General features: G+C 47.8%; 1 protein-coding gene across 1 annotated transcript; it reads right to left on the bottom strand.

Moving 5' to 3' along the window:
• Window positions 1-6570: 6570 nt before the first annotated feature.
• LOC127581571 (kinetochore protein NDC80 homolog) lies at window positions 6571-35622 on the bottom strand. The gene is made up of 5 exons (XM_052036037.1): window positions 35529-35622; window positions 35321-35389; window positions 24455-24520; window positions 15467-15593; window positions 6571-6747 (listed from the first exon to the last, which is right to left on the bottom strand). Exons 2-5 carry the CDS (start codon window positions 35374-35376, stop codon window positions 6571-6573), a joined length of 426 nt encoding a protein of 141 aa, XP_051891997.1. The 5' UTR covers window positions 35377-35389; window positions 35529-35622.
• Between the last annotated feature and the right edge of the window lie 31665 nt (window positions 35623-67287).

Raw genomic sequence — 67287 nt, 5'->3', positions numbered from 1 at the left:
ATCCTGGAAATTATACACCGATGAGTCTTAAGTCAGTGGCGGGGAAGCTATTCGATAGGATTCCTAGGGATAGGATCAATGAGGATTTGGAAAACCATGGCCTAATTAGGGACAGTCAGCAAAGCTTTGTGTGGGGCAAGTCGTGTATTACTAACTTGGTTGAGTTTTGAGGAGGTGACAAAGGTGACTGATGAAGGTAGAGATGTGGATATTGTCCACATGGATTTTAGTAAGGTGTTTGACAAGGTCCCTCATGGGAGGCTCATCCAGAAGATTAAGTTGCACGGGATCCATGGTGACTTTGTCCTTTGGATTCAGAATTGGCATGCCCACAGAAGACAGAGGGTAGGGTCATGGCATTTATTCCGTGACTAGTGGTGTTCCACAGGGATCCGTACTGGGACCTCTGCTGTTTTGATAAATGACTTAGATGAGATTGTGGATGGGTGAGTTAGTAAGTTTGCAGATGATACAATGATTGGTGGCATTGTGGATAGTGTAGAGGATTGCCAAAGGATACAGCGGGATATAGATCAGTTGCAGATATGGATGCAGAAATGACAGATGGAGTTTAATCCAGCCAAATGTGAGGTGTTGCACTTTGGGAGCTCAAATATAAAAGGAACAGTACACTGTTATTGGCAAGACCATTAACAATGTTGATGTACAGAGGGATCTTGGGGGTCGAAGTCCATGGCTCCCTGAAAGTGGCTGCATAGGTTGATAGGGTGGTAAAGGCAGCATACAGCATGGTTCCCTTTACTAGTTGAGGCATTGAGTACAAGAGTCAGAAAGTTATGTTGCAGCTTTATAAAACTCTGGTTAGGCCGCATCTGGAATATTGCATTCAATTCTGGTCGCCCCATTACAGGAAGGATGTAGAGGCTTTGGAGGGTGCAGAAGAGGTTTACCAGGATGCTGCCTGGATTAGAGGGCATATGCTATGAGCAGAGGTTGGACAACTTGAGGTTGTTTTCGCTGGAGCAGCAGAGGTTGAGGGAGACCTGATGGAGGTTTATAAGATTATGAGAGGCATAGATAAGAGTACTCAGCTGGTTTCTTTTACCCAGGGTCAAAGTATCTAATCCAAGAGGGCAGGCATTCAAGATGAAAGGAGATAAGTTCAAGGGAGAAGTGTGGGGCAAGTTTTTTTGTAAATAAGCAGAGTGGTGGATGCCTGGAATGCACTGCCAGCAGTGGTAGTGGAAGCACATACGATAGAGGTGTTTAAAAGACTCTTAAACAGGCACATAAATGTGCAGAGAATGGAGGGTTATGGACATTGTGTAGGCAGAAGGGATTAGTTTAGTTAGGTGCTTAATTAGTTCAGCACAATATCTGGGCTGAAGGGTCTGTTCCTGTGCTGCACTGTTCTATCATCTGTGTTCTAAAGCTTCTTTGCATCCTTCTCACAATTCATGATCCCACCATCTGGCAGGACAGATGGCAACCTTCAAAATATATTGTTCACTCCTCCAACTCATTGATGTATACTATGAATAACTGAGGCTGATACCTCACTGGCTAATACCTGAAAAAGATCCAGCAATACTAATGGAATGAGCTACCAGAGGAAGCTGTAGAGGTGGGTACAATTACAATGTTTAAAAGACATTTAGACAGGTACACAGATAGGAAAGGTTTAGAGAGATATAGGCCCAACTCAGACAAACTGGACAACTTTGTCAGCATCAATGAGTTAGGCTGAAGGTCAAATTTCTTAGCTGTGTAACTGGGTTAAAGTGTGTAAGGCACAGCAATAATTTGCAAGATTTTAGATCATGCCTTTGTAATTTCATGCAACATTATGTGTAACATTAGTCACAGTATTTATAGAAAGTTAGATTGCATGGGATCCAGGGAGAGTTAGCTAATGAGATACACAACTGGCTTGATGGTAGGAAGCAGAGGAAAGGTTGTTTATTGGACCGGAGGCTGTGACTAGTTGTGTTCCTGGGGTCGGTGCTGGGCCCATTGCTATTCATCATCTCTATCAATGATTTGGATGAGAATGTACAAGGCACCATTAGCAAGTTTGCAGATGACACCAAAATAGGTGGTTTCGTTTGCAGTGAAGATGGCTATAGGATTTACATAGGGATCTTCATCAGCTAGGCTGAGGAATGACAAATGGAGTTTAATTCAGGTAAGTGTAAGGTGTTGCATTTCAGGAAGCCAAAAGGTAGGACTTTTACAGTGAACACTAGGGCCCTGGGGAGTGTCGTAGAACAGAGGGACCTAGATGTACAAGCACATGGTTCCCTGAAAGTGGTGTCACAGGTAGACAGGGTGAAGGAGGCATTTGGCACACTGACTTCATCAGTCACGGCATTGAGTATAGAAGTTGGGATGTTAGGTTGCAGTTGTACAAGACCTTGGTGAGGCTGCATTTGGAATATTGTGTTCAGTTTTGGTCACCCTGCTATAGGGAAGATTGCTTTAAGCTGGAAAGAGCGCAGAGGAGATTTACATAGATGCTGCCAGGACTTGAGGGACTGGAGTTAAGGAGAGAGACTTTATTCATTGGAGTGTAGAAGAATGAGGGGTGATCTTATAGAGGTGTATAAAATTGTGAGGGGTGTAGATTGGGTGAATCCACACAGTCCTTTTCACCCAGAGTCCAGGATCCGAGGGCCTTAGAACAAAGGGATGTTGCTTTAAAATTGAGACAAGGAGGAATTTCTTCAGCCAAAGGGTGGTGAATCTGTGGAATTCGTTGCCACAGAGGGCTGTGGAGGCCAGGTCATTGGGTGTATTTAAGGCAGAGATTGATAGGTTCTTGATAGGTAAGGCAGTTTAAGGGTTACAGGGAGAATGGGGTTTAAAAAAAAAATCAGCCATGATTGAATGGTGGAGCAGACTCAGTGGGCTGAATGGCCTAATTCTGCTCCTATCTTATGGTTGGGGAATCAAGAACTAGAGACGTAGGTTTAGTGTGAGAGGAGGGAGATTTAATAGGACCCCAAGGGGCTACTTTTTTTTTACTCAAGAGGGTGGCTCTGAGAATGAGCTGCCTGAAGAAGTGAAGAGTACATTAACAACATTTAGAAAAACACTTGGACAGGTACAAGGAGAGGAAAGGTTTAGAGGGATATGGGCCAAATGGGACAAGTTTAGATGGAACTGTGGTCGGCATGGACCAGATGAGCCAAGGGCATGTTTCTGTGCTGTATGAATCTATATTATTTTGTATGTCGCATTTGGTTGGGTTTCAATAAACTGTTTCATAGAGTTCCAAGTTGTGCTGCTCTGAGAGCCTTGTCTGAATTTCCCCATCCACAGGTTCAAACTGAACTCCAATAAAATAGCAGAATATTGACACACTTAGCAGCCAAAGTGTGGCACTGAAAAAATGGAAAATAGAGCAGAGAATATACTTGTGTGAAGGATAACCATTGGTGGAATGGGTATGTACCACAGCAGCCAATCCTATCAAGATGGAAAATTGGGAAGAGATATCAGGGGCTAAGAAAATGGAGTAAATGTATGTGGCTGTTGGCATATTAGCAGAAAACATAAGAAAATAGTAATAGCAGGAGAGAGGAGAGGAAGGGAAGAGAGAAAAAGTGTAGTTACTTCGGAGCTCAAGTCATTGAATTACAACAGTGTGCAAACTTAAATGAGGCACTGGATGAAGAAAGGGAAAGAAAAGTAAATCAGATATTTAACGAGTGTAACCTTCTAGGTGCTGAGAGAGTAGGAAAAAGAAATTGGAGCACATGCTGATCATTCAGTACAAGGGGGAAGAGTTTGAATGCCTACAGAAGTTATAGAAAAGTGTAGAGGCTGTAGAGGAAAGGAACCTATGGTGAACCACATGGTGTTCAAGGCTAGAGAAGAAAGCCTGTAGAAGGCAAGTGAAGAAATTGTAGCACAGAGCGAGGAGTAATGTGTCCAGTTAGGCACACTAAAACAGCTCCTGTAGATGGGGGAGACCTGGCGGCATCAATGTACGATAAAGCTTTTATTTCCTCACAATCAAGGGAAACTGCAAGATCTGGGAGATGTGGATGGTTACCTTCTGTGATTAGAAACAATAGCTGCAATACAGGGCTTTGATGAGGCTAAGAACAAAGTGTCTGCTTTTTAGTTTAGAAGAGGCAGTGTTGGCTAGAATACCCAAGACATTAAATGTGCCCAACCTGAAGAACTTAAGATAACAAGTGACACGTTAAGGAAGCTTGAGAGTATGGGAAAGGTGATCTCTAAAAACTCTGGTACAAATGGTCTAGGGGAAGGAGAAATACCCAGAGCATTTGCCAATAGATTATGACCTATTCACAATGAAATAGAAAGAGCATTTGACCAATGTCAATTGACTGAAGACAATTCTTTGTCAATGGAGAGGAACCCCGCTCTGCCCACACAGCCATGTCAGGATTTGACCCAACATTGCTCCAGTGTTACAGAATTTGATGGCCAATGAAACAACCAATTAATCCAAGTTTTAGAAAGGAGTCAGTCAGTTAGCCTGAGGTAAATACAACTCCATCCAGGGAGGAGATAGAGGGGTACCAGAGCTGAAACCCTCCCAGCAATGATGGGGCCATAACAGTGCCCACTCAGCTAGGAAGGCCATGGAAGACTGACAGTGGATTTGTTTGTAGGAGAGAAAGGGAAATATTTGGCGGATACAGGGGTGTCCCATACAGGGGATCCACAGGTCTATCTGGTCTAGTGGTCAACCCTTTGCTTTGCGAGATTTGTGGGAAAAATACTGGCTAGCACAGTGGCAAAACCTCTCTATAGAACATGGAATGGTACAGCACAGGAACAGGCCCACGATGTTGTGCCGAACTAATTAATCTAGGAATTAAATGCCTAACTAAACTAAGCCCTTCTGCCTACACTGTGTCCATATCCCTCCATTCTCTGCACATTCATGTGCCTATCTAAGAGCCTCTTAAGCACCTCCATCATCTGCCTCTACCACTACCCACCCCTGACAGCACATTCCAGACACCCATCATTCTGTTAATAAAAAAATTGCCATCATGTCTTCTTTGACCTTTCCCCCCTCTCAGCTTAAACGCATGCCCTCGAGTATTAGGCAGTTCGACCCTGGGAAAAGATACCAGCTCTACATGTAGGAAAAAAATCAAAAGGGACATTGACCATAATCAGCAGAAATTAGGAGTAGGCCACCTGGCCCCACAAGCCTGCCCTACCATTCAATAAAGTCACAGCTGATATACCCCAGGTCACAACTCCTGCGTTAGATCCCCACAGCTCTCAAATCCCTGACCTCTTGATCTGCCTCCACATTAAATACTTACATGGTTGAGCCTCTACAAATCTGTGAAGTAGAGAATTCCAGAAAGGAAACTTTGTTTACCTTGTTTCCAATTGACCAGCTCATCTTGAAATTACGTCTACTTGTTGGAGACTCGCCCACTAGTAATAACATCTCAAAATCTACCCTGTCATGTCCCCTTATGATTTTAAGGATCTCACCCCTGATTCTTCTAAACTCAACTGGACCCAACCTGTTTAGCCTCCCTTGACAGGGCACTTCCCTCATCCCGGGAATTAACCTGGTGAATCTCCTTTGGACTGTCTCCACTACTACTGTGTCCTTCCTTGGGTAAGGGGACCAAAGCTAGTGCAGTATTCCAGATCTGGCCTCATCAACACCCTATGCAATTTAAACAAAACATTCCTATTTCTAAACTCCAATCCCATTGCAATAAAGACCAACATGACATTTGCTTTCTTAACTACTTGCTGCACCTGCCTGCTAACTTTCAGTGATTCATACACAAGAACACAGATCCCTCTGTACTTCATCCATTTGCAGTCTCTTTCAAGTTAAATAATGTGTTTTGATTCTTCTTACAGAATGCAGAACCACACACTTTCCCAGATTTAACTCCATTTGCCAATTTTTTTGCACATTCATTCAAACTATCTACAGTATATCCCACTGGAGAGTCACAATATCTTCATTGCAACATGCCCTCCCACTTAATTTTGTTTAATTAGCAATGGTAAATTCCTCCTGATGTTGGTGAATGGTAGAAAACGTAGAGCTAGGGATGAGAATGTGGGGGGAACAAAATGGGATTAGTGCAGATGAGTGTGTGATGGGTCAGTGTGGACGGTGGGCTGAGGGGCCTACTTCCATACTGCATGACTATTATTCCCTTCGATAAATTTGGCAGTCAATTTGTCGAGAGCAACATTTCACAACAGCAAATGAACTAACTAATCAGGTAAACAGACTTTCAGTAGCCCTGAAGATAGACAGTTATCTCAAGGAGCACTCTCTTTTTCGAGAAGTCAATTAGATGTTGATCTGAGCCACTACCATAAGCAAAGTGACCACATCACATGCAAAAGATGAAAGATCTTCAACTCAACAGGTCATCCCTCTGTAATCTTCTACCAATGTTACCTGACCCAAGCTTCCCCCAGCAGCCTCTGCTGTTATTCCAGTATTGAGAGAATGCTGCATCATCATTGCAAATCACCTTGCAGCTCAAGTGAAAATATACCAAGAGTAGTCAGGCCAACACTGCATGAAAATCTATATTAATAATAAAAATGATAATAATAATAATGTTTTTAAGCTTACCCAAGAGATTTGAAGATTCTAGGGATTTCTTCCTCAAACTTTGAATCAGGTAGTTCATAAGATGGATCAATCAAGTTGTACACAAAGGAGAAAATCTTCAGAAATTCCTTAGATGTGGGCGACTGCAAACTCTTTACCGAAATAGATTGTGGATAACTATTGTCCCCTAGAAACTTGAACATTTAGTTTTTGTTTTAATTTCCCAAATCAGAAACAAACATTCAATAATCCCAACCACCATGTACTACTTTTCCTCAATTGTCCTCATTGCACACTGTTGTTCTGGTGTTATCCGTAAAAACCGGGCTGCCAATAAACCATTGTTAAAGTGCATTACTCGAGAAAAAAAATATTTTTCAACACAGAACAGTACAACACAGGAACAGGCTCATCAGCCCACGATGTTGTGCTGAAATAATTAAACCAGTCATTAAATGTCTAACTAAACAAATCCCTTCTGCCAACACAATATCCATATCCCTCCATTCTCTGCACATTCATGTGCTTATCTAACAGCCTCTTAAACACCTCTATCATATTTGCCTCCAGTACCACCCCGGCAGCACATTCCAGGGACCCACCACTGTGTAAAAAAACCAGACCCACACATCTCCTTTGAACTTACTCCCTCTTACCTTCAATGAATGCCCTCTAGTATTAGACATTTCGACCCTGGGAAAGGATACCAGCTGTCTATTTACGTCCCTCATAATCTTAAACTTCTATCAGGTCTCCCCTCAGCCTCCGCCACTCCAGAGAAAACAACCCAAGTTTATCCAACCTCTTCTTATAGCACATACTCTCTAATCCAGGTAGCATCCTGGTAAACCTCTTCTGCACCCTCTCCATGGCCTCCACCTCCTTCCTATAATGGGGCAACCAGAATTGAATGCAATACTCAGGATGCAACCTAACCAGTTTTATAAAGCTGCAACGTAACTTCCCAACTCTTGAACTCAATGTCTCAACTAATAAAGGCAAGCATGCCATATGCCTTCTTTACCACCCTATCAACCTGTGCAGCCACTTTCAGGGAGCTATGGAGTTGGACAAGACCCTTCTGTACTTCACTGTTAAGGGTCCCGCCATTAACTGTCTACTGTCCCTTTACATTTGATCTCCCAAAGTGCAACACCTCATGCTTGGCCAGATTAAACTCCATCTGCCATTTCTCCACCAATATGTACAATTGATTACCCTGCATCCTTTGGCAATCACCTATACTATCCACAACACCACCAATCTTTGTATCTTCTGCAAACTTCCTATCCTACCCATCCACATTTTTGTCCAAGTCATTTATATATATCATAAACAGCAGATTTCCCAGTACGGATCCCTGCAGAACAGTACTAGTTACGGACCTCCAACCAGAATAAGTTGCGTCGACCACTACCCTCTCTGTAATATGGGCAAGCCAATTCTGAATCCAAATGGCCAAGTCACAGTGGATCCTATGCATCTTAAAAACTGGGGGAGGTTAAGGTGATTGGGACTTTGGAGTGCAGGAAAATGAGAATATTATGGAGGTGTTATAAATCATAAGGGGCATAGATACAGAAAATGCACACAGAATCAAGAACTGGAGGCCGTAGGTTTTATGAGAGATTAGAGATTTAGACCTGAGGGGCAACTTTTTCTACTTTTTGGTGGGTATGTGGAATGAGCTGCCAGAGGAATTGGCAAGTACAATAACAATATTTAAAAGACTCTTGGACAGGTATGTGGATAGGAAAGGTTTAGAGGGATACAGGCCAAACACTGGTAAATGGGACCAGCTTAGATGGGACTTTGGTTGGCATGGACCAGTTGGGCCAAAGGGCCTGTTTCCGTGCTATATGACTTTGTGACTCTCCTTATAGCTAATACCCTCTAATCCAGGCAGCATCCTGGTAAATCTTTTGCACTCTCTCCAAAGCCCCCACATCCTTCTGTACGCAAAGTGTAGCCTAACCAAAGTATTTTACAACTGCATCACAACTTCCTAACTCTTATACTCTGTGCCCCTAGCGATGAAGACAAGCATGCCTGACACCTTCTTTACCACTGTATCTACTTGTGTTGCCACTTTCAGGGAGGTGTGGACTGGGACGCCAAGATCCCTCTGTACATCAATGTTGTTCAGGTTCCTGCCATTAACTGTATACTTTTCCCCTTATTCGACCTCCCAAAGTGCAATTTCTCACACTTACCTGGATAAAACTCCATCTGCCATTTCTCTGCCCATAACTGCAAGTGATCTGTATGACCAACCTCCTGTGTAATATTTATCAAAAGCCTTCTGAAGACATAAATACAACATATTCAGTCCCTCAACAACTCCACTAGTCGTATCCTCTGAAAGTCCATAGATTCATCAGATATGATGTCCCTTTTATAAATCCTCACTAAGTCTACTTGATCCTTTTTTATTTTCCTCTAGGTGTTCTGTATTATAGATAGCAGCATTTTCTCCAACTACAGGCCAGAACTTCTTTGTTTTCTGTCCCCCTCCTTATATGAATAATGAGATAACACGCACCAGCTGCAGGAACCATTCCAAAATCTATAGAATTTTGAAAGATCACAACCAATACATAGTCTGTTACTATAGCCATCGCTTTCAGAACTTTAGGATGAAGATCAAGTCTTTGGGCCTTTTCAGTATTCAGCTCACCAACCTCCCTTGATGACAATATCAAATTGATGACATTTTCAACCACTGTCGTAGAGTTATACAGCATGGAAACAGGCCCTTCTGCCCAACTCGTCCATGCCTACCAAGATGTGAGCTAGTTTGAGCCGAGCTAGTGCCATTTGCCTACATTTGGCCTTTATCCCTCTAAACCTTTCCTGTACATATACCAATCTAAGTGTCTTTTAAGCACTAATTGTACTCACCTCTACAGCTTCTTCAGGCAGCTCGTTTCACATACCCACCACCCTCTGTGTAAAGAAGTTTTCCCTCATGTCCCTTTTAAATCTCTCCCCTCTCACCTTAAACCTCTGCCCTCTAGATTAGACTCCCCTACCCTGGGAAAAAAAACCTGACAATCCACATTATCTCTGCCCCCATGATTTTATACATCTCTTCAGCCTCCTACACTTGGGAAAAAAATCCCAAATTATCATAGAACCATAGAACAATATAGCACAATACAGGTCCTTCGGCCCACCATGTTGTGCCGACTTTCACACAACACCCAAGACTATCTAACCCCTTCCTCCCACATATCCCTCTAACTTAGATTCCTCCATATGCTTATCTAACAATCTCTTGAACTTGTCCAATGTATCAGCCTCCACCAGGCAGCGCATTCCATGCACCAAACACTCTGGGTGAAAAACCTCCCTTTGACATCACCCTTGAACTTCCCACCCAATACCTTAAAGCCATGTCCTCTTGTTTTGAGCATTGGCGCACTGGGAAAGAGGTGCTGGCTGTCCACTCTATTTATTCCTCTCAATATCTTGTATACCTCTATCATGTCTCCCCTCATCCTCCTCCTCTCCAATGAGAACAGCCCTAGCTCCTTCAGTCTCTCCTCATAATCCATACTCTCTAATCCAGGCAACATCCTGGTAAATCTCCTCTGCACCCTTTCCAACACCTCCACATCCTTCCTATAATGAGGCGACCAGAACTGGACACAGTACTCCAGGTGTGGCCTAACCAGTTTTGTAAAGCTGTGTAGTGGCTGCTACCGCTATGTGAAAGCAAGACACAGTTGATGGACTGCAGAACAAAACTGATTTATTTTCCCACCTTGCGCTGGCCTTTTAAGAGGAATGGTTCCCACCCACCAAAAACGGAAATGACGTATGCGCTACGTCATCAAACTTTTCCCACGTGCGGTTCTCCCCGTCACTCGGGGAAGACAAAGGACCAACGCCATCTTGGGCCTCGCCGCTCCGACGGCGCGTGACCTGACCGCCGAGCCGGTTCACTTGCTCGGACGGTGAGTCGCTACACAACCTCCCCCCCACCCCAGAACCGGCGATACAGTCCCCAAGGTTCGTGGGCTGTGCTAGCAGTTGCTTAGGAGGTCGGCCTCTGCGTCGCAGTGCTGGGACTTCGACCGGTTGTTGTAGATCTAAATGGGCCAGTTTGAGGCGGTCTGTCATGAAGACCTGTTCCTTGCCCCCAATGTCCAAAATAAAGGTGGACCCATTATTCCTGATGACCCGAAACGGCCCCTCGTATGGTCGTTGCAATGGTGCCCGGGGTGTGCCCCTGCAAACGAAAAAGAACTTACAGTCTTGTAGTTCCTTGGGCTCACAGGATGGGGCTTGACCATGCCGCGAAGTGGGAATCGATGCCAAGCTCTCACGCAGTCTTTCCAGGACTGCTGTGGGGTGTTCCTCTTGGCCCCAAAGGGCGGGTATGAAATCCCCTGGGACGACCAGGGGCGCACCGTACATGAGTTCAGCTGACGAAGCGTGGAGATCTTCCTTGGGGGCAGTGCGTATGCTGAGCAGGACCCAAGGCAGTTCATTGACCCAGTTAGGACCTTTCAGGCAGGCCATCAGGGCTGATTTCAGATGGCGGTGGAAATGTTCCACCAACCCATTTGACTGAGGGTGGTAGGCCATGGTGGTGTGCAGCTGCGTCCCTAGCATGTTCACTAATGCAGACCAGAGGCTGGAGGTAAATTGGGTGCCCCTGTCTGAAGTGATGTGGGCTGGAACACCAAAACGCAAGATCCAAGTTGTGAGCAGCGCCCGGGCGCAGGAATCAGTCGTGATGTTGGATAGGGGGGTTGCCTCTAGCCACCTTGTGAACCGGTTTTCGATGGTAAGGAGGTACCAGGCCCCTCTTGAAACTGGCAGAGGACCAACGAGGTTAACGTGGATGTGGTCGAACCTTCTACAGGTAGGCTCGAACTGCTGTGGCAGGACCTTGGTGTGCCGTTGGATTTTTGATGTCTGGCAGTGCAGACAAGTCCTGGCCCACTCACTGACCTGTTTGCATAGGCCATGCCAGACGAACTTGCTGGCGACCAGTCGAACAGTTGATCTGATGGACGGGTGCGCCAACCCGTGTACCGAGTCAAAAATGTGTTTCCGCCAGGCTGCAGGAACTATAGGGCAGGGTTGACCTGTTGCAATGTCGCAAAGGAGGGTCTGCTGACCTGGATCGACTAAAAAATCTTGGAGCTGCAGGCCCGAGACTGCGGTTCTGTAGCTGGGCAGCTCGTCATCAGCTTGCTGTGCAGTCAACACCCAGGGACAGGCTGTGGATGGTGGGTCTGGAAAGCGCGTCAGCAACGACATTGTCCTTTCCAGAAACATGTTGGATATCCGTTGTGAATTCGGAAATGTAGGACAAATGTTGCTGCTGACGAGCTGACCAGGGATCAGAGACCTTGGAGAAGGCAAAGGACAATGGTCAGTGAAAGCGGTGAAAGGCCTGCCTTCTAAAAAGTACCGGAAATGCCGGACCACCAGGTACAGCGCTAGAAATTCCTGCTCAGAAGTGCTGTATTTTAGTTTGGGTGGTCTAAGGTGCCTGCTGAAAAATGCCAAGGGTTGCCAACGGCCTTCGATTAGTTGTTCCAGTACTCCACGTTGGATGCGTCCACCGTGAGGGCGGTTGGGACGTCTGTCCTAGGGTGTACCAGCATCTGCCAGGGTGTCCTTGGCCTTAACGGAGGCAGCTGCAGCCTTGTCGTTCCAGGCGATGTCCTTGCCCTTGCCAGACATCAGCAAGAACAAAGGGCGCATGATACAGGCTGCTGCAGGGATGAACCAATGGTAAAAGTTGACCATTCCCAGGAATTCCTGCAGGCCTTTGACCATGTTGGGACGGGCAAAATGGCGGATAGCGTCTACCTTGGCGGGTAGGGGTGTTGCTCCTTCGCTGGTGATTCTGTGGCCGAGGAAATTGATAGAGTCAAGTCCGAATTGGCACTTGACCAGGTTGATAGTGAGGCCGAAATCACGGAGACGGGAGTACAGTTGGCGGAGGTGGGAAAGGTGTTCTTGGCAGTCATGGCTGGCGATCAGTATGTCATCTAAGTAAATGAACACGAAGTCCAGGTCTCGGCCTACTGCGTCCATCAGCCGCTGGAAGGTCTGCGCGGCGTTCTTAAGGCCAAACAGCCTTCGAAGGAATTGGAAGAGGCCGAATGGAGTGATAAGCGCAGTTTTGGGGAAGTCGTCAGGGTGGACTGGGATTTGGTGGTATCCCCGGACGAGGTCCACCTTGGAGAAGATGCAGGCCCCGTGTAGATTCGCCGCGAAGTCCTGGATTGAGGGAGGGGGTAGCGGTCCAGGGTGGTGGCGTCATTCAGCCTGCGGTAGTCGCTGCAGGGCCTCCACCTGCCGGTGGCTTTGGGGACCATGTTCAGGGGGGAGGCCCAGGGGCTGTCTGACCTGCGAGCAATCGCCAGCTCCTCCATGCAGCAGAACTCTTCCTTTGCCAGGCGGAGCTTGTCTGGAGGTAGTCATTGTGCTCAGGCATGAAGGGGTGGCCCTGTGGTAATGATGTGGGGCTGCACCTCATGTTTTGGCATCGAATTTGTAAACTGAGGTACCAAAACCAATGGGAACTCAGCTAGGAGCTTGGTGAACTCATTGCCAGACAGGGAAATGCAGTTCAGGCGCGGGGCTGGTAGGTTGGCTTCTCCAAGGGGGTAGGTTTGGAAAGTTCTGGAGTGCACTAGCCGCTTCCCTCGCAGGTCGACTAACAGGCTGTGGGCCTGAAGGAAATCGGCTCCCAGGAGTGGCCGGGAGACGGTGGCAAGGGTAAAGTTCCAGGTAAAACGGCTGTTGCCGAATTGCAATTGAACTGTACGGGTACCGAAAGTCCGTATCGTTGTGCTGTTTGCAGCATTGAGTACAGGACCTTGTTGCCTGTTACGAGTGTCGCGGTCGGTCAGGGGCAAAATACTGACCTCTGCTCCAGTATCGACGAGGAAATGACGCCCGGACTGCTTGTCCCGAACGAATAGGAGGCTGTGTTGGTGGCCAGCCATCGCAGCCATCAGCAGCAGCTGGCCCTGGCATTTCCCTGAAACTTGCAGGGTGGGCGGCATCGACGGGCCTCCGCGCCCCACCTCTTGATGGTAGAAACACAGCTGGTTGCCAGTGTCGTCGTCGTCTGTGTTTCTGGGGTGTGGTCACTCGGTTGCTGGGACTGGTTTAGGTAGGCGTTGGGCTCGCGGCCTGGCGATCTGGCCGACGGACAACCCGCTCTCGCGTTTGGCCTTCCAGAGGACATCTGCCTGGGCAGCTACCTCACATGGGTTGCTGAAATTGGCATCAGCCAACAGCAGGTGAATGTCATCGGGTAGTTGTTCGAGGAAGGCCTGTTCGAAAATTAGGCAGGGCTTGTGTCCCTCAGTCAAGGCCAGCATCTCGTTCATTAGGGTGGATGGGGATCTGTCCCTCAGGCCGTCGAGATGAAGCAGGCAGGTGGCGCGCTTGCGACGGGAGAGGCCGAAGGTCCAAATAAGAAGGTCTTTGAAAGCCAGGTACTTATCCTCCTCCGGACGGGACTGGATAAAGTCTCTGACCTGGGCGGCTGTCTCCTGGTCCAGAGAGCTGACCACTTGGTAGTACTTTGTGGAGTCAGAGGTGATTTGTCGAAGTTGGAATTGTGCTTCAGCCTGGTCGAACCAGACGCTGGGCTGAAGCATCCAAAAGGTGGGCAGCTTGAGTGCCACTGCGTTGTCGTCCATTGTCTGGGTCCAAAATCCGTTTGGACTGTCGGGGTCACTAATGTAGCGGCTGCTACCGCGATGTGAAAGCAAGACACTAGTCAATGGGCTGCAGAACAAAACTGATTTATTTTCCCGCCTTGCGTGGGCCTTTTAAGAGGAATGGTTCCCGCCCACTGAAAATGGAAATGATGTATGCGCTACGTCAAACTTTTCCCGCATGCGGTTCTCCCCGTCGCTCAGCGAAGACGGAAGTCCAACGTCATCTTGGGCCTTGCTGCTCCGACGACGCACGATCCGACCGCCAAGCCAGTTCGCTTGCTTGGACAGCAAGTCGCTACAGCTGCATCATCACTTCGCGGCTCTTAAACTCGATCCCCCGACTTATGAAAGTTAACATCCCATAAGCTTTCTTAACTACCCTATCCACCTGAGGGGCAACTTTCAGTGATCTGTGGATACGAACCCCCAGATCCCTCTGCTCCTCTACACTGCCCAGAATCCTGCCATTTACCTTGTACTCTGCCTTGGAGTTTGTCCTTCCAAAGTGTACCACCTCACACTTCTCTGGATTGAACGCCAGAGTTCACCTTGTTTACCAAACTCTCCTGTCCCAGTAACATCCTCATGAATCTTTTCTGCACTCATTCCAGCTTAGTGACATCCTTCCTAAAGCTGGACAACCAGAACTGTGCACTATATTCCAAGTGTGCACTCACCAACATGTACAGTTGTAACATGATGTGGTAACATCCCAACTCCTGTAGTCAAAGCCCTGACCAATGAAGGCAAGTGTGCCAAGTACCACCTTCACCACCCTGTCTACCTATGTAGCCACTTTCAGGGAACTATGTACCTGTATCCCTAGGTCTCTGTTCCACCACACTCTCCAGAGCCCTACAAATAACTGTGCAAGTCCTGCCCTGGTTTAACTTACAAAAATGCAACATCTCCCAATGTATATGAAGAACAGATCGGGGCCACAGATTGATCCTTGGAAGAAGTACTACTGCAGGACAGGAAGTTAGTGCAGGTGTGTTCCTTCCCTGGAGCATCAAATATACCACTTATCCGTTTTGGATTACCAGGTGATATCATTAAATTTAATTCTGCTGACTAAATATTGAGCAGCATGGATACCTCCTGACCCAAAACATTTTCACCACTTTGGGAATGTCTAGTGCCATTAAACCAAAGAGTTAGCTCAAAATTTATGCTGTACAAAATTACACTGTGTTACATGTTAAAATACCTCACAAAGTTGCCGAATACATTGCTGTACAAAGGCCTTATCATGAAGTGGTCTGGGATCTTTTATTTTCTCCGTGCCTCCACAGGCACCGTATAAATCTGTAGAAAATGTTCCAATGCTGCTTGTCCTAGAGCAAAAACAATGAAGTTTTACGATAAACAAAACCAATGGCTAAATATACAAAGACAGTAATTTCTGAATGAGTTTAACAAAAGCACTTTTTAAGTGTACTGAGAACTATCACACACTTAAGGCAATTTATGGTATTTAGAAACTAAAATACATTAACTATAAACTTCAAATGCACTAGCTGCATTCAAATCAATGGACCTCCAAAACTGATGCCCTGCTTGAAGTATTTTAATTCGGGGTGTTGGGAGACAACAAGAAAAAGCTGAAGTAGATGGAAAATATCAATTTTGAAATACTTAGTTACATTTTAAAACAAATACAAAATTCACCTTAACTGCAGAGATTCACTGCATTTGGTTTGTATTTTAATTAGTCTAAGACTGCAGAATGGAAAATGGAACCAAGAATAGTAGGATCAGTATTGGAGCTCAGGAAACATGTATCCACTTGCCTACACTTGTGCCTTGATGCGTCTTGTGGTACCAAATGACTCAAGAATGTTATACACTGCTCTCAGCTGGTAGAGTGCTTTTGAGGTGATCAGAAGCCATGCAGATGGCCTGAAGGCTGGACCTGGATCTGAAGGGTCTCTGACCTGGAGTGTTAACTTGATTTCTCTTCCCATGGATATGGCCTGCTGTGTGCTTCCAGCATTTTCTGTTTTACACTTGGTTTTTCCAGGTATAGTAACTGAAGGCTATTCTCGAGAGTTGGAGCCTAGTCAGTATCAACACGAACAACATCAGCCAAGAGAACAAAGGTATCTGCAAGTATGAAACCCAGAACTAGAACAAAACCCCAGCTATGTCCCAAACAGTGTTTTATAAAGGTAGGCTTGAAATCAGCCGATTTTTCCAGGAACTTTATTTCTGTGGAATATATACCTAAAAGGACAAAAGAAATATTCTGTTTTTTTTTAAATGTTAGAACGTAGTACAATGTAGACAATGCTAGGTTTGCAAAAGTAACTGACAATTCAAGTTCCATCAAAGAACCTCAGAATGGTTGCTGCACAGGAGGTCATTCAGCTCAGAGACCACACCAGCTAGTCTCCCTCCCCCACCACATCCTCAGCCCTGCAAATTTGTTCCTGACAGCTGCTTATCCAACTCCATTTTTGACATCACCACCACCTCTGGCCCTGCACACCTTAAACATACGCTGTATAGAAACAATTTTCTCCCATCGCTTTTTTTTGGCAAGTACCTTTGTTTTATGTTCCTCGTTCTTGACCTTTCTTCCAAAGTGAACAGTTTCTCTCTACCTATTCCATCTACACGCTTCATGCTTTAAAATACGCTCCCCCCCCCCCAGTCAGGTATCCACGTAGCCACCTCTATCCCAAGGAAAACAACCACAGTTTCTCCAGTCTGTCCATATAAATAAATTCCCTGGAATCATTTTAGTAAATCCCTTCTGTCTTCACATTGTTCTAGACCACAGAGCAGTACAGCACAGGAACAGGCTCTTCAGCCCACCACGTTGTGCCGAGCTAATTAACGGTCTAACTGAACTAAACCCTTCTGCGTACACAAGTCCATATTCCTCCATTCTCTGCATATTCATGTGCCTATCTAAGGGCCTCTTAAACGCTTTTATCATCTCTGCCTCCTCCAGTACCGCTCCTGGCAGCACATTCCAGGCACCCACCACTCTGTAAAACAAAACTTGCCCCACACATCTCCTTTGAACTTTCATCTCAGCTCAAATGCACGCCCTCTAGAGTTACAGAGGCAAAAAAATTCTGCAGATGCTGGAATCTGGAGCAACACACAAAAAGTGCTGGAAGAGCTCAGCAGGTCAGGCAGCATCCATGGAGGGAGATAAACAGTCGACGTTTCAGGCAGAGACCCATCATCAGGACTGGAAAGGAAGAGGGCAGAAGCCGAAACAAGGTGGTGGGGGGGAGGGGGAGGAGCAGGAGCACACACAGGCAGGGGATATGTGAATTCAGGTGATAGGCGAGTCCAGGTGAGGGGGTGGGGGTGGGGGGGGGCGAAGGTAGGTAGGTGGGGGAGGGGGAGAAGATGTAATAATTTGAGAGATGATAGGTAGAAGAAGCAAAGGGCTGAAGGAGGAGGAATCCGGTAGGAGAGGGCAGTGGACCATGGAATAAAGCACCTCCTTACCCATAACCCTTACCTGCATCTCCTCCACTTCCTGCATGTCTGCCCCCTCCCTCCGCTGACATAACAAGGACAGGATTCCCCTGGTCCTCACCTACCATCCCACGAGCCTCCGTATCCAACACATCATTCTCTGCAACTTCCACCACCTCCGACGGGACCATACCATCAGGCACATCTTCCTTTCACCCCCTCTCTCTGCTTTCTGCAGGGACCGCTTACTCTGAAACTCCTTATCAACTTGTCCTTCCCCACTGATAACCCCACCCCTCCTGGCACTTATCCCTGCAACCGCACCAAGTGCTACACCTGTCCCTACACCACCCCCCTCACCACCATTCAGGGTCCCAGACAATCCTTCCAGGTGAGGCAGCGCTTCACCTGCGAATCCGAGGGTGTCATTTATTGCATCTGGTGCGGCCTCCCATACATCGGTGAGACTCGATGCAGATTGGGTGATCGCTTCGTCGAGCACCTTTGCTCCAACCACTGCAACAGCCAGGACCTCCCAGTGACCACCCACTTCAATTCCACAACCCACTCCCATACTGACATGTCTATCCATGGCCTCCTGTCCTGCCACGTTGAGGCCAGATGCAGTTTGGAAGAACAACACCACATATTCTGTCTTGGTAGTCTCCAACCTGATGGCCTCAACGTCGATTCCTCTAACTTCCAGTAACCCCACCCCTTCCTTTTCTCCACCCGTGCCCCCCCCAACCCCTTATTCCTGTGTCTCCCTTCCCCCGCCCTGATGACCTGCCCATCTTCTCTCCTCCCCCATCCTTTATTCCATGGTCCACTGCCCTCTCCTACCGGATTCTTTCTTCTTCAGCCCTTTGTCTCTTTTATCTATCACCTCTCAGCTTATTACTTCTTCTCCCCCTCCCCCAACCATCTACCTTCACCCTCTCACCTCAACTCACCTATTATCTGAACTCACCTGCCCCCTGCCTGCATGTGCTCCTCTCCCCCTCCCCCACATTCTTATTCTGGCTTCTGCCCCCTTCCTTTCCAATCCTGATGAAGGGTCTCGATTCAAAACATCAGTTTATTTCCCTCTGTAGATGCTGCCTGACCTGCTGACTTCCTCTAGCACTTTTTGTGTGTTGCCCTCTAGTACTAGATGTTTCGACCTTGGGAAAAATATACCGCTGTCTACTCTATCTATACCTTTCGTAATCTTATATACTTCTATCAGGTCTCCCCTCAGCCTCCACTGCTCCAGAGAAGACAATCCACGTTTGTCCAACCTCTCCTTACAGCACATGCCTTCCAATCCAGGCAGTATCATGGTAAACCTCCTCTGCACCCTCTCCAAAGGCTCCACATCTTTCCTGCAATGGGGCGACCAGAATTGAAAGCATTACTCAGGATGTGGCCTAACCAGAGCTTTAAAGCTGCAACTTAAATTCTTGACTCTTGAACTCAATGCTTCGCCTAATAAGTATGCCATGCACCGGTTTTACCACCCTATCAACCTGTGCAGCCACTTTCAGGGAACTAAGGACTTGGACCCCAAGATCCCTCTGTACATCAACAATGTTAAGGGCCTTGCGATTAACTGTATACTGTCCCTTTACATTAGATCTCCCAAAGTGCAACACCTCACACTTGGCCAGATTAAACTCCATCTGCCATTTCTCTGCCCATATCTGCAAATGATCTATATCTCACTGTATCCTTTGACAATCTTCTACACAGTCCACAACATGGACTCAATGGACCAACTGGTTTCCTTCTTTGTCATAAATCTTGGTGATAAATCTTACCAGCATGCACATGCTACGTGTAAAATTTAATGCACAAATATAGCTCCAGAACTTACGGCAAGTCCCACGTCCTTCCCAAACTTGTCCCTTTCTGTGTCTTAAACACAAAGCATGCTTAACTTAATTAAAAACTGAAAATGCCAGAAATATTTATACAGCTGTACCCAGGGAGAAAGAAACAAAGTTAACACTTCACATTGATGGCCTTCATCAGAATGAGAAAAGGTTAGAAAATGACATGTATTAAGTTGTATGGTGGTTTGAGGAAGCAGCCAAATAAAGGGAATGTGATGGAATGTAGGCCAAGAGAAATGGTGGTGGCGCAGGCTGAGAGAGGGTCATGAAGGCTTGTTAATCACAGCCATTCTGACTGCAGGAAGCAAGTGACAAATGAGGACGGAGAAGGGAGAGAAATAAAAACAATGCTGGAACCATGAGATTCAGTTACTGGGAATGCGAAATAAAAGAATGTTGGAAATACTCAGCTGGCCAGGCAACACCTGTGGAGCAAATAGTTAACATCATAGATTGATGACAGTGCATCATAGCTTGCTAGTTCTGACATAGACCAGAAGGGCTGATTATCTGAGATTGCTGAATTCCACATTGAGAACTGGTGCTAGTCAGATGAGACGTTCTTCCTTGAACTTTTGGGCTTCTTAGGAACAGTGCAGGAGCAGACAGATTGGGTGTGGGACATGGTAGGCTCAGGATCACCCTTAGACTGAACTGTGTTCTGCCCAGCATTCACCAATTCTGCATTTGGTTTCTCCAATGTAAAGAGCACATGGTGAGCAGTAAAAGCAGTACAAAGTTAGAAATACAAGTGCTTTTTCTGTTTGGGTCCCTGAATAGTGGGAAAAGCAAAAAAAGACAGATGTTTCATCACCTGTGGTTACAGGGAAAGGTATCATGAGCAGGGGAGTCCAATGATGGTTGACAGAAGAGTGCACCGGGGGTCACAATGGGAACAGTCACTTAAGAATGCTGAAAGGAGTCTTCAAGCCTGGTGGGGACTGAGATTGAAGTTGACAGGAATTATGGTGGATAGAAGAATTGAGGCTGACAGGTTAAGGAGAGAACAAGTAGAATACTATCCTTGGTCTGGCTGGGAGAGGAAGGAGAGGACAGGAAATGAAATAAACACAGTTGAGAGCCCCAATGGTTTTGATGGGAGCAAATCCATGGTTAAAGATAAAGGAAGGCCTCTCAACAGCAGTGATGTGGAAGCTGTTGCATCAGAACCACAGAAACTAGAGAATAGAATGGAGTCCTGGCATGAAGCAGAATCAAAGAGATGTAATTAAGATAGCTGTGAGAGTTTATGGGTTTGACACAGTGATCTGCTCAGATGTTGACAAAAGGAAAAGTCAGAGGTGGACCATGTGAAAGCGAGAGGAAGAGTTTATGGGTTTGACACAGTGATCTGCTCAGATGTTGACAAAAGGAAAAGTCAGAGGTGGACCATGTGAAAGCGAGAGGAAGGTAGAAAATGGCAGCAGAGGCGATGAAACTTTCACGTTCTACATTACAGCAAGAAACAAAACCAATATAGGTATCATTGTACTGCATGAAGAGGCACAGTAGCACAGCTGGTAGAGCTGCTGCCACAAAGCTCCTGTGATCCTGTCAGACTGCAGCAAAGACTATTCCACGCAATCCATACCTTGGCCCAAAAAACTAACTATTGGAAGGGCCATCTGGTTCTGTTAAATGAGGATGGTGACTAAACACATCGATGAAGGGAGAGCAGTAGATGTAGTGTATATGGGTTTCAGCAAAGTGTTCGATAAGGTACCCCATGCAAGGCTTATTGAGAAATTAAGGAGGCATGGGATCCAAGGAAGCATTGCAGTGTGGATTCAGAACTGGCTGGCCCACAGAAGGCAAAGAGTGGTTGTTGAAAGGTCATATTCTGCATGGAGGTCGGTGACCAGTGGTGTACCTCAGGGATCTGTACTGGGACTCTTGCTCTTTGTGATTTTTATAAATGACCTGGATGAGGAAGTGGAGGGGTGGGTTAGTAAGTTTGCAGATGACACGAAGGTTGGGGGTGTTGTGGATAGTTTGGAGGGCTTCCAGAGGTTACAGAGGGACATAGATAGGATGCAGAGTTGGACTGAGAAGTGGCAGATGGAGTTCAACCCAGATGAGTGAAGTGGTTCATTTTGGTAGGTCAAATATGATGGCAGAATATAGTATTAATGGGAGGACTCTTGGCAGTGTGGAGGATCAGAGGAATCTTGGGGTCCGAATCCATAGGACGCTCAAAGCTGCTGCGCAGGTTGACTCTGTGGTTAAGAAGGCATATGGTGTATTGTTCTTCATCAATCAGGGAATTGAATTTAGGAGCCGAGAGGTATCGTTGCAGCTATATAGGTCCCTGGTCAGGCCCCAGTTGGAGTACTGTGCTCAGTTCTGGTCGCCTCACTACAGGAAAGATGTGGAAGCCATAGAAAGGGTGCAGAGGAGATTTACTAGGATGCTGTCTGGAATGAGGAGCATGCCTGATGAAAGTAGGTTGAGGGAACTCGGCCTTTTCTCCTTGGAGCGACGGAGGATCAGGGAGGACCTGATAGAGATGTATAAGATGAGAGGTATTGATCGGGTAGATAGTCAGAGGCTTCTCCCCAGGGCTGAAATGGTGGCCACAAGAGGATATAGGTTTAAGGTGCTGGGGAGTAGGTAGAGAAGAGATGTCAGGGGTAAGTTTTTTTTACTCAGAGAGCAGTGAGTGTGTGGAATGGGCTGCCGGCAACGGTGGTGGAGGCAGATCGATAGGGTCTTTTAAGAGACTGTTGGATAGGTACATGGAGATTAGAAAAATAGAGGACTATGGGTAAGCCTAGTAACTTCTAGGGTAGGGACATGTTCGGTACAGCTTTGTGGGCCAAAGGGCCTGAATTGTGCTGTAGTTTTCGTGTTCTATGTTTCAAAATTACCAACTGATGACATCTTTCTCTCAACATTGCCTGATGAGCATTTCTGTTTTATTTCAGATTTTCAGCAACCACAGAGTTTCTGTATCTCACAGCTTTTTTTCTCTCCCTCTCATCCTCATTCATCTTCCATTTACATTCGAGAAACAAAGGACTGCAGTTGTTGGAATCGAGATGAAAAACACGACTATGCTGGAAGAACTCAGCAGACCAGGCAGCATCCACGGAGAAAAGCAGGTGGTCAATGTTTCGGGTCAGGACCCTTCCTCAGGACTGAAGGTAGGAAAACAGGAAGCCCAGTATACAAGAGGGAAAAGCAGAGCAGTGATAGGTGGACAAAAGAGGGGAGGTGGGGTGGGCACAGGGTGGTGATAGGTAGATGCAGGTAAGAGATAGTGATAGGCAGGTGTGGGGGAGGAGGGGAGAGCAGATCCACCGGGGAATGGGTCACAGGTAAGGAGAGAAAGGAAAAAAAGGAGTTGAAAACAAAAAAGGCTAGGAAAGGGGAGAAGAGAAGAAGTGTGGTGGTGGTGGGGCGTGGGGATTACTTAAAGTGGGAGAATTCAATGTTCATGCTGTTAGGCTGCAAGGTTCCAGGACGGAAAATGAGGTGCTGTTCCTCCAGTTTGTGCTTGGAATTCTCCTGGCAGTGGAGGAGGCCGAGGACTGACATATCAGTGATAGTGTGGGAGGAGGAGTTGAAGTGACTGGCAATGGGAAAATGCAGGTCGTGATTACGGACAGAGAGCAGGTGTTCTGTGAAATGGTCATCTAGTCTGCGTTTGGTCTCACCAACGTAGAAGCGGCTGCACTTGGAGCGCAGAATGCAGTAGATGATATTAAGGGAGGTACAGGTGAATCTCTGTCTCACCTGGAAGGACTGCTTGGGTCCCTGGAAGGAGGTGGTGTCGGGGCAGGTGTTGCACTTATGGTGGGGGCAGTGGAAAGTTCCCAGGGTGGGAGGAAGGTGGGGGGGAAAGGAGTGAACTAGGGAGTTGTGGAAAGAGCGGTCCCTGCAAAAGGCAGAAAGGTGTGGGGAGGGGAAGATGTGCTTGGTGGTAGGGTCCCATTGGAGATGGCGGAAGTGGCGGAGAATGTGTTGGATACATAGGCTGGTGGGATGAAATGTGAGGACAAGAGGGATCCTATCCCTGTTGGGTGTGTGTGTGGGGGGGGGGGGGGGGGTGGTGGTGGTGGTGAGAGCAGAGCTGTGGGAAATGGCAGAGATATGGGTGCGAGCTCTCTCGACCATAGTCAGGGGTAAGCCCCGGTTAGAAAAGAAGTTGGATATCTCTGATCGTGGGAGCAGATGCCAAGAAATTGAGAAAAAGGGATAGCATCCTTGCAAGAGGCAGAGTGGGAAGAGCTGTAATTGAGGTAGCTGTGGGCGTCAGTAGGTTTGTAAGCTATTTACATTCCTCCAGATAGGAAGACAGATTAACAAGTCTTCACCACCCTCTCAGCGAGCACATCACCATTTTTGTTTCTCAGTCTCCCTCAGTCTGACATTTTCTTTGTTCTCTCCTCTTCTCCCTCAGTTACCTGTAATCTAAGTTACATCTAATTTCTAACTTTTCCACATTCTCAGAGTCATACAGCACAAAAACAGGCCCTCAGTCTACAACATCCACACGAACGATCACATACACATTTATGCCATCCCATTTCCAAGCGCTTAATTCATAACGTTCATTTATGCCTTGGTCGTTTAAGTGCTCGCCAAGATACATCAAGTTCTATTATGTTCAGTTGAAGGGTCATCAACATGAAACATTCACTTTCACCTTTCCATAGATACTGCCCAGTTTCTAACCCTGCCAGCTTTTCCCGTTTCAACCTCCAAATGCCTTTTCCCACTTTACAGAGCTTGCTCTCTAAATGCAGAATGTGGAAAAAAAAACTTGATTGAAAGGGGTAAATTTGATAAAATGATACAGTACAAAGTGCAGCCTTCGCTTGAGGTTAAAAATCACAGAATAAAATATTGTAAAAATCATTCTAGGATGAGGTTAACATTACCTTCTTCCAAAGAAGCTGGTTCTTCCCTCGGAAGTTCCTAAACCAAGCCATGCATTCCTTGACACACTGAAAAAGGTACACAATTGATTCTTAATATCCAAAAAATAAAAACAAAATTGAATGCTAACTAACAGGGCAAACAATAAAGGTAAATAAATGTCTTCTAGGCAACAAGTTATGTCCCAAAATTAAAAACAAGATTGAATGTTAACTACAGGCAACAATTGTGGTGAATGAATATCTTCCAGGCACAGAGGAAGTCTGCAGTCTGGCTTTCCAGTGTTTGGTACAAGGACCCCCAGTGGTGCAATTCTGAACTTTGCAGATGATTCACAACTTGAAGATGACAGTTAAGAGAACAAAGGCAGGCTGCTGGTTTTAAACACATTACAAATTAAACAATGAAAAGTTCAAGGTGATACTTATTTGTAGAAGGCGGGAAAAGAGATGATACATGCTAACAGAACATTGTTGTCTATTGCCAAGGGAATGGATTATAGAAAATAGGTTATGTTTCAATAATATGACATTGGTGAGACTGCATCTAGAGTAATCATACATAGAGAGTCAGCCTAACAACACGGAAACAGCCCACCACATCCATTTCAACCAACAAGTACGTATCTACACTACGTTTACCAGATTAGTCCATTGCCTTGGCAATTTGACTACTCATCCAGATACTCCTGTTTTGAGAGTACGTGGCACCACCAGCCATTCAGGCTCTGCATTCCAGATTCCAACCACTTTGATCTCCTCTAAACCTCTTCCATTAACCTAAAACAATACCCTCAAATGTTGGATACTTTGGTCTGTTCTTTAGAACAGTACATAACCTAGGATTTTGAACATCCTGTTCTGGTCACCCTGCAACCACATTTACTTATCATTCTTGTACAGTGCTACTACCTTCATGCAAATGCTACGTGCATTTAAATAAAGAACATTAAGCTTTCACTTCTGTGATTCTCAGTACACACATGGAGGATTATTAGATGAGGGATTTCTGTTATACACTTAGAGTGAAGACAAAGGAGAATTGGGAGGTGACAGAATTGTGAATGGTTTAGCTCAGATAAAAAGGAAGCTGCTCCCAATCACAGATTTTGGCAAAAGATTCAAGGGGAATAAGAGGAAGAGCTTTTCTTTAAGTACCATGGGAATGCAAGGTATCAGGTAGTGGGAATTTGCCAATTTTATTCCCCTTAATCTCTCGAGTGATATTAATGAATGTGTAAAATATTTTTGTTTTAAAGCCTCAGCCATTTCTTTATTCCATTATAATTTTCTCCTGGCATTCAGTGTATGTGGCACACTTCTACTTTTGCTTCTGCTCCTTTTTATTTTTAGCAGTTATGCCTGCTTTTAAAAAGAAGTTTCTTTCTAATAAAAGGAATTGAGGGACATGGGACATTATGGGATGTTGGTGCCAACGAAACATATCAGTAAACACTTGAAGGCACATACCACCAGACTCTTAAAAGGACCTCTTGTACGCTAAAAGATGAACACTTGATCTCAATCTATCTCGTTGTGACCCTAGCACTTTGTCTACCTGCCCTGCACTTTCTCTGTAACTGCAACACCATATGCTGTACCACCTCCAGGCAACAGCCCCAACCACCTCTGGCTCCAACCTCGGCCAATGCCACCTCCAGGCCAAGACTTCTCACACCGACGCTGGGTCCTACTGCTCCACTGCTTCCACCACTACTCCCCACCCACCCCGGTCTTTCAAGCCTTCCCTTGCCCCTCGTCCCCCCTTCACTCCTCTGAGCCCCTATCTTCCTCCCATCCCACTTTCCCTGACCCCTCCAACCCCCAACCCTCCCTTGACTCCAGCTCCAACCCTGCCATATCTTCATGAAACCCTCCAACCTTCCCCTCTGTCCTTAGCAGGGGCCTCATCTTGGTCCCTCTGCACCCACACCTCAATGAGTTACGCGCCCGCCATGATGCAGAGCTCTTCTTGCTCTGTCTCTGGGCCTACTTCTTTGGCAAGGATTCCCCATGTTGCCCCACTGATGATCCCTTCCCCCACCTTAAGCCCTTCTCCTCTTGGACACCCCGCTCAGGCCTTCTGATCTCTAACTGCCGATGGGACATTAACAGTCTCGACTTCACCATTCCCCTACAGCCTCATAGTTCCCCTACACCGCACTGCCCGTTTCTACCTCCTACCCAAGATTCACAAACCCAACTGCCCTGGTAAACCCATTCTTTCTGCCTGCTCCTGCCCCACTGAACTTGTCTCCTCGTATCTTGATTCCATTTTGTCCCCCTTGGTCCAGTCCCTTCCAACCTATGTCTGTGACACTTCCCATAGTCTCCATCACTTCAACAACTTGCAGTTCTCTGGCCCCAACCGCCTCATTTTCACCATGGACGTCGAATCTCCGTACACTTCCATCCCCCATAAGGAAGACCTTAAGGCTCTCCGCTTCTTTCTTGATGACAGACCCAACCAGTTCCCTTCCACCACCACCCCCCTCCACCTGGTGGAACTGATATTCACCCTCAGCAACTTCTTTTGGCTCCTCCCACTTTCTCCAGACCAAAGTTGTAGCCATGGGCACTTGCATGGGCCCCAGCTGTGCCTGCCTTCTGTCAGCTACGTGGAACAGTCCACGTTCCAAGCCTACACCCATAACGCTCCCCAACTCTCTCTCCGCTTCACTGACGACTGGATTGGGATCGCTTCCTGCGCCTGTGCTGAGCTCATCAATTTCATCACCAACTTCCACCCTGCCCTCAAATTTACTTGGTCCATCTCAGACACCTCTCTCCCCTTTCTGGATCTCTCTGTCCCCATCTCTGGAGACAGATTATCCGCTGACAGCTTTTACAAACCCGCTGACTCTTACAGTTACCTTGACCACATCTCTTCCCACCCTGTCACTTGCAAGGATTCTATTCCCTTCTCTCAGTTCTTCCGCCTCCTTTCGCATCGGTTCTCATGATGAGGCTTTCCATTCCAGAACATCAGAGGTGTCCTCGTTTTTCAGTAAACAGGATTTCCCTTCCACCACTATCAATGCAGCCCTCACCTGCATCTCCTCCATTTCCCTTGCATCTGCCCTCACTCCATTCCCCCCACAACATAACAGGGTCAGGGTTTCCCTTGTCCTCACCTACATCCCCAAAGAGCCTCCGCATCCAACATGTCATTCTCCGCAACTCCTGCCATCTCCAATGATCCCACCACCGGATACACCTTCCCCTCCACGCCATTTCCCCCCCACTTTCCACGGGGATCGTTGTCTCTGCTACTCCCTTGTCCATTCATCCCTCCCCAGCAATCACCCTCCTGGCACTTATCCCTCTAACCAGCAAAGTGCTGTACCTGTCCCTACACGTCCTCCCTCACCACCACTCAGGGCCCTAGACAGTCCTGTGAATCAGAGGGTGTCATTTATTCCATCTGGTGCTGCTGGTATGGCCTCCTCTACATCGGTGAGACCCGATGCAGATTGGGTGACCACTCTGTCGAGCACCTTTGCTCCATCTGCCACAACAGGCAGGACCTCCTGGTGGCTACCCACTTCAATTCCACATCCCATTCTCATACTGACATGTCGATCCACAGCTTCCCCTACTGCCACATTGAGGCCAGACACAGGTTGGAGGAACAACTCATATTCTGCCTCTGTAGTCTCCATCCTGACGGCATCAACATCGATTTCTCTAACTTCCGGTAACCACTGCTGTTTCCCCTCCCCTTTGTATTCCCTCATTCCTGTGGCCCCCTGATCCCTTCTTTGACCCCTCTTCCACCCAACCTGCCCATCACCTCCCTCTGGTTCCCCACCTCCTTCCATTTATTCCATGGTCTACTGTCCTCTCCTGTTGGAATATTTCTTCTTCAGCCCTTTGCTTCTTCCACCTATCACCTCCCAGCTTCTCACATCATTCCCTTTCATCCCCCCTTCCCCACCCATCCACCTTCCCCCCTCACCTGGACTCACTCATCACCTGCCAGCGTGTGCTCCTCCCCATTCCCCTACCTTCTTATTCTGGCTTCTGCCCTCTTCCTTTCCGTCCTGATAAAGGGTCTCGGCCTGAAACGCCAACTGTTATTTCCCTCCATAAATGCTGCTCGACCTGCTGAGTTCCTCCAGCACTTTTTGTGTGTGTTGCACCATATTCTGCCTTCTGTTTTTATTACCTCAACATATTTATGCGTGGCATGATCTCTCTGGATGGCATGCAAAGAAAAGCTTTTCACCTGTGACAATAATAATAAACCAATACCAAACCAACCAACATTGAATGGAGCAGTCATATGGGGCCAAATGGTCCATGCCAGTATCTCTTCATATGTTCTTACTTTCATTGGTAAATTGGCTTGTTATTGTCACATGTATTGAGCTACAGTGAGAAACTCGTCTTGCATACCATCCATATAGATCAATTCATTAAAACAGTACATTGAGGTAGTACAAGGGTAAACATTAACAGAGTGCAGAATAAAGTGTTACAGTAAGGTGCACCTTATATTAAAGGTGCAAGATCACAATGAGGTAGATTGTGAGGTCAAGAGTCCATCTTATTGTACTAGGGAACCATTCAATAGTCTTATAACAGCAGAATAGAAGCTGTCCTCGAGCCTGGTGGTACGTGCTTTCAGGCTTTTGTATGTGGGGGTGGGGAGGGGGGTGCGGGGGGGAAGGAAAGGGAGGTGGAGAGAGAAGGATGTCCTAGGTGGGTGGGATCCTTGATTATGCTGGATCCTTTACCAAGGCTGAGAGAACTGTAAACAGAGTCCACGGAAAGGAGGCTGGTTTCCGTGATGTGCTGAGCTGTGTCCACAACTCTGCAGTTTCTTGTCGTCTCGTCCAGAGCAGTTGCCATACCAAGCCGTGATGCATCCGGATAGGATGCATCGATAAAAGGTGGTGAGGGTTAGAGGGGACACACCAAATTTCTTCAGCCTCCTGAGGAAGTAGAGGCACTGGTGAACTTTCTTGGCTGAGGCTGGACCTGGACAGGCTATTGGCGATGTTCACTCCTTGGAACTTCAAACTCTCAACCCTCTCGACCTCAGCACCATTGATGTAAACAGCAGCATGTGCAGCACCCCCCTTCCTGAAATCAATGACCAGCTCTTTTGTTTTGCTGACATTGAGGGAAAGGTTGTTGCCATGACACCATGTCAAAAGGCTCTCTATCTCCTTCTTGTACTCCGACTCATCGTTATTTCAGATACGGCCCACTACGGTGGTATCATCTGCAAACTTGTGGATGGAGTTAGAGCAGAATCTGGCCACGCAGTCGAGAGTGTATAGGAAGTAGGGGCTGAGGATGCAGCCTTGTGGGGCACCAGTGTTGAGAATAATCGTGGCAGAGGTGTTGCTGCCTATCCTTACTGATTGCGGTCTGTTGGTCAGGAAGTCAAGTATCCAGTTGCAAAGGGAGGTATTAAGAGTCAGATATAGTAGTTTGGAGATGAGCTTGTTTGGAATTATTGTATTGAAGGCAGAGCTCTAGTCAATAAACTATAGTCTAACGTAGGTGTCTTTACTGTCCAGATGCTCCAGAGATAAGTGGAGGGCCAGGGAGATGGCATCCGCCTTAGATCTTAAATCTGTGAATTGAAGTGGGTCAAGGAGGTTGGAGTTAATGCGTGCCACAACCAGCCTATTGAATCATTTCATTAGATCATTTCAATCATTGAATCATTTCAATAAATAGGCAGGTGGTCACGCTGGGACCGTCGGAATCAGGCAATTGGGTCACAGTCAGGAGGGGGAAGGGGAAGGGGAAGGGGAAGGGGAAGAGTCAGGTACTAGAGAGTACCCCTGTGGCTGTACCCCTTGACAATAAGTACTCCTGCTTGAGTACTGTTGGGGGAGACAGCCTACCTGGGGGAAGCAACAGTGGCAGTGTCTCTGGCACAGAGCCCAGCCCAGTGGCTCAGATGGGTAGGGAAGGAGTGAGGAGGGCACTAGTGATGGGGGACTCTATAGTTAGGTGGGCAGACAAGCAATTCTGTGGACGCAGGAAAGAAACTCGGAAAGTAGTTTGCCTCCCAGATGCCAGGGTCTGGGATGTTTCAGATCGCGTCCAAGATATCCTGAAGGGGGAGGGAGAACAGCCAGAGATCATGGTACATATTGGTACCAACGACATAGGTAGGGAATGGAATGAGGTCCTGAAAAGACACTATAGGGAATTAAGAAGGAAGTTGAGAAGCAGGACCTCAAAGGTAGTAATTTCCAGATTACTGCCTGTGCTAAGTGACAGTGGGTATAGGAACAGAATGAGGAGGAGGTTAAATGCGTGGTTGAGGGATTGGAGCAAGGAGCAGGGATTCGGTTTTCTGGATCACTGGGGCCTCTTTTGGGGCAGGTATGACCTGTTCAAAGAGGACGGGTTGCACTTGAATCCCAGGGGGACCAACATACTGGCAGGGAAGTTTGCTAAGGCTACTGGGGAGAGTTTAAACTAGAATTGTTGGGGGGTGGGATCCGTACTGGAGAGACTGGGAAAGAGGTGTTTGGCTCTCAAATAGAGGAGGCGAGGAGTAAGTACCATAGGCAGGTGATAGAGAAGGGACGTGTTCAGACAGGCTTGAGATGTCTATTTTAACGCAAGGAGTGTTGTGAACAAGGCGGATGAGCTTAGAGCTTGGATCGATACTTGGACCTATGATGTGATGGCAATTACGGAGACTTGGATGGCTCCAGAGCTGGAATGGTTGACTCAAGTGTCGGGTTTTAGATGTTTCAGGAAGGACAGGGAGGGAGGCAAGAGAGGTGGGGGAGTGGCACTGTTGATCAGAAATAGTGTCACGGCGCGGAAAAGGTGGACATTGTGGAGGGATTGTCTATGGAGTCTCTGTGGGTGGATGTTAGGAACAGGAAGGGGTCGGTAACTGTGTTGGGTGTTTTTTTTTATATAGGCCACCCAATACTGACAGGGTTATTGAGGAGCAGACAGGGAAGCAGATCCTGGAAAGGTGTGACAATAACAGTTGTGATGGAGGATTTTAATTTCCCAAACATCGATTGGCATCTCCAGTCAGTGAGGGGTTTAGATGGGGTGAACTTTGTTAGGTGTGTTCAGGAAGGGTTCTTATCACAGTATGTAGACAGACCTACAAGAGGAGAGGCTGTGCTTGATTTGATATTGGGAAATGAACCTGGTCAGGTGTCAGATCTCTCAGTGGGTGATAGTGATCATAATTCTATCTCCTTTACATTAGCACTGAAGAGGGATAGGAACAGACAGGCTAGAAAGGTGTTTACTTGGAGTAAAGGGAATTATGAGGCTCTCAGGCAGGAAATTGGAAGATTAAATTGGCAACAGATGTTCTCAGGGAAAAGTACGGAAGATATGTGGCAAATATTCAGGGGGTATTTGTGTGGAGCTCTGCATAGACATGTTCCGATGAGACAGGGGAGTCATGATAGGATACAGGAACCATGGTGTACAAAGGCTATAAGAAATCTTGTCAAAAGGAAAAGCATACAAAAGGTACAGAGAGCTAGGTAACATTAGAGATCTGGAGGAGTACAAGGCTAAAAGGAAGGAACTTAAGAAAGAGATTAGGAGAGACAGAAGGGGACATGAGAAGGCCTTGGCGGGCAGGATTAAGGAAAACCCCAAGGCATTCTACAAGTATGTGAAGAGTAAGAGGATGAGATGTGAAAGGATAAGGCCTATCAAGTGCAGCAGTGGGAAAGTGTGTATGGATGCAGAAGAAATAGCGGAGGTACATAATGAATACTTTATGTCTGTATTCACCACAAGAAAAGATCTGGGGGATTGTAGTGGGGACTTGCAGCAGCCTGAAAAGCTTGAGCATGTAGATATTAGAAAACAGGTGGTGCTGAAACTTTTGGAAAGCATCAAGTTGGATAAGTCGCCGGGACCGGATGAGATGTACCCCAGGTTGCTGTGGGAGGAGAGGGAAGAGATTGTGGAGCCTCTGACGATGATCTTTGCATCGTCGATGGAGACGGGAGAGGTTCCGGAAGATTGGAGGGTTGCGGAAGTTATTCCCTTATTCAAGAAAGGGAGTAGGGATAGTCCAGGGAATTATAGACCGGTGAGTCTTACCTCAGTGGTTGGTAAGCTGATGGAGAAGATCCTGAGAGGCAGGATTTATGAACATTTGGAGAGGTATAATATGAATAGGAATAGTCAGTATGGCTTTGTCAAGGGCAGGTCCTGTCTTACGAGCCTGACTGAATTTCTTGAGGATGTGACTGAGCACATTGATGAAGGGAGAGCAGTAGATGTGGTGTATATGGATTTCAGCAAGGCATTTGATAAGGAACCACATGCGAGGCTTATGGAGAAGGTGAGGAGATATGGTATCCAAGGGGACATTGCAGTGTGGATTCAGAACTGGCTGGCCCACAGAAGGCAGAGTGGTTGTTGAAGGGTCGTATTCTGAGTGGAGGTCAGTGACCAGTGGTGTACCTCAGGGATCTGTACTGGGACCCTTACTCTTTGTGATTTTTATAAACGACCTGGATGAGGAAGTGGAGGGGTGGGTTAGTAAGTTTGCGGATGACACCAAGGTTGGGGGTGTTGTGGATAGTTTGGAGGGCTGTCAGAGGTTACAGAGGGACATAGATAGGATGCAGAGTTGGGCTGAGAAGTGGCAGATGCAGTTCAACCCAGGTAAGTGTGAAGTGGTTCATTTTGGTAGGTCAAATATGTTGGCAGAATATAGTATTAATGGTAGGACTCTTGGCAGTGTGGAGGATCAGAGGGATCTTGGGGTCCGAGTCCATAGGACGCTCAAAGCAGCTGCGCAGGTTGACTCTGTGGTTAAGAAGGCATATGGTGTATTGTCCTTCATCAATCGGGGAATTGAATTTAGGAGCCGTGAGGTATTGTTGCAGCTATATAGGTCCCTGGTCAGACCCCACTTGGAGTATTGTGCTCAGTTCTGGTCACCTCACTACAGGAAAGATGTGGAAGCCATAGAGAGGGTGCAGAGGAGATTTACAAGGATGCTGCCTGGAATATTGAGCATGCCTTATGAAAGCAGGTTGAGGGAACTCGGCCTTTTCTTCTTGGAGAGACAGAGGATGAGGGGGGATATAGAGGTGTATAAGATGAGAGGTATTGATAGGGTGGATAGTCAGAGGCTTTTCCCCAGGGCTGAATTGGTGGCCACAAGAGGTCATAGGTTTAAGGTGCTGGGAATATAGAGGAGATGTCAGGGGTAAGTTTTTTACTCAGAGAGTGGTGAGTGCATGGAAAGGGCTGCCGGAAACAGTGGTGGAGGCGGATACGATAGGGTCTTTCAAGAGACTGTCAGATAGGTACATGGAGCTGAGTAAAATAGAGGGCTATGGGTAAGCCTAGTAACTTCTAGGGTAGGGACATGTTCGGCACAGCTTTGTGGGCCGAATTGCCTGAATTGTGCTGTAGTTTTTCTATGTTTTTTATAATGGTGGATGTCAGAGCCACCGGGCAGCAGTCATTAAGGCACATTACCTTGTTTTTCTTCAGTACCAGGATGATAGTGGTCTTCTTAAAGCAGGCGGGAACCTCAGACTGAAGCAGTTAAACAAGTCTGCAAATAACCCTGCCAGCTCATCTGTGCAGGATCTAAGGACATGGCCAGGGACACCATCCAGGCCAACACACCCAAAATGCTGGAGGAACTCAGCAGGTCAGGCAGTACCTATGGAGGGAAATAAACAGTCGACATTTCGGGTCAAGACCCTTCATCAGGACTGTATATTTATTTCCCTCCATAGATTCATTCCACATAGATACTACCCTTTGTATAAACAAAAAAGGTTCCATTAAATCTTTACCCTCTCACCTTAAACCTATACCCTATAGTTCTTGATTCCCAACCCTGGGAAAAAGACTGAGTGCATTCACTCTATGCCCCTGATGATTTTAAACACCGAGAAGTTCACCTCTTAGTCTCCTAAACTCCAAGGAATAACATTCTTGTAAATCTTTTCTGCCCTCTTTCCAGTTTAATAACATCTTTCCTTTAGAAGAGCCACCTAGACTGAACACAATACTCCAAGTGCGGTCTCACCAGCATCCTGTACAATTGCACCATGACCTCCTAACTTTTATACTCGATGTTCTGATTCATCAAGGCCAGCATGTCAAAAGGCTTCTTCACCACCCTATCTACCTATGAATCCACTTCCAGTGAACCTTGGACTTACACTCCAAAGTCCCACTGTTCTACAACACTCCCTAGTGCTTGCAGTTCACTGTGAAAACCCTACCTAGATTTGACTTTCCAAAATGCAACACCTCACACTTATCCAAGCTAACCTCCATCTGCCATTCCTCTGCCCACTTGTTCAGCTGATCATGATCTTTCTGTAATTTTTGATAACCTTCTTCATTGTCTACCATACCACCATTTTTTTAGCTTTTCAAGGTTCCTTTGATATTTGGAATTCTGTCAAAAATTCACAACCTCATCTCCCACCTCTGGGAGGACATGCCAAGAGACCCCAAAGATATCTGTAGGAACATTCAAAAGGAAAAGTCTTAATGTAGAGTCACCCTGCTTTGGCTTCCTCGCAGTGGCCCAAGAACTACTCCCCAAAGAGCAGTGTGGTTCAAAACATCCAGGGACACGATGGATGCAATCTTCAAGAGAAATCCAAGAGAAATGCAGGGAGCAACTTTAACCCCTATATGTGGCCTTTCTTGACCTATCAAGTATCTTTGAATCTATCCTCCTCAAATTTAGCTGCCTGCTGAAATCATCATGGCATGCAGGCCAAGACAGTGATCAACAGGCATTGGTGCAGACTACCTGACTGCTAGTTGACTAAAACCTGCAGTTAGATTACCAAAACCAAACTTAGTTCTTGGGTTCATGCCACCATGGAGCTCAAAATAAGTAAAACTTCTTGAACTTACCTCTGAGGTGTAGCAAATCCATATCTGCTTGCTTCACTGGCTCTGTTTTGATTCATTTTGAGTGCTCAACTGAAAAATAAACAATCGGGCTGCTGAGGCATTAATAAATCCCACACAACACAGACACTTGTATAAAACTACAACTGCACACATAAACGACCCCCTCCTCACTGCCCCCCCAGGTCCCCCCACAGATGCCGTCCCTCACCTCACTCCGCTCCAGCCACTCCCGCGCATTCCAACCGTCTGAAATTTGGCGCCGGGATGACGTCACCGGCTTGTCGCGTCACCGCGCGGGTCACGTGAGGCACGGTCCGGTGACCCCGGGACGTGAGCGCGTATCGTGGGCCCAGCGGCAGAGTCGCCCTGATCTGTGTCCGGGGGGGAGGGGATCTGTCCGGGGTGGGGGGGGGGGTCTGTGTCCGGGGGGAGGGGATCTGTCCGGGGTGGGGGGGGTCTGTGTCCGGGGGGGAGGGGATCTGTCCGGGGTGGAGGGGTTGGTCTGTGTCCGGGGGGGGAGGGGATCTGTCCGGGGTGGGGGGGTTGGTCTGTGTCCGGGGGGGAGGGGATCTGTCCGGGGTGGGGGGGGGGGTCTGTGTCCGGGGGGGAGGGGATCTGTCCGGGGTGGGGGGGGGGTCTGTCCGGGGGGGAGGGGATCTGTCCGGGGTGGGGGGGGGGGGTCTGTGTCTGGGGGGGAGGGTATCTGTCCGGGGTGGGGGTGGGGGGTCTGTGTCCGGGGGGGAGGGGATCTGTCCGGGGTGGGGGTGGGGGTCTGTGTCCGGGGGGGAGGGGATCTGTCCGGGGTGGGGGGTGGGTCTGTGTCCAGGGGGGAGGGGATCTGTCCGGGGTGGGGGGTGGGTCTGTTACCAGGGGGGAGGGGATCTGTCCGGGGTGGGGGGGGTCTGTGTCCGGGGGGGAGGGGATCTGTCCGGGGTGGGGGGGGGGTCTGTGTCCGGGGGGGAGGGGATCTGTCCGGGGTGGGGGTGGGTCTGTGTCCGGGGGGGAGGGGATCTGTGGTGGGGGGTCTGTGTCCGGGGGGGAGGGGATCTGGCCGGGGTGGGGGGGTTGGTCTGTGTCCGGGGGGGAGGGGATCTGTCCGGGGTGGGGGGGGTCTGTGTCCGGGGGGGAGGGGATCTGTCCGGGGTGGGGGGGGGTCTGTGTCCGAGGGGGAGGGGATCTGTCCGGGGTGGGGGTGGGTCTGTCCGGGGGGGAGGGGATCTGTGGGGGGGGGGTCTGTGTCCGTGGGGAGGGGATCTGTCCGGGGTGGGGGGGGGGTCTGTGTCCGGGGGGGAGGGGATCTGTCCGGGGTGGGGGGGGGTGTCTGTGTCCGGGGGGGAGGGGATCCGTCCGGGGTGGGGGTGTCTGTATCCGGGGGGAGGGGATCTGTCCGGGGTGGCGGGGGGTCTGTGTCCGGGGGGGAGGGGATCCGTCCGGGGTGGGGGGGGTCTGTATCCGGGGGGAGGGGATCTGTCCGGGGTGGGGGGGGGTCTGTATCCGGGGGGAGGGGATCTGTCCGGGGTGGGGGGTGGGTCTGTGTCCGGGGGGGAGGGGATCTGTCCGGGGTGGAGGGGTTGGTCTGTGTCCGGGGGGGAGGGGATCTGTCCGGGGTGGGGGGGTTGGTCTGTGTCCGGGGGGGAGGGGATCTGTCCGGGGTGGGGGGGGGTCTGTGTCCGGGGGGGAGGGGATCTGTCCGGGGTGGGGGGTGGGTCTGTCCGGGGGGGAGGGGATCTGTCCGGGGTGGGGGGGGGTCTGTGTCCGGGGGGAGGGTATCTGTCCGGGGTGGGGGTGGGTCTGTGTCCGGGGGGGAGGGGATCTGTGGTGGGGGGTCTGTGTCCGGGGGGGAGGGGATCTGGCCGGGGTGGGGGGGTTGGTCTGTGTCCGGGGGGAGGGGATCTGTCCGGGGTGGGGGGGGTCTGTGTCCGGGGGGGAGGGGATCTGTCCGGGGTGGGGGGGGGTCTGTGTCCGAGGGGGAGGGGATCTGTCCGGGGTGGGGTGGGTCTGTCCGGGGGGGAGGGGATCTGTGGGGGGGGGGGTCTGTGTCCGTGGGGAGGGGATCTGTCCGGGGTGGGGGGGGGGTCTGTGTCCGGGGGGGAGGGGATCTGTCCGGGGTGGGGGGGGGTGTCTGTGTCCGGGGGGGAGGGGATCCGTCCGGGGGGGGGGTGTCTGTATCCGGGGGGAGGGGATCTGTCCGGGGTGGCGGGGGGTCTGTGTCCGGGGGGGAGGGGATCCGTCCGGGGTGGGGGGGGTCTGTATCCGGGGGGAGGGGATCTGTCCGGGGTGGGGGGGGGTCTGTATCCGGGGGAGGGGATCTGTCCGGGGTGGGGGGTGGGTCTGTGTCCGGGGGGGAGGGGATCTGTCCGGGGTGGAGGGGTTGGTCTGTGTCCGGGGGGGGAGGGGATCTGTCCGGGGTGGGGGGGTTGGTCTGTGTCCGGGGGGGAGGGGATCTGTCCGGGGTGGGGGGGGGTCTGTGTCCGGGGGGGAGGGGATCTGTCCGGGGTGGGGGGTGGGTCTGTCCGGGGGGGAGGGGATCTGTCCGGGGTGGGGGGGGGTCTGTGTCCGGGGGGGAGGGTATCTGTCCGGGGTGGGGGTGGGGGGTCTGTGTCCGGGGGGGAGGGGATCTGTCCGGGGTGGGGGTGGGGGTCTGTGTCCGGGGGGGAGGGGATCGGTCCGGGGGGGGGGGTGGGTCTGTGTCCAGGGGGGAGGGGATCTGTCCGGGGTGGGGGGTGGGTCTGTTACCAGGGGGGAGGGGATCTGTCCGGGGTGGGGGGGGTCTGTGTCCGGGGGGGAGGGGATCTGTCCGGGGTGGGGGGGGGTCTGTGTCCGGGGGGGAGGGGATCTGTCCGGGGTGGGGGTGGGTCTGTGTCCGGGGGGGAGGGGATCTGTGGTGGGGGGTCTGTGTCCGGGGGGGAGGGGATCTGGCCGGGGTGGGGTGGTTGGTCTGTGTCCGGGGGGGAGGGGATCTGTCCGGGGTGGGGGGGGGTCTGTGTCCGGGGGGGAGGGGATCTGTCCGGGGTGGGGGGGGGTCTGTGTCCGAGGGGGAGGGGATCTGTCCGGGGTGGGGGTGGGTCTGTCCGGGGGGGAGGGGATCTGTGGGGGGGGGGGTCTGTGTCCGTGGGGAGGGGATCTGTCCGGGGTGGGGGGGGGGTCTGTGTCCGGGGGGGGAGGGGATCTGTCCGGGGTGGGGGGTGGGTCTGTTACCAGGGGGGAGGGGATCTGTCCGGGGTGGGGGAGGATCTCTGTCCCGGGGGGAGGGGATCTGTGTCCCAGGGGGTGGGATTTGGTGTCCGGGGCGGGCGTATCTATGTCCGGGGGTGGATCTGTGTGCGGGGGGGAGGGGGAAGAGATCTGTGTTCGGTACTGTTTATTATTGTCACCTGTACCGAGGTGCAGTGAAAAATTTGTCTTACAAACGGATCGTACAGGTCAATTCATTACACGGTGCAGTTACATAGAGTCAGTACAGAGTGCATTGATGTAATACAGGTAAAAAACGATAACGGTACAGAGTAAAGTGTCACAGCTACAGAGAAAGTGCAGTGCAGTAAGGTGCAAGGTCACAACAAGGTAGATCGTGAGATCAGAGTCCATCTCATTGTATAAGGAAACCATTCAATAGTCTTATAACAGTGGGGTAGAAGCTGTCCTTAAGTCTGGTGGTACGTGCCCTCAGGCTCCTGTATCTTCTGCCCAATGGAAGATCCCCGGGGGTAGGGGGCGGGGGAAGAGATCTGTGTCCGGGGGGTGGTTGGGGGAGAGATCGGGGTGGGGAGATCTGTGCCCGGGGGAGGAGTCTGCAGGCTGGTGCCCCCCCCCCACACCATTGTCCTCCCCACACTCCCATCGTATCCCCCACACCCACACTCTTCCCACCCCAACGCCCTCCTCTCCCAGTCCCAGTCTGCCCAGTCTCTCCTGGTAACTTGAGCTCTCCAGTCCCAGCAACATGCATGTGAATCTTTCCTGAATCCTCTCCGGCTTAACCACATCCTTCCTACAGCCTGGTGACCAGAACTGCACCCAATACTCCAGCTGCAGTCTCACCAATGTTTTGTACAGCTGTAACATGACTTTTCAGCTCCTGTACTCAGTGCCCTGTCCGATGAAGGCAGGCATACCACATGCCCTCTTCACCACCCTGTCCACCTGTGTTGCCACTTTCAGGGAACGATGTACTTGTACCCCTGGATCTCTCTGTTCTACAACACTCCCCAGGGCCCCGTCATTCACTGTGTAAGTCCTCCTCTTGTTTAACTTCCCAAAGTGCATCACTTTGCATTTGTCTGAGTTAAATTCCATCTGCCAATTCTTTGCCCACTTTCCAAGTTGAGCTAGATCCTCTTGTAACCTTCGACAACCTTCTTCACTGTCCACTACACCCCCAAGTTTGGTGTCATCCGCAACCTTACTAATCATGCCAGTATATGTTTATTAACAACATTTGAAAGGTACTTGGACAGGTACATGGATAGGAAGGGTTTAGGCCCTCATCAATCCTCTTGGTCATCTCTTCAAAAAAATTCACATCATATTCATGGGGCAAAGGTTGAAGGAGATTTGCGGGACAAGTTTTTTTCACACAGAGAGCTGTAGGTGCCTGGAACGCGCTGTCAGGGGCAGTGGTGGAAGCAGACATGATAGTGGCATTTAAGAGGCATTTAGATGGACAGATGAACAGGCAGGGAATGGAGGGATATAGAGAAAATGCAGGCAGATGAGGATTAATTTCATCTGACATTGTGGTCAGCACAGACATGGTGGGCCGAAGAGACTCGCCCGTGCTGTCCTGTTCTTTGTTCTCTGTACTATCGATGGCCTGTGAACAACTGTTTTCAATGTTTCCCGTTCTTTGCCATTTCCAAGGCCGACTCAAATTGATTCTAGTTGTACAATGTGACCCGTCACGCCAAGATCATTTCTCACCAGTGCACTGATCTCCTCCCTCATTAAAGTGGTACACCACCCCACGATTCCTTGTTGCCTGTGCTTTTGTAATAGTCGGGAAACTGGGAAATTGACAGGATTAAAGGCCATAAAGTCCCCATGACATGATAATCTACATCCCAGAGTGGCCCTAGAAATATAGGTGCATTAATGGCCACTTTTCAAAGTTCTAATCTCAGGAACTCAGTCACAGAGAGAGACAGCACAGAAACAGGCCCTTCGGCCCACAGAGTCTGTGCTGGCCATCAGCCACCCATTGCTGCAATGGATTGAAGGGTAGATAATGGAACCCCGATATTTGAAAAAATTGAAGTATACCCAAGAACACTGTGGGAAGCTAGGGAAGAAGTTGCAGGAGCCCTGGCTGAGATATATGAGTGACTAGTGGTGTTCGGCAGGGATCCATACTGGGACTTCTGTTGGTGATATGTATGAGTGACTTGGATGAAAACCTGGATGGGTGGGTTAGTAAATTAGTGGATGATACAATGATTGGTGGCATTGTGGACAGTGTAGAAGATTGCCAAAGATTACAGCGGGATATAGATCAGTTGCAGATGTGAGCGGAGGAATGGCAGATGGAGGTTAATCCGTACAAGTGTGAGGTGTTGCACTTTGGGAGATCAAATGTAAAGGGAGGCTGAGGGGAGATCTGATAGAAATTTATAAGATTATGAGAGGCATAGAGAGACAGCAGGTATCTTTTTTCCTGGGTTGAAATGTCCAATACTAGAGAGCACACATTTAAGGTGGGGGGGGGGGGGGTAAGTTTGAAGGAGATGTGATGTGCAGGGCAAGTTCTTTGCACGGGGAGTGGTGGGTGCCTGGAATGTGCTGCCAGGGGTGGTAGTGGAGACAGATACAATGGAGGCATTTCAGAGGCTCTTGGACAGGCACATACTGTATAGATGTGCAAAGAATGGAGGGATATGGACATAGTGTAGGCAGAAGGGATTAGTTTAGTTAGGCATTTAATTACAAGTTTAATTCGGCACATCATCCTTTTGCTGTACTGTTGGATATTCTATATGCATCATCGTTAACGATGGGTGAAGTGCAGGAAGACTGGAGGGTGGCTAATGTTGTGCCTTTATTTAAGGGCTGCAAAGAAAAACCTGGAAACTATAGCAAGCCTATCATCTGTCCTGATGAAGGGTCTCAACCCGAAACACCGATTGTTTATTTTCCTCCACAGATGCTGCCTGACCTGCTGAGTTCCTCCAGCACTTTGTGTGTTGTGCCAGATTCCCGCATCTGCAGAATCTTGTGTGAGCCGACTGTCTGTGGTAGCGAGTTACTGGATGGGATTCTGAGGGATAAGATATATAGTACAAGCATTTAGAAAGATGGGTTGATTAGGGATAGTCAGCATGGCTTTATGCGTGGGAGATCATGTCTCACGAGTTAGATTGAGTTTTTTTTGAAGTAACCAAGGTCGATGAGGGCAGAGTGGTAGATACAGTTTATGTGAACTTACAGCAGTACAGCACAAAAACAGGCCACTTGGCCCATCTAGTCCATGCCAGCCTGATTTTCTGCCTAGTCACATCTACCTGCACCACAGCCCTCCAAACCTCTCCCATCCATGCACCCATCTAAACTTCTCTTAAATGTTACAAATGAACCTGCATCCACCACTTCCACTGGCAGCTCGTTCCACACTCGCACCTCCCTCTGAGTGAAGAAGATCCCCCTCAGATTCCCCTTAAATATTTCACCTTTCAACGTAAACCTATAGTTCTAGTCTCACCCAACCTGAGGAGAAAAAGCCTGCATGCATTCACCCTATCTATACCCCTCATAATTCTGTATACCTCTATAAGATCTCCCCTCATTCTCCTGCACTCCAGGGAATAAAGTCGTAACCCATTCAACCTTTCCCTATAACTCAGGTCCTCAAGTCCCAGCAACATCCGTGTAAATTTTCTCTGCACTCTTTCAAGATTATTGATATACTTCCAGCAGGCAGGTGACCAGAACTGCACACAATACTGTAAATTTGGCCTCACCAACATCTTACACAACTTCAACATAACATCCGGACTCCTATACTCAGTGCCCTGATTTATGAAGGCCAATATGCCAAAAGCTCTCTTTATGACCCCATCTACCTGGGATGCCACTTTCAAGGAATTATGGATCTGTATTCCCAGGTCCCTTTGTTCTACGGCACACCTCAGTGCCCTACCATTCACTGTGTAAGTCCTACCCTGGTTTGTCCTCCTGAAGTGCGTCACCTCACACTTGTCTGCATTAAATTCCATCTGCCAATTTTCAGCCCATTCTCCCAGCTGGACCAGAGTGGTGACACTGCGGGCTGCTCCCAGAACACTCTATGCAAAAGGATGTATTTCAATGTGTGTTTCGATGTACATGTGACTAATAAAGATATCTGATAGCCTTCCTCACATTCTACTATGCCCCCATTTTGGGGTCATCTGCAAATTTGCTGATCCAGTTTACCACATTATCATCTATATTAATGATTTGGACGATAAACAACGGACCCAGCATCAATCCCTACAGCACATCACTAGGTCACAGGCCTCCAATCAGAGAGACAACCATCTACTACCACTCTCTGGCTTCTCCCACTAAGCCAACATTAAACTTAATTGACTACTTCATCCTGAATGCCAAGTGACTTAACCTTCTGGACCAGCCTTCCATGTCAGACTTTGTCAAAGGTCTTGCTAAAGTCTATGTAGACAACATCCACCACCTTTCCTTGATCAACCTTCCTGGTAACCTCCTCAGGAGAAACTCTATTAGATTGGTTTGACATGACCTGCCACGCACAAAGCCATGTTGACTATCCCTAATCAGGCACCGTCTATCCAAATACTTAAGTATCCTCTCCCTCAGAATACCTTCCAACAACTTACCCACGATTGACATCAGGCTCACCAGCCTATAATTTCCCAGCTTATTCTTATAGCCTTTCTTAAACTATGGAACAACATTAGCTATCCTCCAGTCCTCCGGCACCTCACCCGTGGCTTAGGACATTTTAAGTAACTCTGCCAGGGCCACTGCAATTTCTGCACTAGCCTCTGTGGTATGAAAGGCCATGGCTGTCAGATGACAGTGACAACACTACTGACCCCCATGGTCGGATGATAGCATTGCCCAGCGGGTCAGAAGTGACACCACTGTCAATCAAAGGTTTGGCTCCGCCCACCCATCAAGAGCACACCTCAGGATTGGCTTTGTAACACATCTTTGTTCTTGACCCTGAATCATTGGCTTGTTTGAATTACCTGAGCGGGCTCCACTCAGCTCTCCAGCCCTATAAAAGATGGGTAGCTCTTCCCTTTTGCTGATTGCTGCTGGGGTTGAGACCACATTGAGGGACCACTGGTAAGAGGGTACACTTCCACAGGGGTCTAGGAGCATCTTAAGTAGATTCCCAATAGCTTAGAGCAGTTGCTTGTCCAGATTCAGGGGGTTCAGGCAATGTATTGTTTATTCCTTGATCACTTGTACCAGTTCGTTGTGTGTGTGCGCACTTCACCCCCGTTGCGACTCCCCTCATGTTGCGCGATTACCCGAGTGCAAGTGTGCATCTTCATTCCTTTTCATTCTGTTCCCGTGTCTGTCTTTGTAAATTAATTCTCCTTTTTAAAATACAAGACTGTGTGTCCAGATACCTCTACTCTTGAGACCCAAAACAGCCTCCCACAAGGTCTGAGGGGACACCTTGTCAGGCCTCGGGGATTTATCCACCCTAATTCACCTCAAGGCAGCAAGAACTTTCTCTTCTGTAATCTGGATGTGGTCCATGACCTCACTACTTTTCCTCAGTTCTATAGACAGTGTCTGTCTCTCGAGTAAATATAGACACAAAAAATTCATTCAAGACCTCCCCCCATCTCTTTCGGCTCCATGCATAGATGACTACGCTGATCTTCAGGAGGACTGATTTTGTCCCTTGCTGTCCTTTTGCTCTCAGTATAGCTGTAGATACCTTTGGGATTCTCTTTCACCTTGTCTGCCAGAGCAACCTCATGTCCTCTTTTAGCCCTTCTCATTTCTTTTAAGTGTTCTCTTGCATTTCTTATACTCCTCAAACACCTCATTTGATCCTAACTGCCTGTACCTGATATGCACCTCCTTTTTCTTTACCATGGCTTCAATAACCAAGGTCCCCTAAACCTGTTAGTCTTGCCTTTTATTCTAACAGGAATACACAGATTCTCTCAATATTACACTTTTGAAGGCCTCCCACTTACCAAGCATCTCTTTGCCAGAAAACAACATATCCCAATGCACACCTACCAGATCCCTTCTGATGCCATCAAAATTGGCCTTCCTCCAGTTTAGAATCTTAACCCAAGGGCCAGTCCTATCCTTCTCCATAATTATCTTGAAACTAATGGAATTATGATCACTAGATCCAAAGTGTTCCCCTACATTCCCTTCTGTCACCTGTCCTGTCCTCTTCCCAAGAGAAGATCCATTATCGGCAGGCACGGTAGCATAGTGGTTAGCATAATGTTTTACAGCACCAGTGATCCGGGTTCAAATTCGGCTGCTGTCTGTAAGGAGTTTGTACGTTCTCCCAGTGTCTGTGTGGGTTTCCTCCCACGTTGCAAAAGATGTACAGGTTAGGAAGTTGTGAGCATGCTATGCTGGCGCTGGAAGTGTCGCGACACTTGCGGGCTGCCCCCCAAATCACTACGCAAAAAGATGTATTTCACTGTGTTTCAATGTTCATGTGACTAATAAAGATATCTTATAATATTCTCTCTAGTTGGGACCTCTACATATTGATTAAGGAAACTCTGCTGAACACATTTGACAATCTCTATCCCATCCAATCCCTTTGCAGTATGGGAGTCCCTGTCAATATACAGAAAGTTAAAATCGCCTACTATCACAACTTTATTTCCTACAACTGTCCGCTATCTGTCTACAAATTTGCTCTTCAAAATCCTGCTGACTATTGGGAGGTCTATAAGCATAGTCCCATTTACGTGGTCGTCTTTGTTTAGTTCCACACAAATTGCCCCGTAGTCAAGCCCTCCAGTATGTTCTCTCTGAGCACTGCCATGAGATTTTGCCTGATGAGTAATGCCACCCTTCTCCCTCTATCATGTCTAAAACAAGAGAACCCCAGAACATTGAGCTGGCAGTTCTGACCCTCCTGCAACCAAGTCTCACTAATGGCTACAACATCATAATTCCACATACAGGTCCATGCTCTAAGTTCATCTGCCTTACCTTGCACTGAAATAGATGGAACTCAGAACAGTTTCCATCTTTGCTTGTAGTCTTAAGATCTACTTTCCCCAAAGCCTCTGCACTTGCTGCCCTGCCAATCTGGTTCCCACCCCCCTGCAAATCTAGTTTAACACCCCCAACCCCAGCAGCACTACCAAACCTACTTGCAAGGATTTTGGTTCCCCTTCCAGTTTAGGTGCAAGCTGTCCCGTTTGCACAGGTCTCTCCTGCCCTGAAAGAGATCCCAATGATTCAAGAATCTGAAGCCCTCCCTCCTGCACCATCTCATTAGCCACGTGTTAAACTGCACAATCTTCCTATTTCTTGCCTCACTAACATGTGGCACAGGTAGCAATCCTGAGATCACCACCCTGGAGGTCCTGTCTTTTAACTTAGCACTGAACTCCCTGGATTCACTTTGCAGGATTTTGTCACTTTTCCTGCCCATGTCAACATCTGGCTGCTCATCCTCCCCCTTAAGAATGCTATGGACTCAATCCAAGACCTTGGCACCTGGGAGGCAACTTACCATCCGAGAGTCTCGTTCTTGTCCACAGAACTATCTGTCTGATCCCCTAACCAATGCACCCTCTATCCCTCCCCTTCTGAAGGGAAGAGCCAGACTCCATGCCCAAGACCTGACCGCTGTGGCTTTCCCCGGTAGGTCATCCCCCACTGCCCCAATTCATGGTTCAGTGAAAGTGGTGTTGCAGGTAGACAGAGTGGTGAAGAAGGCTTTTAGCATGCTGGGTTTCATCAGTATAGAAGTTGGGATGTTATGTTGCAGTTGCACAAGATGTTAATGAGGCCACATTTGGAATACTGTGTTCAGTTTTGGTCTGTCGTTCATGGTGTCTTGAGGTGATCATATAGAAGTGTATAAAGTCATGTAGTGGCACAGACGGTGAAAGCACACAGTCTTTTTCCCAGGGTTGGGGGATCAAGAACCAGAGGGCATAGGTTTAAGGTGAGAGGGGAGAGATTTAATAGGAACTTGAGGGGCAACTTCTTCACCCAGAGGGTGGTCAGTATATGGAATGAGCTGCCGGAGGAAGTGGTTGAGGCAAGCACATTAACAACATTTAAAAGGTACTTGCACACTTGGGTAGGAAAGGTTTAGAGGGATGTGGGCCAAACACATCCACAAGGGACCAGCTTTGATGGGAATCTTAGTCGGCATGGACCAGTTGGGCCGAAGGACCTGTTTCTGTGCTGCATCAGTCTTTGATTCTACACAAGGAGAAGAAAGGAAACCACCAACTGGTGGTGGGGAGAATGCTGGAGTCCATTACAAATGATGTCATAGCAAACACATGATACTCCAACTCCTGTACTCATTGCCTTTGTCTGTAAAGGCAAGCAGACCAAATGCCTTCTTCATTACTGTGTCCACTTGTCCCACCACCTTCAGGGAGCGATGAACTTGTACCTCCAAGGTCTCTCTCTACATCAGGTCTCTGCCATTTACTCTGTATGTCTGAACAGACTTTGTTCTCCCAAAATGCAATACCTCACACTTGTCTGGATTAAATTCAATCTGCTACCGTCCCGCCCAGCTGTCGAGCTGATCTTTGTCCCGCTGTATCTTTAAACAACCTTCTTCACCATCTACAGCTCCACCAATTTCATGTTGTCTGCAAAATTACTAATTTACGCACTACATTCTCACCCGTCATTTACAGTATATATATTACAAATACAAAAGCCCCAGCAACAATCCCTGTGACACTTGTTCCAGACTTCCAGTCAGAGAAACATCCAGCCAACACCACCCACTGCCTCCGGTCACCAAGCCAATTTTGGATCCAGTTCACCAACACTCTTTGGATCTCTCGTGCCTCAACTTTCTGCACAGCCCGCCACATGGACCCTGTCTAAAGCCTTACTGAAGTCCATGTAACCCATGTCTATTGCTCTAACTTCATCTATTTTCCTTGTTACCTCCTCATAAAACTCAATCAAGTTAGTGAGGCAGAATTTCACCGCTCCCCCACGCAATCAGTTCTTTTTAATCAGTCCATGTCTTTCCAAGTGGACATAGATCCTGTCTCTTCAGATCTTCTCCAACAACTTCCCTGCCACTGATGTTAGTCATGCTTGACAAATCTACTGCCATTTTTTGAGGATGTAACTGGTAGAAAGGATGGGCTTTCAGAGGCTGTCAATAAATAGATCCATGTCGGTAGTCACTGCACATGGGACTGGGGTAATGTACTGATGTGGATAAAGGGCAATTCAGCCTACATTCACTCTTTTGGAAGAATGAAAGGTGATCTCATTGAAATCCACAAAATTCCAACAGGCCTAAACAGATTAGACAGAGGGATAATGTTCCCGATCACCAGGAGTCACATGTCTCAGGATAAGTGGGAAGCCATTTCAGACTGAGATGAGAAGTTTCTTCTCCCAGAGAGTGGTGAACCTGTGGAACTCTCTACCACAGCAAATAGCTGAAGCCACATCAGTCAGCATACTCAAGAAACTGGTGTTTGTTCTTAGTGCTGAAGGGATCAAGGGATATGGGAGAAAGGTGGAACAGCCATGGTCATATTGGATGATGGAGCAGAGGTGTACAAGTTAGGAGGGGTGGATAGTGACAAACATATCCCAGTGGCAGAGACCTCTAACACCAGAGGGCTTGGGTTTAATGGAGAGACAGATGGCAGGTACTGGAGTCTGGAGTAACATTCTGCTGCAGGAACTCAGCAGGTCGAGCAGCATCTATGGGGGGGGGAAAGAAAATGTCAACATTTCAGGTCGAAACCCTACATCAGGACTGCGAGTAGAGGTGAGGTGGCAACTGTATGAGGAGAAGAGGAGTGGTGAGAAAGGAGTCCCATTCGATTGGTGGACTCATTGGTGGGCTTAGGTTTAAGATGAGGAGTAAGAGGGTTAGAAGGGATCAAAAGAACAATTTTTTCACCCAGAGGGTGACTGGGCTCTGAAAACGCTGCCTAGTCGGTTGGGAAGGCAGGTAGTCTAACAACATTTGAAAGTATCTGCATGAGCACTTGAATCACCAAGTCCAAGAAGGCTATGGAACAAGTGCTGGTAATTGTGATTAGAATGGATGGGCACCTGGTGTCGGCATGGTGATGATGGGCCGAAGGGTCTGCTTCTGTGCTGTGTGGCTATGTAACTCTGTGACAGAGCTGTGGCCTATTATTCCTATTGTTCCATGTTTCCTAAATATCGAGTCCCCTGGAATATTACTTCCCAGCTTTGGTCACCCTGAGGTCATGTTTCCGTTCTAGTAACTAAATCACACCCATTTATTTTAATTGTGTCATCACTTAATTTTCTGTGTTGTGAATGCTGTGGTCATTCGAATATCACAGGTCTAATGTCACCATTTGACCATTTTTCTATACTTTGATCCCCTTTGCTGCCAAACTTTGCTTTTGCCACCTTTTTATTCCACTTACTATCTTTCTAACTTCCCTGTCCCTTGCTTCTCTCCTTCCTGAATTTTCCATCCCTCTACTAAGCAAGTTTAAACTTTCCCCAGTAGAGCACCCCACACCACCACTACTCCCCTGCTACACTGGTCCTGCTCATGCTAAGGTGAACTATCTGATTTACACAGGTCCCACCTGCCCCAGAGACTGTTCCAAAGCCTCAGGAATCAAGAGCCTTCCCTCCTGCACCATCCCTCACATTCATCTAGTCCATCCTTCCACTTCTGTACTGGTTGGCACAAGGCACTGGGATAACCCTGAGCTTACCAGCTTTATCCTTGGTTGTGAATAAAGGAGGCATTGATGCATCAATTGCCATTGCCAGATCCGGAGGTGGAAAGAACTAGAGAATGAAATCATTCATTCCAGAAGTGGTACAGGAGAAAGGGACTTGTGGTTTATAGCAGATAATGATTGACACAGCAACAAAGATCTGCTGGAGGAACTCAGTGGGTTGAGCAGGAGGGAAGGAATTGTCGATGTTTTGGCTCGAAACCCTGTTGCTCCACATTCCAGCATCTTGTGCCTCTAGTGATTGACAGAAGTGGAGATTAAAATTTGAATGGAATGTTGGGGAAAGACCACATGGAAGTGAAGAACAGAAATTGGAAGTAAAGCTGATGAAAATTTCCAGTTCAGCATGAGAGCAGAACAGTTATTATCACATTGAAGATGAGTTTAGAGTGAAGTCTCGACTACATGAGTGGTTAGTCTGCTACAATACAGGGCAGAACATCCTCTGTTCATATTCAAACGGTGCTGTGGAATTTTTCACAACCAGCTGAAGGTGCAAGCAAAGCTTGGCTTAGTTTGTCGCCCGAAAGTTGGCACCTCTGAAGGAGTGGCAGTCTCTCGGTAAGGCCGAGACCATCTTCTTTCTTTCTGTCTCGGTCTGTTAGTCAATCAATTTATCTGATGAAAGGTCTTCAAACTGAAACATTAACTCTGTTTCTCTTCCCACAGATGCTGCCTGACGTGCAGAGTATTTCCAGCATTTTACGTTTTTATTTTCGATTTCCAACATCATTTCTTTTATTTACAATCAAACAATTTATTCATTTCCTGTTTCGCTATCTACTTGTCAAACTATTCAGTGATCTTGGCGCTCATTTCTCATTACAGACAGCAATCATTTGACTTCAATAAAACCCTCAATGCACAAGTCAAGCACGCTTCATTAAAGCAACTTAAAATGCAGAAATATTTTGACAGATCCTAATTGAGAATTAGGTAAGCGTAATGTGTGTGTTCAGTCTTTTACTGAAGTACTGTGACAAACGTCTCGTGATCTCAGGGATGTTCAGTTCTTCATTTTGCGACAACAGGTTTAATAAGACATTAAGCGTGCATTTACTTTACCTAAACGTATTTAGTTATGGGCCAGATTCTGTTCGGAGCTGAAAAGACAGCTTGAGTTCCTTTGCTATCCAGAGACAGCGGTGAGTAACATCAGGCCAGTCTACCTCTGAATCCTGTCCTGGAGAGGAGGTGCACTGGGCTCATCTGATCATCGGGGAGGGGGGGATTCACTCCCTCAGGGTGGGAGGATGGGAGGGGGGAGGTCACAGGGTGGAGGGAGGGGAGGGGAATGTCTCTGAGGGTGGGAGGATGGGAAGGGGAGGTCCCTCGGAGGGGAGGGGAGTCCCTCGGGGTATGAGGAGGGGGAGGTCTCTCAGGGGGGAGGGGAGGGGGATCCCTTGGAGGGGGAAGGATGGGGTTGGTCCCACAGGGTGGGGGGAGGGGGAGGTTTTGAAGATGTAAACCACATCCTTCAGTAGAAATGAACCACAGACATTTGTGTTCACGCTTCTATACACGCATGTTCCAGTTATGTCAATATACATGAATATGTGTGTACGCACACACACACAGACAGACACACACAGACAGACAGACAGACACACACACACACACACAAACAGACATACACACACACACACACACAGACACACACACACACACACACACACACACACACACACACACACACACACACACACACACACACACACCCCATTGCATTGACAGTGATTCCCACATTATAAAGATTCTTGGAAAAGGCCTTTGAGAAAGTGCTCTGTATTAACTTGACTAACTCCAATTCCTTTGCCCGAAATACGATTATGGATCATGTGACAGATATTATGCACCTACTGTGTGCGCACATACAGTCACATCAGTGCAAATTCCATCTTTCACACATGTATGTACACATAGCTATGGAATATGTAAACAGCACTCATGTACATCCGGTGAAGATAATATTATGAAGGGCACACAGTATATTTATCTTTTGTAAAAGTGAATTAGTTACTGGCTAACCTTATTTATGTTACTGGAAGCAGACTGACAGATGAGCCTATGAAAACAGCAGGAACAGTAACGTTATTGTGAATGAGAGAAGCTTGTACAAACCGTCAGGTTGTGGGACGCCCACTGATCAAGGGATTTCCACCAATGGTATATGAATGAAGATCCTGATTATGGGAGGACTGCAAATTCCACTGTGACCCAAGTGCTTACATTTTGTGACATTTCATAGGACAGCAATGTCATTGAATCACAGTTCACAGCAAATCATCGTGTATCATTAGTTCAGAAGATTAAATCTTAAACTACTGGTTTGATCAGATTGGAGAAGGGAACAAGACGCTGATCCTTCAGCAGCAGTTTTTCTGATCAGAAATATAACCAGATATAATTATTCTACTCTATTACAGCATGCCACAGGAAAACACAGTATCTCAGCTGGATGATATATCACACTACAGTTTTATGCAGCACTGAGAAATTATCACTGCCTTTATGTCATTTTAAATGTAGTGAATTATTGTGCTTGTCAGATGATAATGGATGTGATCAGTGGAGACTGGAGCACATCCTATCCCAGGCACTCACCACGTTCATCAGGCCCTCCAAGGACGGAACACTCAACATTGCTTCAGGGCTGGTGGAATCAGAGACTCTCCCAGCGTCTGAGTTGTACTTTGATGAACATTTAAACTGCCATGATGTAGAAGGCTATGGACCAAACCTGTCTTGCAAATCTCCTTTAAACCTCCATCTCACCTTAAATCTATGCCCTCTAGTATTTGACATTTCTACCCTGGGAAAAAGACTCTATCTACTCTGTGTGCCTCTTCCCAGCGACCCAGGTTCAATTCCGGCTGCTGTCTGTAAGGAGTTTGTATGTTCTCCCCGTGTCCGCATGGATTTCCTCCGGGTTCTCCGGTTTCCTCCCACATTCCAAAGATGTACAGGTTGGGAAGTTGTGGACGTGCTACGTTGGCACCAGAAATGTGGTGATACTTGCGGGCTGCCCCCAGAACATTCTACGCAAAAGAAGTATCTCACTGTGTGTTTCGATGTACATGTGACTAATCAAGAAATCTTATAATCTTACATACTTCCGTCAATATGAACATTGAATTTTCCAACGTCAGTTAACCCACTCCCCTTCTCTTCCTGTCCCACTCCCACCACTCCACCCAGGCTCTCTCCCTCTCCCCGTGTTCACCTTTTCCATCTCTCCTCCTCATTACCAAGACGCGTCACCCTTCCCCACCTGGTACCACCTGCCATCCCTTCTTTATTTGGTTCCATCCATCACCTCCCAGTCTCTGTCTCCCACCTCCCTCTCCCTTCCCCCACCCACTTCCAAATGCCTATTTTTTCACCTTTTCTGTTTCCACCTGTCACCTACCAGCCTCTGTCCCAATCCTCTCTCTCCCTTCTATATACTGGCTATCGTCCTTCTACAATCTCTCTCCTGATGCAGCGTCTTGACCCAAAACGTCAACCATCCCTTTGCCTCCACAGATGATGTCCGACCCGCTGAGTTTTCTGGCAGTTTGTTTTTTGCTCCTGATTCCAGCATCTGCGGCCTCTTGCGTCAGCATCCTGGTGAAGCCCTTCTGCACCTTTCCTACAGTGTGGCAACCAGAACTGTACACAGGGTTCCAGCTGCTGCCTAACTATGTAGCAAAATATATATAAAGTTGTACTATAACCTTCCTCACCTTCTCCATACTTCAGCTTACAAAGGCAAGTATCCGCGATGCCTTCTTAACCACTTTATCCACCTTCGACGATCCTTTGGACTTGTACACCGGAGCCACCCAGTTCCTCAATATTCCCCAGTGCCCTTTCCTTATCATTCACCTCACACTTACCTGGATTAAGTTCCTTCAGACATTGCTGTGTCAATTTGCCAACTCATTAATATCATCCGACAGCATGAGACTACCCTCCTCACAACCCACAACACCACCAATTCTCATCTCATCTGCAAACTTACTAATAATAATATCCTACATTCACATCCAAATTCATATACAATACAGGTCCCAACACCCATCCCTGTTTTACACCACAGATCAGGGGCTCCAAATACAAAAACAACCTCTATCACGAAGTCAGATTTTGGATCCAATCTGCCAACTTTCCCTGGGTCCTATGGGGGTCCATCTTCCTGAACCAGTCTCCCACGTGGATCTTATCCAAGGCCTTCATGAAGTTCACATCAACGACACTGCCCTCATCAAGGCACGGTTATCACTTTGAAAAATTTGATCAAATTGGTCTCACAGGATCTCCCCCAACAAAGCCATGCTGACTATCTTTGATCCAGATTAATCCTGTTCCCGGAACTATTTTTTTCCATTAACCTCCCCACCAGTGATGTTAGCTTCGCAGGCCCGTAAGTACCTAGTGCATCCCCGCTGCTAACTATGCTTAAATAACCAGTGGGACATCTCTCCAAGTCCCCAGATGTTCGTGCAAGGTCAGCTGGCCTTGAAGGAACATTGTTGCGTCCACATCTGGTGTCCAGGTCATTGCTATGTGGTCCATGCAGGTTTATCCTATTGCAGTGGTTTGGATGCATCATTGGTCCATTTCAGAGGACAACTGAGAGTAAAGCATGTTATTGTGGGTCTACCCTACCCTGAGGCGGGATACTGACTCAATGAGGTCTAAATATTAACCGAGTAGCTTTTCATCAGAGACCTCCCATGGTCTCACCTCCCCACCCGGCATCAGCTCATTTATCTCATTTGAACACACCCCAGGTTTGCCCAACCCCTCCACAATCACTTGATCTCCCAGTCACTCAAGTTCCCCACCCACAAGGCCCCAAGCACCTCCTAGCTGACCTGACCATCCCCATCCAAAGGTCTCCTGGTACAGGTGCCCCACAGAGCCAACACCCATCAGTCTCAGCCCCGACTCATGGAACCACCACACCCAACCAGCAGGTACAGGCCCAACGCAATCACCGGCACCAAGTGCTGGCCCAGCGCTAATGCCTGTTTACATTAGTGCTCGCCCTGGACCACCCAGAACACAACTCCTGCCCTTTATGTAAAGGCCTTCTCACTGCTGCACAGGCTCAGTAATGCCCCAGGTCACAGACCTCAGGTGTTTCTGAAGTTTCTAATGGCATCACAAAATGGAATCAGTTGTTGGCGAGCTGTGCAGTGACTATTTAAAACTTTGAGGAAATAAAGAGCCATAAAAATTACCATCCAATCAACAGTCACTGACAGGGTGATTGACAGACTTGTTGACAGTGCTGTCCGACGGCACTCTCCAGTAACCTGCCACGATTAGACCTTATTACAGCTGAGGTTCAGTCATGGACAGAGAGCTGCCTCATCAATCACCTTCCTCCTACTGGAAACAGGCATGGTTGCACTCTGCACAATGTTCAATGATGCAGACAACAAGAGGTGCACTACATTTGACTTCAGCTGATTGGCCAATTGACATTCACGTCTCACAAGCTCTCAGCAATGACTCCAAAAAAACAGACTAACTACGTCTCCTTAGTGTTCTTATTGTGATACAGAAGGAGACCATTCGTCCATTGGGTCCATGCCAGCTCCCAGAATAATCCCATCAGTCCCACCGCCCCTTTCTATTTCACTGTATTCTTTCAACTCACGGATGCCCAGCAACTCCCCTTTGATTCTTTTTGCAGTTAACCCACACTAATGGTAACTTACAGTGGCCAGTTAATGTACAGACACTTATATGGGATGTGGGAGGACCCAAAGGAAATCCATGCAGTCACAGAGAATATGCAAACTCCACACAGACACAGCACTGGAAACGAGGGTTGAACCCAGATCCTTGGCATTGCTGTGGCCAAGTCCCTCAACATCAAAACCCTGGGATGGGAAACAGGGGTGTGGACATTTCTCGAGAAGAACTGTGTGATATTTTCCCTCCTCTTCCAACGTAACCCTGAGAGGACTGAGCTGCTAGCCTCGGTCTGCGGCAGCTGGTAAGTGAACTAACAGAAGTGATAAACCTAACCCTGTCCTCACCAATCCACATGTGGCAGATGTGTCTGTCCACCTTCACACTGAGGACACCCTCTTTCGTGTTGAATGGACGAGTTATGGTCAAGGTGAGCTGATGGTTTCAAGCTGGGCATCCATGGTGTCCTGTGGATCTCAACAACAAAGCTGCACACTTTTGCAACCTGTATCCCCAGAGGACCATCAGAATTAGGAGTAGGCTATTCGGCCCCTTGACTCTGCTCTGTTATTCAGGAAGCTCACAGCTGATGTGTTATCTCTATATCATATTCCCACTCTCTCCCCATTCCCTGATGCCTTGTGTGTCTAGAATATTCATTGACTCGGTTTCCACACCTTCTCTGGCAGAGAATTCCACAAGTTCAGAGCAGGGCAGGCACAGTAGTGTCGGGCAGGCACTGTGGTGTAGCGGTTAGCGTAATGCTATTACAGCGCAAGCGACCTGGGTTCAATTCCCACCGCTGTCTGTAAGGAATTTGTACATACTCCCTGTGTCTGCGTGGGTTTCCTCCGGGTGCTCCAGTTTCCTCCCACGTTCCAAAGACGTACAGATTAGGAAGTTGTGGGTATGCTATGTTGGCGCTGGAAGCGTGGCGACACTTGGGGGCTGCCCCCAGAACATGACACAAAAAGATGCATTTCACTGTGTTTCAATGTACATGTGACTATAAAGTGTCTATAAGCATCTATATGTGACTATAAAGGCGTTGGAAAGGGTGCAGAGGAGATTTACCAGGATGCTGCCTGGATTAGAGAGTATGGATTATGAGGAGAGACTAAAGGAGCTAGGGCTTTACCCATTGGAGAGAAGGAGGATGAGAGGAGACATGATAGAGGTATACAAAATATTAAGAGGAATAGATAGAGTGGAGAGCCAGCACCTCTTTCCCAGGGCACCAATGCTCAGTACAAGAGGACATGGCTTTAATGGGTGGGAAGTTCAAGGGAGATATCAGAGGGAGGTTTTTCACCCAGAGAGTGGTTGGTGCATGGAATGCGCTGCCTGGGGTGGTGGTGGAGGCTGATACATTGGACAAGTTCAAGAGATTGTTAAATAAGCATATGGAGGAATTTAAGTTAGAGGGATATGTGGGAGGAAGGGGTTAGATAGTCTTAGGTGTGGTTTGAAGGGCGGCACAACATGGTGGGCTGAAGGGCCTGTATTGTACTGTACTGTTCTACGGTTCTGTAAAAATATCTTATCACCATCTCTGAGTGAAGACATTTCTTCTCAGTTCATTTCTAAATATCTTACCCCTCTCTGTATGCTGACTCCTACCCAGAGCCCTAGCCAGGGAATCATGCTCCCTGCATCCAGCCTCTTGTGCACTGCTAAAATGCTGATGTTTGAGATCCCCTCATTCTACAAAACTTCAGTGAATACTGGCCAATCAATCCAATCGTTCCTCATACGCCAGTCCTGCTAACCCAGGGGTCAGGGTGGTGAGCCATTGCTGCATTCCCTGATAACTACATCCAGAGGATTAAGGACCGGAAGGATCGCGGGTAAAACAGAAAATTTCAGAGCGCATATTCAACAGGAGATAAGACCTTCCTCCTGACTTTCCTAATCGTCAGAGAAGTACCTGCTTCTTGCCTCAATACACTATTTACAGGAAGTCTAGGAGTGAGGTTAACACCCGGGGATCCTCTCCTCTCCTCTGCTCTGTTTTAAGTGAAGTTAAACAGTACTGTTCAACTCCGCATCGTCTATTAATTTGACGATTTGGTGTAATCTATTCGGCTGTGTAGAGTCCATTTGAATTTCACTTGTACAATCTATTGATTCAGGCCACAGGCTCCCACTGATTCGGGCTACAGGTTCCTACTGATGCAGGCTATAGGCTCCAACTGATTCGGGCTACAGGTTCCCACTGATTCGGGCTATAGATTCCCACCGATTAGGGCTACAGGCTCCCACTGATTCAGTCTACAGGTTCCCACTGATTCGGGCTACAGGCTCCCACTGATTCGGGCTATAGGTTCCCACTGATTCGGCCTACGTGTTCCCACTGACTCAGACCAAAGGTTCCCACTGATTAGGGCCATAGGTTCCCACCGCCTTGGTCTATAGGTTCCCACTGATTCGGTCTATAGGTTCCCACTGATTTAGGCTATAGGCTCCTACTGATTTGGGCTGTAGGTTCCCACTGATTCATGCTATAGGCTCCCACTGATTCGGGCTATAGGCTCCCACTGATTCGGTCTACAGGTTCCCACTGATTCCGGCTACAGGTTCCCACTGATTCAGGTGAGAGACTCCCACTGATTCGTGTGAGAGTCTCCCACTGATTCAGGCTACAAGTTCCCACTGATTCGGGTGAGAGGCTCCCACTGATTCAGGCTATAGATTCCCACCGATTAGGGCTACAGGTTCCCACTGATTCAGGCTATAAATTCCAAGTGAACAGATGGCTGAGGGTTTGAGTTCTTATCGAAACCAAGTATTCCAACGGGATAAGATGAGTGAAGGAATCAGAACAAAATAACCATCAGGTCTGAGCCCAGTGGAATCTGGCTGCTGGATGATGTTAAAAGGGCATGGGTGCAGAGAATTCCTGGGGGGGGGGGGGGGCGGGGGGAAGGAGAAAACTGGATGGACGTTAGCAGTCGTATCACAACTCAGAAAAAGAGAATGCCTTCAGTGACAAAGTCAGCACAGTAAAGACTGTGAGAAGTCTCAAGAACAGAAATGTGTGTTAACTGAACAAGTGGGAAAGGAACAGGAGAACCGTGACAAGTTACAAGCCCAGTATGACAGAGACAGTAAAAAATCTAAAGAGCAAATCTGTGCGTTAACTGTACTGGTGAGAAAACAAAAGCAGAAGTGTGATTGAATCGAGGTGAAGTGTACGAAGCTCAGAGACAAGCTGAGACAGTGCGGAGAGGCACAGCAGGTCCTCAGAGGGGCCGTCTTGTCACTGACCCTCCTCCGTGGGATACACCCCCTACATCGGACAATAATCCGAAGCAGCGCCTCTATCTGAAGTTGGAGGAGTTGCAGAAAGGAAATGACACGGATACTGCGGCCACCTCCAGCGATTCGGGTGATGATGACAATGGTGAGAAAACAGGACTGGCAGCCAGGCCTCGACTGGCTCCGTTAAAGACCAAGCGAGTGAAGCTGTGCAGGAATGGCAATGGATCCTGTGAAAGAAGATGGGTTGCTTGCTGGTACAGGCTGCTCCTGTTTGACCTGTACGATGATGAACAGCTAATGATAAGATTTTTGCCTCATTCTTGACTTCCAAAGAACCTTCTGGACAACATCATCTCCAGATCTAACAGGAGTGAGAGAGTGAGAGGGGATCTCAGGGGGACTTTCTTCACTCAGGGAGCGGTGAGTACCTGGAATGCACTGGCAGAGAGACGGAATCATTGAATCATACTTTTGGCCCAATATCCATGCCAATCATGATGCCATCCCATTTGCCTGCATTTAGTTGGTAAATTGATTTATTATTATCACATATACCTTGTTTTGCATGCCATCCATACAGATAACTTCATCACAACAGTGCATTGAGGTAGTACATGGGTAAACAATAACAGAATGCAGAATAAAGTGTTACAGTTACAGAGAAAGTGCAGTGCAGGCAGACAATAAGGTGCAAGGTCATAACGAGGTAGATTGTGAGGTCAAGAGTCCATCTTATCGTACTAGGGAACTGTTCAATAGTCATATAACAGTGGGATAGAAGCTGTCCTTGAGCCTGGTGGTACGTGCTTTCAGGCTTTTGTATCTTCTGTCCAATGGGAGAGGGGAGAGCAGAGAATGTCCAGGGTGGGTTGGGTGTTTGATTATGTTGGCTGCTTTACCGAGGCAGCAAGAAGTATAGACAGAGTCCATGGAGGTGAGGCTGGTTTCCATGATGCGCTAGGCTGTGTCCACAACTCTCTGCAGTTTCTTGTGGTCTCAAGCAGAGTGGTTGCCATACCAAGCCGTGATGTATCCAGATAGGATGCTTTCAATGATGCATCGATAAAAATTAGTGAGGATTGACGGGGACATGCCAAATTTCTTCTGCATCCCAAGGAAGTAGAGGCGCTGGTGAGCTTTCTTGGCCGTGGCGTCTATGTAGTTGGACCAGGACAGGCTATTGATGATGTTCACTCCTAGGAACTTGAAGCTCTGAACCCTCTCGACCTCAGCACCATTGATGTAGACAGGTGCATGTACACCGCCCCTTTTCCTGAAGTCAATGACCAGCTCTTTTGTTTTGCTGACATTGAGGGAAAGATTGTTGTCATGACACCATGTCATGTCTCTATCTCCTTCCTGTACTCCGACTCATCATTATTTGAGATACGGCCCACTACGGTCGTATCATCTGCCAACTTGTAGATGGAGTTAGAGCAGAATCTGGCATAGGGAGTAGAGGGCTGAGGACACAGCCCTGTGGGACACCAGTGTTGAGAATAATCGGGCTGGAGGTATTGCTGCCTACCCTCACTGATTGCAGTCTGTTCGTCAGGAAGTCAAGGATCAGGTTGTAAATGGAGATGTTGAGTCCCAAGTCTCAGAGTCTGGTGATGAGTTTGCTTGGAATTATAGTATTGAAGGCGGAGCTGTAGTCACTAAACAACATTCTAACGTAGGTGTCTTTGCTGTCCGGATGCTCCAGAGATGAGTGTAGGGCCAAAGGAGATGGAGTCCATTGTGGACCTGTTTCAGCGGGAGGTGAATTGCAGTGGGTCCAGGTTGTCTGGGAGGCTGGAGTTGATGCGTGCCATGGCCAGCCTCTCGAAGCACTTTATGATGGTGGATGTCAGAGCCACTGGTTTGTAGTCATTAAGGCATGTTACCTTGCTTTTCTTCAGTACTGGGATGATAGTGGTCTTCTTAAAACAGGTGGGAACCTGAGATTGAATTTGGGAGAGGTTAAGTATGTCTATATATACCCCTACCAGCTGATATGCACAGGATCTGAGCACATGGCCAGGGATGCCATCTGGGCCAGATGCTTTCCGCAGGTTCACTCTCCGGAAGACTGATCTTATGTCTGCAATGGTGACTGTGGGTTAAGGTGCGCTGTAGGCTCTCGGGGTGGGTGGTGCCAATCCGATCCCCTTCTGTTCAAAACGTGCATAGAATATGTTAAGCTCATCGAGAAGGGATGCGCTGTTTTTAGCGATGCTGCCCGACCGTTTTGCAGCCCATTATAACATGTAAGCCCTGTCACAACTGACAGCTGGTCTGGGACTCGATTTTGGACTGGTATTGGCCCATTGGTATCATTAGGCCCATATCCCTCGACTCATTTCTGTCCAAGTACCTGTCCAAATGCCTTATAAACAAGTACAGCAGTATCACAGGCACGTAGGTACAGACAACACGCAGAACATAAAGTTATACATAAATTATACATAAATCATATAACTCAGTGAAGAAGAAAGAAAAGACCGCAACACAAGATGTTAGTGCAAGAAAAACAGAAACGGAGACAAGTCCACGGTAGTGCAAGAGGTGGTGTTCCTTTGCTGAGGTAGGGTTAGGGGTGTACAGGTCCGTTCAAGAACCTGATAGTTGTAGGAAAGCAGCTGTCCTGCACCAGTGGTGAAACAAAGTCACTGACAGCATTGAAGGAGTATCTAGATGAGCACTTGAATCATCTAGGCATAGAAGGCCCTGGGATAATGCATGGGCCCCCACAGCGGGATGTGGTGAGGTGAATGCTGGTATGACTCTGACTCCAGCAGCTGGAGTCATTCCTCACACACAGGAAGTTGGATGGTCACCATTGACCAGAAACATAACTGGACCAGCTGTAAAAATATCTCAGCTACTCGAGCAGTTCAGTGGATGGGAGTTCCATAGCAAGTAACTTGTCTCCTGACACCCCAAAGCCTTTCCACCATCCACAAGGCACAGGTCAGGTGTGTGATGCAATCTGCTCCACTTACCTAATTCCCCGGAGCCTGATGTGACTTATCCCAAGTTATTGAGAGGAGCAGGGGAGGAGATTGTTGGAGTCTTGACAGAGATCTCTGCGTCCTCTTTAGCCACAGGCAAGGTCCCAGTAGACTGGAGAAGAGCCAATGTTGTTCCTTTGTTTCAGAAGGGCAATAGAAAAAACAGGAAATTATCGGCTGGTGAGCCTTATATCAGTGGTGGGGAGATTACTGGAGAAGATTCTTAGAGATAGGACCTACTTGTATCTGGAAAAGCATGGACTTTAAAGTACGTTATTTGATGTGGTTGATGGTGCTGATTCACTGGTAGCATTCATTGATGGTGCAACATAATCACAACAAAGAATGCTTCAAAGATGCTAAATAGTAGTTTGCAGTGCAGACTGGATATATTTAATTGCTCTGCCGTTATCTAGAATAAAACAATGAAGTGACTGGCTGTAAGGTACTTTATTTTATGTATTTGGTGGTGGTTGAATCATTTGGTAACATTCATTTGATTGTACAACATAATAGAATCAGAGTCATAGAGAAATACAGCACGGATACAGGCCCTTCGGCCCAACCAGTCCATGCCATCCATGGTACCCACCAGCTAGTCCCAATTTTCTGTGTTTGGCCCATATCCCTCCAAACCCTGCCCCTCCATGAACCTATCCAAGTGCTTCTTAAATGATCCTGTTGTACCTGCCTCACCCACTTCCTCTGGCAGCTCGTTCCATACACTTACCACCTTCTGCGTGAAAAAGTTGTCCCTCAGGTCCCTTTTAAGTCTTTCCCCCCTCACCCTCAACTTACGCCCACTAGTTTTGGACTCCCCTACCCTGCAGAAAAGACTGTTACCAACCACCTTATCTATGCCTCACATAATTTTAAACATTTCTATAAGGTCGGCCCTAACTCTCCTACGCTCCAAGGAATAAAGGCCCAGCCTGGCCAACCTCTCCCTATAACTCAGGCCCTCGAGTCCTGGCAACAGCCTTGTAAATCTTTTCTGCGCTCTTTCCAGTTTAACCGCGTCTTTCCTATAACAGGGTGACCAAAACTGTACACAGTGCTCCAAGTGTGGCGCATCCTATCTGGATGTATCACAGCTTGGCACAGCAACTGCTCTGCCCAGGACTGCAAGAGACTGCAGAGAATTGTGGACACAGCCCAGTGCATCCCGAACACCAGCCTGCCCTCCTTGGACTCTGTCTTTACGTCTCACTGTCTTGGTGTAGCAGCCAGCATAATCAAAGACCCCACCCACCCGGGACATTCTCTCTTCTCTCCTCTTCCATCGGGTAGAAGGTACAGGAGCCTGAGGGCACGTACCACCAGACTGAAGGACAGCTTCTACCCCACTGTGATAAGACTATTGAACAGTTCCCTTATATAATGAGATGGACTCTGACCTCACAATCTACCTTGTTGTGACCTTGCACCTTATTGCACTGCACTTTCTCTGTAGCTGTGACACTTTACTCTGTCCTGTTACTGTTTTCACCTGGACCACCTCAATGCCCTCTGTACTACCACTTCCACCTGAATAAGCACTTATTAATACATCAACGCACTTTATGTGGTGTTGATATGTTTTTAGTTTTGTTTTAGAGATGTTTTTATAGACTATTTTAGATATTTATCACTGTTCTTTTTGTTGCACTGATATGAGCTGGTGAGAAACAGTATTTCGTTTTTTTGTGTTTGTAAATACTCAGAGAAATGACAATAAAGCAAATCTTGAATCTTGAATTGACCTGTACGATTGGTTTGTAAGGCAAGCTTTTCACTGTGCCTCGGTATAAGTGGCAATAATAAACCAATACCAATACCAATGACTTATACAACTGCAATATAATGTCCCAACTGCTACACTCAGTGCCCTGACTGATTAAGGCAAGCATGTTAAATGCCTTTTTCATCATCCTGTCTACGTACGACGCCACCTTCAACGAACTATGCACTTGTACTCTTCAGTCCCTCTGTTCCATTACACTCCCTAGTGCCCGACCATTCAAAGTATAAAGGCTTGTTTGACTTTCCAAAATCCATCACCTCACACTTAGATGTTTTGAAATCAACTGGCCACTCCTCGGCCCACTTCCCTAACTGATCCCTGTAACCTACGATAACCTTCTTCTCTATTAACAACAGCACCTAATTTCATGTCATCTGCAAAATCACTGATCAAGCATCGTGCATCCAAACTTATATAAATGATGAATAACAAGGTCCCAAAACTGACTCCTGCGGCACACCACTGGTCACCAGTGTCCATTCTGAGAAACAATCTTCAACCACCACCCTCTGCTTCCTACCTCTGAGCCAATTTTGAATCCACCTAACTAGCTCTCCCTGGATTCCATTGGACGTAACCTTCCTGACCAGCCTACCAGCCTACCAGCCTACCTTGTTGATAGCCTTGCTAAAGTCCAAATAGACAACATCCACCACCCTACCCTCACCTACCCTTTGGGTTACCTCTTCAAAAAACTCTAAAAGGTTCATCAAGCACGACTTTCCACACACAAAACCATGTTGACTCCTCCTAATCACACTCTGCCTAACAAAATGCTGGTAGATCCTGTCCCTCAGAATTCCCTCCAGTAACTTCCCCACCACTGAAGTCAGGCTGACCAGCCTGTAGCTCCCTGGCTTGTCCTTGCTACCCTTCACCAACAGTTGAAGGACATTAGCCACCTTCAAGTCTTCTGGAATTTCACCAGTGGCTAATGATGAAGCAAATATCTCCACAAGGGCCTCTGCAATTTCTTCTCTAGCCTCCCACAAAATCCGAGGATGTTTTTGGTTAGGCCCTGGGGATTTATCCACCTTAGTGCGCTGTAAGGCTGCAAATACCTCCTCCCTGGTAGTATGAATGTTCTCCAAAACATCTCCACTGGTTTCCCTTTTCTCTTGAACAACCATGATTTTCTCCTCAATGAACAGTGAGGAAAAATATTAATTAAAAATCACAGCCATCTCCTACGGCTCGAGACATAGGTGGCCCTGCTGATCTCTAAGGGGACTTACTCTCTCCCTGGCCACCCTTTTACTTTTAATATAGCTGTAGAACCTCTTGGGATTTTCCTTAACCTTACCTGCCAGATCCACCTCATACCCTCTCTTTGCCCTCCTGATTTCTCTCTTGATTCTTAATCTTTTTATAGTCGTCAAGGGATTCACTCACCCCACACCTCTGAAACACAATGCATGCTTCCTTCCTTTTCTAGACCAGAGCCCCAACATCTCTCATCAGCAAAGGTTCCCTGAACTTACCAGGTTTACCCTTCACCCTAACAGGAGCATGCTGCCCCTGGACTCTTGACGTTACACTCTTAAAAGACTCCCATTTTCCATTCATTCCTTTCCCTTCAAACAGACTCACCCAATCGACCTCTGCTAGATCCCACCTAATTGCCCCAAAATTAGCCCTGCTCCAGTTTAGAACCCTGACCTGTGGGCCTGTCCTATCCTTCTCCATCACTCTCTTGAAACTAATAGAATTATGGTCACTACAGCCAAAGTTCTCCCTGACTGCCACTTCAGTTACCTGCCCTGCATGTTCCCTAGGCAGGTCCAGTATTGCACCCTCCCAAGTTGGGCCCTCTATATCTTGACTCAAGAAACTTGGCAAATTGGATTCAAAATGGGCTTGGCCATAGAAGACAGAGGGTAGGGTTGGAAGGCTGTTACTCTGACTAGAGGTTGGTGACCAGTGTGCTCTGCAGGGATCAGTGCTGGGACCTGTGTTGTCGGTTTAGATATTACGGGTATGGGGTTAATGCAGGGAAGTTCTGCTGAGGTAGAAGATCAGCCATCATCTGATTGATTGATGGAGCAAACACAAGGGGCTGAATGGCCGACTCCTTCTATTTCTCGTGTTACAGACTGTAGATAAAATGCAGACAAAGTGCAGAAATCTGCGGTCAAATATGGTGTCACCTCATATCGAGTAGGATTGCAGTAGATTTTGGAGAAGGAGCTGAGATCTACAAGTAGGATTGAGGGTAAGAGAAGGTGAGAGAGAAAGAAAGGGTGAGAGAGAGAGAAAGAGGGAGAGGGAGAGAGAGAGAGAGAGAGAGAGAGAGTAGGATTGTTGGATCGTCAGTGCTGTGGCTGTATACAGGGTAGTGGATAATGATCAGACAGTACTCCAGCCCTGCATTCTTCACAACAACTGCACTGTTTCTATGTTCTTCCCTTCCAACTACAGAAGCTCTCTTCCACCACTGACTCTTCTTGACACATCACATTTCTCATTGCTTCGTGTAATTTAATGAAAGCTCTTTATCACAATCTAACGTGGCACTTTACAATCTCTTCAACATGATGCATCTCACTCTCAATCTTAAGCCCTTTATACCCTTGGAGACCGCAGCCTCGTATTCACACACTGACTCCAGTATGTCAATTACTTTGCAACTCCCTTCTTTACCAAGATGGGTAGGTCAGAGTTGGACAACACGTGAACTAATTTTCTTCAAGGTTGTTGTCACTCACCAGCTGTTCTCCAATAAAATACGGAGAAATGCTTTTTATCCAATATGACTATTTTCCCATGATTTTTAGTTGATTCTTTGTCTATAATCCATTTGATGCAACTTAGGGACACACTCAGGCCAATTCAATTATCCATCCCACCTCTTTGTTGTAAAGGTTTGACCACTTGGTAGAACACTGGCTATCTTTGTAACATTTTCTCATGATCTCAGGCTCATTTGCAGCAAAGTAAATGGATAGAACACAGAACATAGAAAAACTACAGCACAATTCAGGCCCTTCTGCCCACAAAGCTGTGCCGAACATTTCCCTACATTGGAAATTACTAGGCCTACCCATAGCCCTCTATTTTTCTCAGCTCCATGTACCTATCTAACAGTCTCTTGAAAGACCCTAATGTATCAGCCTTCAGCACCGTTGCCAGCAGCCCATTCCACACACAGTAAAAAACTTACCCCTGACATCTCTTCTATATCTGATCCCCAGCACCTTAAATCTATGTCCTCTTGTGGCCACCATTTCAGCCCTGGGGAAAAGCCTCTGACTATCTACCCGATCAATACCTCTCATTATCTTATACACCTCTATCAGGTCCCCCCCTCATCCTCCGACTCTCCAAGGAGAAAAGGCCGAGTTCCCTCAACCTGCCTTCATAAGGCATTCTCTGCATCCCAGGTAGCATCCTTGTAAGTCTCCTCTGCACCCTCTCTATGGCTTCCACATCCTTCCTGTAGTGAGGCGACCAGAACTGAGCACAATACTCCAAGTGGGGTCTGACCAGGGTCCTATATAACTGCAACAATACCTCACAGCTCCTAAATTCAATTCCCTGATTGATGAAGGACAATACACCATATGCCTTCTTAACCACAGAGTCAACCTGCGCAGCAGCTTTGAGCGTCCTATGGACTCGGATCCCAAGGTCCTTCTGATCCTCCACACTGCCGAGGGTCTTACCATTAAGACTATATTCTGCCATCATTTTTGACCTACCAAAATGAACCACTTCACACTTATCTGGGTTGAACTGCATCTGCCACTTCTCAGCCCAACTTTGCATCCTATCTATGTCCCTCTGAAACCTCTGACAGCCCTCCAAACTATCCACAACACCCCCAACCTTCGTGTCATCCACAAACTTACTAACCCACCCCTCCACTTCCTCATCCAGGTCGTTTATAAAAATCACAAAGAGCAAGGGTCCCAGTACAGATCCCTGAGGTACACCACTGGTCACCGACCTCCATGCAGATTATGACCTTTCAACAACCACTCTTTGCCTTCTGTGGGCCAGCCAGTTCTGAATCCACATTGCAATGTCCCCTTGGATCCAATTCCTCCTTACTTTCTCAATAAGCCTCGCATAGGGTACCTTATCAGATGTTTTGCTGAAATCCATATACACTACATCTACTGCTCTCCCTTCATTGAGTCACATCCTCAAAAAATTCAATCAGGCTCGTAAGGCAGGACCTGCCCTTAACAAAGACATGCTGACTATTCCTAATCATATTATACCTCTCCAAATGTTCATAAATCCTGCCTCTCAGGATCTTCTCCATTAGCTTACCAACCACCGAGGTGAGACTCACCGGTCTATAATTACCTGGGCTGCCCCTAC

This window comes from Pristis pectinata, chromosome 22 (assembly GCF_009764475.1).
Source record: "Pristis pectinata isolate sPriPec2 chromosome 22, sPriPec2.1.pri, whole genome shotgun sequence".
NCBI classification, from domain to species: Eukaryota; Metazoa; Chordata; class Chondrichthyes; order Rhinopristiformes; family Pristidae; genus Pristis; species Pristis pectinata.
This window is presented reverse-complemented; position numbering and strand designations above follow the sequence as displayed.

Coding starts and splice junctions, on each gene's coding strand:
- LOC127581571 (XM_052036037.1), bottom strand. CDS start 35,376: ATGAATCAAAACAGAGCCAGTGAAGCAAGCAGATATGGATTTGCTACA. Junction 24,521..35,320: donor GGATTTGCTACACCTCAGAG/GTAAGTTCAAGA, acceptor TACCTTTTTCAG/TGTGTCAAGGAATGCATGGC. Junction 6,748..15,466: donor GTATTCGGCAACTTTGTGAG/GTATTTTAACAT, acceptor TAAATGTTCAAG/TTTCTAGGGGACAATAGTTA.